This window comes from Spea bombifrons, chromosome 4 (genome assembly GCF_027358695.1).
Source record: "Spea bombifrons isolate aSpeBom1 chromosome 4, aSpeBom1.2.pri, whole genome shotgun sequence".
In the NCBI taxonomy this organism is placed as follows: Eukaryota; Metazoa; Chordata; class Amphibia; order Anura; family Pelobatidae; genus Spea; species Spea bombifrons.
Window position 1 is genome coordinate 39,578,815 of NC_071090.1, and position 72,089 is coordinate 39,650,903.

A 72,089-nucleotide genomic window follows, 5' to 3' on the forward strand; every position below is an offset into this window, starting at 1 on the left:
TCAGTGTATCCCAGATTTCCCAACTAAATCCAATTATCGATTGTAATCGATTATAAGACAGACCCCCCCCCAAAATATTAATTTAGGAAAAAAGAAAAAACCTGAATATAAAACGACCCTATCGGAAAAAAGTTAATTCATGTAAACTATTTTTTCATATTTAATAAAAGCTATGATTGAGAAAAATATATTTTTTGGTTTTTATTTCCTTTTATTTGCCAACCTGCCCCCACCCCAGTTATGCGCATCTGCTCCCAGGCTTGCCACTCCCCAGAAATGCCTTATACCCCCTATATGCTACTCTGCCTCCCTGATATGCCTTATACCCTCCTATATGCCACTCTGCTACATGATATGCCTTAAACCCCCTATATGCTACTCTGCCTAGAAATACCTTATATATGCCACATTCTGAAAAAAACTTATCTTATAATTGAGCAAATTCAGTATTTTTTACATTAGAAACAAGGAATACAACCAACCATGATCACCTTTGTTTCCAAAGTAATATGGGTGGAGCACAGTTTTGATTTAAAAAAAATAACCAAAATGTAATATTATAACTAGGGGAGGGCTGGCACTTTCTGGCCTGAAGACAAGTAAAGCCCATCGGTGCCTTGCCCCCACCCACATATGCCCTGACACGTATATATATATATATATATATATATATATATATATATATATATATATATATATATATATATATATATATATATAATATACACAAACGTATACACTAATGCTAACAAAAAAATTACAGTAACATATGCTTACATATTCGTGCTCACATTAACTCTCACAAACTCCCACACATACTGTGCATGCTCACACACATACATGACAAACACATAACTTTGCGCTACGTCACCCTGCTGAGTTCCTGTCTTCCAGCGCTTTGTAAACATTTTTGGACCGGCCAGGGGCCCCCCGGCTCCTGGTTATTACAACCATTCTATTGTTTTATCCTGACAGAGAAGGACTGCAAGTTTCAGTAATGCTGTTATTAAGCCTGTAGCCAAGGCCCGTTAGCCAAGGCTGGATTAAGGAGCAATTATACAGGAAAGGCCCCTTCTCTGGATTTCCTGTTTTAAGGAATCTCTTTTTTTTCCTCTGCTTTCTATCTCTTGTGGCATTTTTTTTCTTCTGTTCTATTCTTTCCTCCCTCTTTAGCAATTTCTTTTGCAGTATCACTTGCTGACATCTTTTCATCCACTTTCTAACTTCTATTCTGCCCCATCCCACACATACATATCCATACATACATATGCACACAAATACAAAGGAAGATAAACGTATATATGTATGCGCACACACACACACACACTGCATCCTCCACTTCTTTCTTGTCTGTGGCTTTCTCACTGAGTGGTGTATCCTTCTTCACTGAAATTGTGCGGGAGGATGATTGTCAGATCGTGGGACAGGTATGGACCCCTTGGAATGCAGGGGCTTTGGAGTAATTGGTGCAAGGGTCCCTCAGAATTCCAGACCCTGGAGCAATTGCTCTTTGCCCTGCCAATAGCCATAAAACATCAACCACAGAGTACATCCGGCAGCATAACATGAGTAAGATACCAATGCTAGGTTCCACCTTACTAAAATTAAATTTTTAAATAAAACGGAAGAAACGCGTCCAACATTCTCTCGAAAATGCGTTTGCATTATATGAAACAATTTGAAAATTCTGAATAATACATTAGTGTGGTTGTGTTAAAAACAAACCTTAAATATATTAAATATTTTGTTTTCAATAGTTAACATGTTTTTTGTTTTTCCAGGGGGACATTACCTGAACATGAGATCAATGTTAGACATACTTAGAACTGAAGAGCGTGGAAAAAATCTCATTGTGCACCAACAAATTTCCTTCATCTGCAGACCTTGATGTTTCCATTGTTGTCAGTCATGTGATATTCAGGATGACTCTTTTAAGAACATTTTGTACCCTATGTGACCGAGGCTTTTGAAAAATATTGTTTTTTTTTTTTAAACATTTCATGTTTAACTGTAATTTTCTTCTCTCTCATTTAGTGTACACACAGAAATTATATATTGGGTTTTTTTTCAGGACAAGAAGAGTTTTCTTTAGATACCATTATTTTGATCATATTATTTAATTTACTATAATAAAATATGGTAAAAATGTGAACAAAGCACCTTTACTGACTTTTATTTGAAAAATCTTTTACTTATCTAATAAAAAAACCTACTAAATAGATTATAATGTTTGTCCTGTGGCAATAATTACAAAACCATTTTTTCAAACCTTGCTATCCTGTCCCCATGTCCTATTTTGTACATCTTGAAAGCTGACCAATTCAATTTTCCCCCATCAAACCATATAATTTTGAAAACTAGACGACTAGATATTTCAAATGGTGGCATCTTTCAATGCACTAATTCTACCATCGGCCTTTGTCAAATTTTGTGATAGATTGTTTGTTTTTTCTTTGCACACATAAAAATATGTATATACAGCTCCTGGTATATGTAGCTTTCAAACACCCCAATATGTGTTCAGCAACATCTCCCTAGTGCAGTGATACCACACATGCATAGGTTTGTCGGGTTGTTTGGCCACATTTTGACATCTGGTCAGTCTGAGCCCATGTCCTATTCGAGACATCTTTGAACCTGGCCAATTCAATTTACTCCATTTTTTTTAACTAGACCCCCCATGTGTATTTTAAATACTAATATTTTAACTTTTTATTTATTTTTTAGTACTACTGTATTTGCTCGATTATAAGACGACCCCCCAAAATTTTAATATTTATTAATTTAGGGAAAAAAAGAAAAAGCCTGAATATAAAAGACTACCCTATAAGAAAAACGTTTTACTAGTAAATATTAATTCACATGTAAACTATTTTTTCATATTTAATAAAACCTATGATTGAGGAAAATGCCTTTTTGTCTTTATTTCCTTTAATTTGCAAACCTTCCCCCAGTTATGCACATCTACCCCCCAGATATGCCTTATACCCCCTTATATGCCACTCTGCCCCTCAGAAATGCCTTATACTCCCTAAATGCCACTCTGCCTCTCTGATATTCCTTTTAACCCCCTATATGCCAGTCTGCCTCCCTAATATTCCTTTTAACCCCCTACATCCCACTCTGCCTCCCTGATATTATTTTTTGAAAAAATATTTTGTAGTTTCCTGTAACCAAACATTGAGGAAGTAGTAGTGAAGAGATTGACAGAGAAAGGCATGGTACCTGTTCCTTTTAATTAATCATTTTATTAAAATAGGTGTGTTAATGTTGCAAAGGTGTCCTAACACATGTTGAAGAGGTTGTTGCTTGTGCTTGTGCTAAAGGGGGCAATTATAATAATTAGGGTCATCAAGTGACTCTTGGGCAAGGTGAGAAAGTTCAATGTTAAATATGAACCATAAAACAATAAGTTAATGCATTCATTCCAACATATGTATGTAATTTAAGATGGTACTGCAACAGAGGAGCATAGATCTTAATGTGGAAGCTTTTTTGGCGTTTATTTTTACATAAATACAAATGATGAGTGAGCTTGGATTCTTGTGAAGGTTGTGGTTACAGGATAAAAGAATGGACAAATTACATTTTACTAGTGAAGGATATTTAGAAAATATTTCAGTACCACAGACAGCGCATGCTGCTATTTTCACTACAAATAAAGATAGAATCTCCAGCTTAAAGATAAACTAAAAAAACTGGCATACTTATATGCTTTGAATACTTTCAGAGTTGCAAATACTTATTATAGAACCTCATAAAAACAAATTACAGGACTTAAAGGATCTGCTGCTAACATCTTGGTGCCAGATATCACAACACACCTTCAGGGGTCTAGTGGAGTCCATGCCAAGACGGGTCAGGGTTGTTTTGCCGGCTAAAGGGACCTTCACAATATTAGGCAGGTGATCGTAATGTCATGGTTGATTAGTGTGTGTGTATATAGTTAATATATATATAAGCAAAGGTATGTGGACTCTTGACCATCAAACCTTAATCAGCTTATTTGACTTCCCATTCCAAAACCAATGTACATTGATATGGAGTTGGGCCCCACTTTGCGGGTATAACTGTATCCACTCCCCTGGGAAGGCTTTCCACAAGATATTGGAGTTTGTCTGTGGGAATTTATAACCATCCAGCCAATGGAGCATTTGTGAAGTTAGGCACTGATGTTGGACGAGAAGGCTTGGCTTGCAATCGATTTTCCAATTTATTCCAAAGGTATTCATTGGTGGTTAAGGTCAGAGCTCTGCGCCAGCCACTCACGTTCCTCCACATGAAACTCATCAAACCATGTCATTATGGATCTTGCTTTGTACACAGGGTCACAGTCATGCTGAAACAGAAAATGGCCTAATAATGACTAATAATGAAAAAAGAACATTGCTGAGTTGGCCTCTGATCTTTTCATATGTATTTTCTACCTTTGGGAACTTCTTGGGGCTCTATCTGAGGATTTTGGTGAGTCCAGACATGGAATTTGCTCTCTGTGCCAAGAAGCATACAGTGGGGCAAAAAAGTATTTAGTCAGCTACCAATTGTGAGGCCTGTAATTTTCACCATAGGTACACTTCAACTATGAGAGACAGAATGGGGGGAAAGAATACAGGAAATCACATTGTAGGATTTCTAATGAATTCATTGGTAAATTCCCAGGTAAAATAAGTATTTGGTCACCTACAAACAAGCAAGATATCTGTCTCTCACAGACCTGTAACATCTTCTTTAAGAGTCTCCTCTGTCCTCCACTCGTTACCTGTATTAATGGCACCTGTTTGAACTTGAAACAGTCACACTCCAAACCCCACTATGGCCAAGACCAAAGAGCTGTCGAAGGACACCAGAAACAAAATTGTAGACCTGCACCAGGCTGGGAAGACTGAATCTGCAATAGGCAAGCATCTTGGTGTGAAGAAATAAACTGTGGGAGCAATTATTCAAAATGGAAGACATGCAGGACCACTGATAATCTCCCTTGATCTGGGGCTCCACGCAAGATCTCACCCCGTGGTGTCAAAATGATCTCAAGAACGGTGAGCAAAAATCCCAGAACCACACGGGGGGAGCTAGTGAATGACCTGCAGAGAGCTGGGGCCAAAGTAACAAAGGCTACTATCAGTAACACACAACCCAGCCAGGGACTCAAATCATGCAGTACCAGACGTGTCCCCCTGCTTAAGCCAGTACATGTCCAGGCCCGTCTTAAGTTTGCTAGAGAGCATTTGGATGATCCTGAAGAGGATTGGGCGAATGTCATATGGTCAGATGAAACCAAGGTAGAACTTTTTGGTAGAAACTCAACTTGTCGTGTTTGGAGGAGAAAGAATGCTGAGTTGCATCCAAAGAGCACCATACCTACGGTGAAGCATGGGGGTGGAAACATCATGCTTTGGGGCTGTTTTTCTGCAAAGGGACCAGGACGACTGATCCGTGTAAAGGAAAGAATGAATGGGGCCATTTATCGTGAGATTTTGAGTGAAAACCTCCTTCCATCAGCAAGGGCATTGAAGATGAAACGTGGCTCGGTCTTTCAGCATGACAATGATCCCAAACACACCACCCGGGCAACGAAGGAGTGGCTCCGTAAGAAGCATTTCAAGGTCCTGGAGTGGCCTAGCCAGTCTCCAGATCTCAACTCCATAGAAAACCTTTGGAGGGAGTTGAAAGTCCGTCTTGCCCAGCGACAGCCCCAAAACATCACTGCTCTAGAGGAGATCTGCATGGAGGAATGGTCCAAAATACCAGCAACAGTGTGTGAAAACCTTGTGAAGACTTACAGAAAATGTTTGACCTCTGTCATTGCCAACAAAGGGTATATAACAAAGTATTGATATGAACTTTTGTTATTGACCAAATACTTATTTTCCACCATAATTTGTAAATAAATTCTTTAAAAATCAGACAATGTGATTTATGGACTTTGTTGTCTCATTCTGTCTCTCATAGTTGAAGTGTACCTATGGTGAAAATTACAGGCCTCTCTCATCTTTGTAAGTGGGAGAACTTGCACAATTGGTGGCTGACTAAATACTTTTTTGCCCCACTGTACCTTCCACACCTCAATCATTAATCACGTGAGTTGTTGGTTTCCTTGTGCAGAGGAAATTTGCCACACATTTTAGTTCTAGGCAGTCCTTATAGGCAACGTTAGTTGATTATGCTAGTGGTGATGTTTACATTATAATGACACGTGAGTTTAAATTTGAAAGTCTTCCAAGTCAGGATTTATTGTAGGGTAAGCCACTGAAGTTTGCCATTCTCAACCTCATTTGTATGCCAGGAAGCAATATTGGTACCTTCTCAGGCACAGATCTCCTCTATGTAGGTTGCAAAGATGCTATGACACTTGAGTGGCAATAGCACCACCGACAAACTCTTTTATTCAACTCTTATTTTGTCATTTCTACATACTAGATGTCTAACTGGGAAAGTTAGCTTAAAGAGAAAAAATGTGTTGAGCCTGTTATGTCAAATTATTTTTTGTAAATCAAATCCCTACCTACAATCTACTCATAATTAAAAGAAAAGCTGTTTGGATCTCAATATTGTATTGTGAAAAGAATTCCTAATCATAATTAGTTTAGAAACTGCCCAGTAATATGAAAAAATAAGGGCCTTTGTTCATTAATGAATCTGCATTTCCATGTGACTCTTCAATGGACATTCTGAATGGATCATGATATCTGATTAAGACAGCCATCCCTTTTGGGTAACAGAAAAAAAACAATTATCTTTTCATAAGAACGGGACATTTATGTTTCACCCAAGCTTCTTTGCCACTGTTTAGTAGAGTTCATTCGGCCTGTGGAGAGGCTGTTTATTAAAGTCACAAACCTGTTTAGCTCTGAGATTGTAACATGACACGGTTTTTCATATGCAGATATATTGATATTGCTCTGAGTTTTGAGTATGTTATTCACAAAAGCCATATACAACCATAGGCATATGCTTATTTTGAATCAAGATAAAACCATGGACCAAGTAAGGTTTGTGTCTTTAGTTTACAATAGAAAAAAAACCCAGAAAGACTAGATGGGCCAAATGTTTTTTTTATATATTTATATGTATTTATATATAAAATCAGGTAGCATTTTCAGGTGTTCTGGAATCTACTCTGCTCTCAGAACAAATAATAAAATAGAGGTCTCTGTGGACTATCCCCTTATACCTCTTTAAAAGGCACAATCTCTTTTTATTCTTCCGAATGTGTGTTGGGTATACTTGTTTTACAACCCTAAGGACTGTTGCTTGTACCTAAGGTAAAATTGACCCTGAAATCACATTACTCAGCTTTCAAATGACCCAAGAAAGTAAAAGACGTATTTAGCATTACTAATTAGTTTTTCAGTTTTCTTTATAGTCTCTTGACTTTGATATTAAGGCAGGTGCAATGTAGTATTGGTAAAATGGCCAGTCTAAAACTCCAATACCTAGTGTTGAATAGTCAGCTGAGAGATAACACAGTCTCCAGGTAAACTTGTTTTAATTACTTGGCATTCTTTTAAATGGCTACAATAATCATTGCCATATTGCAACTTTTTTATGAATTTGACAGTTATTTCTTTTTTAACTCTGGTCTCATCTAGTAATTTTTCTAGCATGAGTAACCACTATAAGGTTATAGAGACACGTTAAACGTATGTCTTTATGAATATTTTGTAAATAATTTAAATATGTAATGAGTGGGATCTGTTTTATATGTAAATGGTATTTGCTGCTGTACAATGGTCCATGTAAGCAAGAATGTAAGATATGGGCTTGTCTGCTAGATCTAGCCTAGAAATAAGCATTAGTAAAAGACAAGCATGGCAGGGGTAGACCTGTTAATTCACTATTCATGGTGCAGGGTTTATTTAGCTTGGTTTGTAATCTATAAAGTTCGATATCGATAAGTGTATGAAAACATAATATTGCCTCTATATACACTACCGTTCACTGTGTTAGAATGGCACGTTGTGTTTGCTAATCCAGTTTACGTTTTTTTTAAAAAAAATGATTATAAAATAATTTTGCAGTTATGTCACATAGTTAGAAATGTCCTTGTTTTCCATGAAAACTGGTAAGTGACCCATACGTTTAAATGGACCACACACAGTACAATTTTGAGCACAAGTTAATAAAAAAAAGACAGAAAATCAAATAATGCAATATCTGTGCTATGAATGTTTTCTTCTTCAATTCAGGCCCTTTAATGTATTGTGTATTATAGAAGAGTCCTCCCTTAAATATTTTTCGTGCTAATTTTTACAAATGCATTCTGCAGGATCCCCTCATATGCCCCCTCCCAACACCTAGACCTGCTGGAAATGTGTAAGGCTGAACACATCTCGTGCTGCCTGCACCCATGTGGAATACCCCCCACCAGTCAAGTCTAGCATTTCCACTTATTTCAATTAGACCCTTTCCCTGCTAATGATTAGCGTCTTTAAATGAGACAACTGAGGAGGGTTTGTGCTGTAGCTCTAGAGCTGCAGCTTCTCCTTAAAGTATATTTTTTATAGGTTAAAGAATACATAAGTACTTTCTGTAATAGCATTACTTGTTGGCAATGCTGCATAGGGCACTAAACTGTCCATCTGTGATACAAAAGCAGGCACTGATAGATTATTGTAGAAACTGTACACGTGTCTTAAAACTATGTGTTTTAGAAGAAAGAAAAAAAATGACATAGCTACTAAGGTTTAAATTTTAACATGCTGGTGTGCGCAATTAACATTTTCCTGAGTGGAACTGCACCTTTATTTATGATCTCAGCTTCATTTAATAGCCGCACTATTGCCAGTAACCAAATAACCAAATACAATGTTTCACAGATTTATTTTTCAGAGACTGCTGTCTCATCAATTTCAAAATAGAAAGTAAGCCATATATTTTAGCACTAAACGTTGTTTACAAAAGCAGAAGATACGTTTTATTTCCATGTGATTTGATAGAGATGTTAATTATTCATTCCCTTAACATTCCATTTTTTTTTAAAATATATCATTAATTTTTCACACTTGGTAAAAGTAATAAAAAATTAAATGTAAGACAGTAGCAACAGTAAAGTATTTTTAAATATATCAAATATTTCAGATTGTTCTGGAGTCATCCAAGGGGTTGGATATTACAGAGTTATGTATAAGGACAAATAGTGGTAAATATGTAAGGAAATCCAGAATGTCAAGTTTCTTGATGTGTCTTAGTTGCAACTGAGCAGCTTCTTCGTGTTCTTGGCTAATTCCACCAGCCTTCAACTCAACCAGCAGCTGACCCACATTGATAATTTTGCTTTCCTCATCAATATTGCAAAGAAAGAGTTGCTAAAAAATATAAGACAACAATATTTTTAGTTTTTAAAAAAAATCAACTGTTTAACTGCCACAAGCATAGATAAAATGTTTTCTGTATCCAAAGGCTCTCATTTCTTTATTCCAATACATAAAGATACATATGGTACCTCCAAACGATACTCCTCCCATACCACTGAGCATCCCCTCATTGGAATTTACCACTTGCCCTCTTGACCTCATTACCACCCATCTACTTCCTCTTTTGTTGTCTAAATAATCCTTTTTCTGCTAGCGTGTTCCCAAATCCATTCACGCATTCAAAAAATATTTTCCTCACTCTACCTGTCTTGTTAATTATTGTCCATAGTCTATCGCCTTATTCTTCCATCTTGGAAGAGCTTGCATTGCACTCTACTTACTACAGTGCATCTTAATTATCTTTTCAACCTTTTTTTCTTGATGCATGGAAACAGCACTAACAAAGCTGGTAAGTAGTAAGCACTGGGATATCTACTTAGTACTTGTACTGCTTTGTCTACTAAACTGAAGCCTATCACAAGCAAAGCTCGCCTCTGCAATAAAAACACAACCTTTAGTTACTCATGGAGAGGAGTAATTTAAAAAATCCCCTTTGCCATACACTATATAAAGGGTCTGATAATGAATTATGAAAACATCTTAGCAGTTGTAGCTGAAACTTTTTACCTTAGAAAGTTTTTTTGTGTTTTTTAGTTAAATATTTTGTGATAGATTTAAGGACACAAGGCACTTGGAAACACATCTACTTTCATTCTTTACAATATACAATATTTGATCTATTCATATATTATTGGTAGCAGTAATTGATTTACATAGCACCATCATATTCTGCAGCGCTGTGCAATGGGTAAACAAAACATAGCGATCAGTACATCATATAGCAATTTGTAGTTTGGACAGCTTACTACTTGGGGTCTATTACACAAGAAGAGAAAAGGCAAATGTTTGGGTTGGACCAGCCACACAACGGTATCATAGTGTAATTATTGTTTAAATAAATAATATTACTTGGCATATGTACAGACTGACAGAAGAGTAGATGGCCCGATGTAAGATACCCAAAAATAAAAGTGATAGAAAATGTGAGGAAGTGGTAAGGGGAAGGAAGGGATTTAACCCATCAAAGGTCTTAAGGAATTTGTTGAATGACTGGAAACAATAGGATTCTAATCAGCCGGAGTTGGGCATTCCAACTGATTAGGGCAGCCCTGGACAAGTCTTGAATAGATTGTAAGGGGTGAAGATGGGTATTAGGGAGACCAGCTAAGACTATGTTGCAATAGTATAGACTGGAGATGAGTACAAAAGCTTCGGTTGCTTCTTTTGTTAGCAAAGGTTAGATACAAGCAATATTTTGAAGATGTAGGTAAGTTTTTGGAAACAGAATCAATGTGAGGGGTGAATGTTAGGTCAGAGTTAATTGTGACATTGAGATATGAGTGCGTTTGGATGATATATGTATCGATATATGAGATTGACTGTGATAAAAAGTTCATCCATTGTGAAACAGAGGTGAGACAATTAATGGTAGGAAGGGAGATTCACGAAAAATGGTATATCTGAGAGTCTTGAGCATTTTGGTGGTAATAATAAGCCAAAGGGTGAAAGATTGGAAGGCATGCTAGAACTGAGATTTGGGGTATACCAACTGTAAAAACGAAGCAAAGAGAATGAGTAAACAGTACCAGATCAAGGGGCAAATGGCTAGGAATTAAGAAAGAAGAATAGCAAAAAAAAATACTAGCGAACTGAAGGTAGCAAAGAGGTATTTTGGATGCTAAGACAATAAGGAGATAATAGAGGAGAAGTAGGTTTGGGTGGCAAATAATAAGTCTGAATAGTAAGAGCATAGCATGAAGTACAACACCAATCAAGGCTTCCTCCAGTTGCGTTCAGCAGTTTGGGAGTAACACTGAAGAGTTAGTGTTTTGTACTAGGATTGGAAATGCGAATGTCAGGAACAGTAGGTTGTGGCTAGTGTTTTGGGAGCTGATGGAAGGGTGGAGTTGTAGTCAGAGATATCTTTATTCAGGGATGAGCTGTTTAAGATGGGAGACAGGAACCGTAGTCCATAGGGGTGTTGAAGTTACAAATGATAACATCAGGAGACATCAGAAGAGAGGATATGCAAAAAATTATATACATACATATCTACATACCTTATCATTTACATACATAGAAAGGAACAAGAGGGGCAGAGAATAGAGAGAGTGAAAAGCTGGAAAGAGTGGGAAGAACAAGCGTGGTGAGAAATTAAAGATGGAGGGAGAGACAAGAAAAATAGAAAAAAGTCCAAATTAGTTTAATAATGGGTGCATATGCTATATATAAATGTGTGTTTTATAACAATCATTTTGGTACATCATTTACATTTTTTAAGATAACCTAAATTAAATATCAGAATCCATCTTTGTCTTTTTAGTATGCTCAGTGAGAATTTGTTTAACAAAAGCACATTAAAGAATCAATCCTGGAAAGTATAATCCTTTATAAAGAGAGCTGATTTGATGTGTATGCATTTATATCCTAATACCCGTGTCTATTCTAATAAAGCTTGGGCCTAATTGTGTGCGTTCAGTTGGTAATATAAGAATACTACTCATTTAAAGAGGCCTTTCATTTGGCTGTGTGGTTAAAACTAATAGCCGTTCAGCTTCCATTCTTCTACTTTTCCCCCCTCATTTTCTTTTTTTGTGTTTGCACCTGTTTGGGGCACTTTCATACACAAGCTAAAAATGACGGGTAATCTTCTGGCATTAACCTTGGTGTGTGATAATATGCCGGTTGGTGTGAAGAATAATTACCAAGAGACTATGATCAGATCAACTGAGAGCTGAACATTCTCATTCTGCTTAATGCTCAAGTCTCACATTGTTCAGCCTAAAGAAAGAACTTACAAGACATTTCTTTGTATTTTTAGACATTTGTTGCTCAGGTCTTTTTTTTTCCCCAGATCGTATAATCTTAGGTAGTCATAACAATCATAATATTTCCTGGTGAAAAGTTTGTTACGTGAGATTGAACATTATAAAAAAGGAAATATTACATAAAATTATAAAAAAAAAACAAAAAAAAAAACACACAAAATGTTAAATCTGTACATTCTAAGAAAAAGTGATAATTTGTCCTGATTCACAAATTATAATAATAAAATAAATATAATAAAAAATAATTCTGGAGCATATGCAGTACTAAATTTTACATATGTATATACAGAGTGTCCTCCTTTTTGGTAACCAGATGTTAAAAGCAATCATGCCTGAATGCAGCGCTTGAAATCTCTTTCAGATCAATAATACAGGATTCAGAATTCGGTAGCTAAACTGTCTTTTTTTGTCCACCCTGTCTCCTACACTTAGAAACGACCCATAGGGCAGCATCCACAGTTGGTTACTTAATTAGTATGGAATCAAAAGCAAACACAGGCAATCTAAAAATCAAAGCCTCTTTTCCCACTACACTTCTCTATTCCTTACCATCATCTTTAATATGGGGCAATAAGTATTAAATAGTGGCTGCATTATTTAGGATTGTGTGATGAAAATCATGAAATACGGTTACTTAAAAAATTAGTTTACAAAAAAATACATCTATACTTGATGTCTGTGGTATTGATTAATGAAAAACCTCCCTGCAATTCTTTTCTCTGCCAGTAAATATAGATTCAGATTAATGCATTATATCGAATGTGCGTCTATCTTAAAGGTGCACCACATATTCTGGTGAGTGAACATCTGAAGCTCAACACAACAATATATATATATATATCTAGTACTGTTAAATGTCAAAACAAATCTTCACTTGCATTAGTTTTAAAGCCCCAAAGAGTCAAAATACCCACAAAATTGTTTCAAATGTAATAAAATTGCAGGAAAAAATGTTTTCATGTATGCTGTTGGAGTATAGAACACATTTAGTAAAAAATTATAAATATTTTTAATATATTTGCATGACTGCATGCTAATATGGTTCCAATACAAATTGTTAAATACTTTAAAAGAAATTTAAGGGAAAAGTAATTATTATAATTTGATTTTTCTAGCTCTAAAATTCTTACTACACTTTGAATAGTGTATGAATAAATTCAAAATGTCAGGAGTTATGATAACTAAAGTAAAATATTGGTGAAATAAATATTATGAATATTAAATTATTATCTGTAAAATTGTCCATGAAATGTTCATAATCCACTGGTTCCAGGATATTGAATCAATCAACAGTAAATATCAGCATTCAGTAACATAAAAAAAGAAAATTATAGCTGAAAATTATAGCACATTCAGTTCATTCTGCAAACTACATTTCTTTCCATTGAGTTATCATTCCACCTTCTTAAATGGTAATGATCAAATCCTTGACAATAAGACACACCTGTCAGCATTTCTAAGATCTTTTACAGATAAGGAACCATGCCGACATATTGTAGCAGAAATGGATAAGAAGACCCCTGTTTAGCTGATCCATCAAAAATGTATAATCTGGAAAAGCAAGACTGAAAAGAAGAGGAAATTCACATTTATTTATAGAGCAGCAAAACACACAGTGCTGTTTACTGACACTTTTATCTATTTCTTTTATAGCACCTTGGATAAAGGGACTTTACAAAGTCAAATCTAGACAAATATGGTAAATACTAGAGGCTTGCTCATAAGCTTACAATCTAGAGAGAGAGAGAATATAGTAGAGAGAAAACACAAGGAATGGAGGAGAGGGAGTGGAAGCTGTGGCACAGGTGTGCACGTGTCACAGCTAGATAAATGGTAATGATGGATGATAATAGTATAATTGTTAGCTAAACAGCTTCCATGATTATTTGAAGAGATCATTCTGTGATATAATGGTCAGTGAGATGCTTTTGGAGAGACGGCAGATTTTGTTCACTTGATGATAGTGACCTTCATTTGTCAAACTATCTATATATATCCATCTATAGCTATATAGATGCATTAAGACCAAGGGATTATTCCAGCAACATGCCCCCGTCATAAAGCAGCTCAAAGCATATTTGTAAGACAACATGCCCAATATGTGCTATCCTGGCTCATCTAATACACGTAAACAGAAAGGAAATAAAAACACATGGAGGGGACACGGAAAGGATTTAGTTAATGGGTAGAATCTCCCTAAAACCTTAGGCACTGTAGATTTCATGATGGCTATATGTGGAACTGCTAGTAAAATTTAGTAATAGACAGTGGTCTGAAATGTTTACATAGGAGCAGTCACCTGCCCCCTTTACCAACCCAACGGTTTAGGTTTTTAAACGTGGAGTATAATGTGATAACTACTGGATTATTACACTGTTAGTGTGCCTTGATGACTGGTCGGGAACATCTATGACGTATATCAGAGGAGAAAACTGAGATTGAATTATGTTTAAGGAAGACTTGATATTCTATGGAGCATTACTTTCTGTATGTATATTAGCACAAAAGAGCATCACTGAAACTTGGGTAATGGAATTATTAAGGGCTGTAGAGACATGGAACCAGGGAATCTTTCTCTGATTCCATTAAATAAGCCAGAAGCAGCTCCATTAAATGAATGCTATATAATTAAGCCATTGTTTTATCTATATGCCAATTAGATATCAAATTTAATTATTTGGATTTGGCTACAAATTCAATTAAACAATTGAAAAAAGATACCAGGCTTAGTTACTGCAAAGACATCCTATTACTGAAAAGTATTCTTTACTTATGATGGTAAAAGACAAATTCGCATGAGTCATTTGGAGAATGGTGTTCTTACTGCTCAATAGTCAAAAGACTGAAAGGGAAGTATGTATTATGTGCAGATAATTAATGTATTCATAAAAATATTTCTAGTGTCAGTGGGCTTTAGGCAGATGAGCCCCAAATGCAAATATTTATCACCACTCATATTAAATAAGCCCCCTCTCTCTGCATTCCCACACCTCATCATTCCCCCAATATCCCATCTTTGTCATGCTTTGTTCCATGTTTTCCATTCAAGTTTCCAACATTCCCAATTATTCATTGTCCCATACTTCTTTAGGTAATTTATCCCCACGTCCTTCAACCCTATATTTAATCACTATCCCTATCCCCCCTTATTCCCACCTCCACCATTATAATTAACTCCCTATGTAGCCCCCAACACTATTCAACTTGTAAATCATTGATCTAGAATTTCCTGTCCCATGGCATAGCTGCTACCCTTAGCTCAGTACAAAGCTTTTATATAAGCTGTCAGCCTGATGAATTTGTTACTTAATGAATTGTGCTAAACACAAGCGTATATACTCACAATATAGTTATCTGCTTCTACAAAATTATTTCCCCTTCCATAGTTAATGAAAAAATGTGGGGAGCTCTAGGTGTTTTCTTTCTTTCATAAAATACAGAGCAGTAACTTTGTCCCATAACTGCCTTGATAAAAATTGTACAAAGTGCATTAGTGATAGTGTGCTTTTGTAGTTTTACAACTCTGATTTGTGGTTCTGCATTTCTTTTTTTTATTTGATTTGAGAAAAAAAGGTATAACCTTTTAAAAACTATAATTGAGCTTTTTCATGAACATTGAAGTTATTTATATATATATATATATATATATATATATATAATATATATATAAATATATATATATATATATATATATATATATATATCAATATAAAATCAATATTTGATTAAAGTATAACATACACCTGATTACAATAAAAACTTTTGAACACAAAAGTGTGTGTGTGATGGGGGGGGTCTAACTCCGAGTAGTTGCAGTGTTAGGAATATAAGGTGCAGATAAATTTAAGAATTTGTTTTCTGTCAAAAAATGAGGCTTTTTTTTAATCATCCAGGAAATACAGTAATTCTAGTTAAGATGTGTTGCAGTAACGTAAAAAGTTAACAGATATAGGAAAGTAAAGATTTTGAGACAGGGCCTCAAATTTAATTTGAACAATTAAATTTGCCTTTCCAAAACTCCCCAAGGAAATCAGTTTAAATGCCGGCTTTGTCTCCTCTTGTCATCCCCACTCCCTTCCCCCTACAAAGTACACAGGCACACACACACACAAAAAGCTTTTGAGGATGGCCAAGCATATTCCTCTGGATGACATGCAGCATGAATCCTAGACAAAAACCATACCCCGGTAAACAACATGCATTGTATGAGGCAGGAATGCTGGCTGTTCACTCAACTTCATGGCATGGGTTTGTCACAGCAAGTAGTACTGTACTTTTCTTTACCACTTGACCTGAATGAACAAAAATAGCTTTCATCTATATTGTTACATGTTGTATACATCATGTGTTGTGAAATTTAAAATTTGAGAGTTTGTATCCTTTGGTAACCATGAATCGCTTAAAATGACATATATATTGAGACCAGAGACAGAATCACAAAAAATCCAATAAAAGAGACTTGTGGTTTTACTTTTGCAGGCTTAGTATAGTCCATTGCCTATAAAGGAGATCTGATTTGTTTGCTCATATCAAGGTGCAGTGAATTCAGTGCCTAGTATGAAATCACTAAAAAAAAGTGCTTAACAATTGCATTTACAATTAAGAGATCATAGTAAAAACCATCTTAGCCCAAAAATAGTAAAGAACAGCTGGGTCTGATTAACTGATGTGGTGTTGAAAACACTGGGTTTGGAGAAAAATGGCTGCTAGTTTCATCTATCAGTTTAAAATCAGCTGTGCAGCTGCTCACATGCTTATTCAAGTAATTCAAAACTCATGTTATTAAATGTATCACTGAAAACATATACAAAGCTGCACAACTGGGACAATATGTCTGTGTTTGAACCTTCCACAAGGCTCATAATATGATTTAGAAGGAGAAGCTAGCAAGAGAGACAGAAGACGACTCTGAAGGTAGTGAGATTATGGAAGGAGACTTGTGTGTGTGCTCTGATTTAACAAACGTTTTACACACATCACTTACACCAAATCTAACATTGATTACTTTTACACAACACTTTCATTTCTTACATTGTGACTGACAGATTGTGAGGGTAGACTTTTGGGACTGAGATTGATTGAGTAAGAGTCTGACTGACAGTGGAGGGATTTTCGGAATGTGTTAGCCATGAGTTTAGGTCATGGAAGACAAAGGAGAGGGGTAGCCAGGGAGGCCCTGGGGAAAGGAGTCAAGGACTCTAGCTATACCAAGCACACAAGAGGCAAACAGTAGAAATTCCAGTGGGACCGAGGGAGCTCCCACACAGTCCCAGTTAAAGCAGGTAAGACTCTTTGGCATGTGGCATCCCCACAGTCTCAACCTGTGTCATTACAGCACATTGGGGAGCAGGAGCAAGATTCAGCTAAGGACAGGCTAAAAGGCTCACCATCACTGAACACATACTCAACTGTAAACGTGTCCTCTTCAGGGTAGAAAAAGTTTAAAGTGCAACAGCCTGCATTACAGCTTGTAAAGTTTGCAGTTGAAAATGTTAAAAAATTATTAACAAGAGGTGGGCAGAGCGATATAGAGTAGAGAAGAACATGATGGTGGAGCATGCCATCAGCCACAGGTTCAGGACCCCCAACCAACATTAAGTTCAATGACTTCATGGGATGGAATGCTTCAGGAGAAGTTGGGTTTCTATCTATGGGCAGTAGTGGTTGAGGGTTTGGACACTGTTGATGTATGTAACCTACCTACTTAGAAGTAGTGAAGAGCGGCTGCCCTTCATTGGCTTGATGCCAGACGAGCCCCCTGCTGTCGACCAATAGATTTGCTCTTACAGACCTTTAAATCTTGGAGCGATACTACCGATTCCCATATTAAGTTCATTAACCCTTGCTATACTAAGGAAAACTTAGGCTAGAAAGACAGCAGAAAACAAAGAGAAAGACGAATACGAAGAACGCGTACGAATATTCACATGAACAGGCGAATATTCATAGAATCTGAAGATTTTTTTTTCTGAAGACGAACAACAAAGCCTGCGCCAGCACCCAAGTCTACTGAATATGGGGAAATATTAAGAACTAGGTACATGTAAAAACTTGACACCTACACACAGATCTGCCCGTGTCCACTGTAAGTGCTACTATTGTGAAGTGGACAGGGGAGTACCTAGAGTATTAGGCACCTGGGGCGAATCCTGTATGTGGCACCCCCACACGTACATTTTAAAGTAGCATAATTTCTATCATTATATACTGGTGCAGACATTGATGGTGGTACAGCATATAATTATTATATACTGCCATACATCGTGATATGGTATATAGTGATAGGCGTTAAGCTGTACAACTGTCAACTGCTGTAAATTGTAAGCTTGCAAGTGCAGGGCCCTCTTCTCCAATTGTGTTGGTTTGTTTTTGATTTTTTATTTGACCGACTGAATTTAACAGCTATGGAATCTGCTGGCACTATAAACATTCATATAATGTAATGTCTGGCTAAGTATAAAGTGATGGTACTGACTTCATACTGAGTCAGACACTGATGGTAGTACAGCATATCTCCCATCACTATACACTGAACAAGACATTGACAATAGTACAGTATAACTCCCATTACTCTCACACACTAATGCTTTCTCACTCTTCCTCCCTTTCTCCCTCCTTTTCTCTCTCACTCTCTCTCTGAATTTCTTCATACCTTTCCTCTGTCACTGTCACTTCTCCACCTCTTCGTTCTTCCTCTTGGCTCTTCTTATTTGGTGTCATTCCAGTGCGGTGGGCGCAGCTTCAGTGTTGTGTGCCGGGATCTGACATCAAATCCCGACGCACAACATCAGTTGTCTCACGCATCGTAAAGGAGCGGGATCGGAGGTCTGTAGTAACAGACCTCCCGCTCCCTTGACTGATTTTAAGGCTGTTAAAGGGAGATCTTTAACCTCCCCAGCCACGACTGCTCCTCTAGAGGCGGACATTATAGTCTGTCTCCGAAGACGTGCATAACCGATGCTGGCCTGGCAGCACGCCCCGTCATGAGTGGCACCAGGGGCATACCGCCCCCTAGGTTCGCTACTGGTAGAAAGAGTTCCAGCTTCTTCGTGTGGAAAAAAATCTTCGTATTCCACAAATATTCACCCGTTGCTGTGTTCGGTTTGGGCGAATATTCCTGTACATTCTTAGTGTTCCTTTTTTTTCTTCGTTTTTTTAAGGGGTTAATATGGGGTTAACGCAGTACACACTACGCACCAGGTTTGGCGCCAGGAGTTTAAAGGTCCGTACGAGCAACTCTATTGGTCGCCAGCAGGGGCTTCCTCTGCTATCAACCAGTGAAGTGCACCTGTATATATATGTGTCTGTTTGCCTGGTGCATGGTTGCTCCGATTTGGAAGATCACTATATCTCCCTTGTAGCTGACCAGTTAAGCTATATAGGTCTGTGCCTAGCTAATACAACTTTTATAGCATTAACCATACTATTTATCATTTACCAGCAGCGACGTAAGTCGTTAGGGGCAGTCGACAAGGGCAGCCCCGAAATCAAATACACATCTGCTTATGTATGTATATATATATATGTTTAGCTACAGTACAAAAAAGTTGAAGAAAATTCCTACCTTAGCTTTGTACATTTTCAGTTCCAAGGCCTTAAAGTCCATATGGTCAATTAATGATCTCATGAAGGAGCTGGAAAAAAAATGGTGTCTTTTTTTTAACCATATATTTTTTTCCAATGTGCTGAAGAAAAGTAAATACACGTTGACAGAAGTTGTTCCATAATATGCAGACTGTTAAATTATGTTGGTATATTATCAGTATGACTTTTTTAAACATATTGTATGATTATAAACATGCATCAACAGAAAGAATAATGTAACATGGATATAACCAAAATAATAAGTTGGCCCCATTCTCTCTTAAAGAATCAGGGGATATATGGGTGCCTTTTGCATCCAAATTTTGTGGCAATGTCTCCAATGCCGCCAGATTTTAAATATTTTTCACCTTACTTAAGACCATTTAGAGTCCATTTAAACAAATCTGATAGGACATTAAACACTTAATAACAATCTGATGTGAGGACTGTCCCACCAAAAATCACTTTGCCCACAATACCTAATGCAAATATCAGTAGAGGGATGCAATCATTTGCCAGCTTCTTGCTAGCTTCTCAGAGGTATCATTCCACCTCAGGGGGACTTACAGGACATACTCTGTCAGAGTTCTACTAAAAGGAATCTTGTGTGCAGCAATAATAATTTTACCCTGTGCTGATTTCACATGCATTACCTCACACTTTCTACTGTTGGGCCCTGCTCTACACACCAGGCCTATGACAAGAAAGAAAGGTAGGCACAAAGGGGTGATGAGGACAGGGAGATGAACATGATATATTTGGCCCAAGAAGGTCAACAGTTAGAGGGTAGTATGGACACTGAGGTGGGGACGAAGGCAGATGGGTATGGAAATTGAGGTGGGGTAGGAGATGGACACTTAAGTTTGATCAACTTAATCATTGGCTCACTTGAGTTTATTCAGACACTGAAAGTAGATTTCATATACACGGAAAGGTAGAATGCAGCACAGAACACAAATATTGACACCTTCACCAAGTATATACATACTTACGTCACGTGTACAGTTAGCAATATTAAAAACATAAATTGAACATCGACCTTGACCATGAAGGGCTTGGAGATGTTGGGATACATTAAGACAGGTGGGAGGCAAAAGACCTCTTGAGCGTAATAGAGGCTTGGACTGCTTCTTCAGACTAATGCTTACAGTCATGGCAGTGGGGCTACAGATCTGGAGAGGTTCTTTATGAATTTTCTATAATAATTAGCAAAACCCAAGAAACTACTCGACTGGACTGCGTAGCAGGTTGTTTTTGGATAAGTGCATGCTGCATAGGGACCTTGCTCCGGCTAGCAGCAGCCTGCCTGCAGTTATCGTGCCAGTGGCGTGACAACTCGTCTTGACTGACAGATTGTATTACCTTTAGTGTAAAAACCCCAAGATGTCTAACTGAACTTTAAAATCATGGTGCCTTTTGCTGTCTGAATACTTTTTTAAAACGTGTAAGATTTTAGTACCAATTTGCTTTCTCTAAATAGTCTTCTTTCTTACGGAAATCATCGAGGGTAAAGATTGAGATAATCATGCTGAGCTTGCATTTGTGTCAGCAATACGGCTATCGAATTTAAAGTGTAACTTTTACTTTTTAAAAACAGTTCTAGTTTCCGCATAATATAATGTTTTCAGCCAGCTGCATACTAGCCATTTACATGTATTGAAGCTCTGTTATCTTAGCCCAATCTACTAGGCAAACACCCTGACTCCTTATCATATTGCTTGCGGTAAATAATACAATAAGTCTTTATCACCCAGCCGGACACTTTGACTAATAAAAGTCTATGGAGGAATAGACTTCATTAGCATTGTCATAAAGTATCAGCTCAGTGTGGCGTCTGAGTAGGAAAAGTCACCCAAAATAACATACGACTGACAGCAATGGCAGCCTCCAGGTCTGCAAATAAAGGAAGCTTATTGGAACAAATTGGAACAAAATGAGATGAAACCAAGTTTTGTGACATGCTAATCTGCATTACTGAACACAGCACTGTGTTTTATAACCACATATTTTGTCCATGGGATTTTTCCACCAAAGGTAGAAAGTCCTTGTTAATGTAGAATGTGGCAAATTTTCCAATACAAAAACTCACTACGATCCCACTCCACTATTGTTAATTTTCAGCCACACATTTTTGACAAGCCTTGCTAAATTAATGCAGTTAATTTTTTCATAGGATGTGCCTTTGATGTAAATATACTTCTAAGATCAACAAATGTAACTTTTACATCATGCTAGCTATACAAGATTACTTTCTGTTTATGTCTGTATGCTGCCTATGACTATAATAACAATTACTGTTACACACGGGCTATACACACCTACAACGGTACATACATTTACACATAGTGAAGTATTTCATTTTTTGGACAGTCTTAGTTTTAAAATACTCATTGCAGTCTCCGTTTACTTGTGATTACTTTATCAGTCCAGATGCATAATAGTACAAGTAAAAAACACAGACCACTGTCTGTGACAAGAATGAAACCTACTGATTAACTGCTTCCTTTATTTTCTATTTAGCGCTGATGGCAGCCTTGATAAGGATGTTCTTTGCTGTCTGCTCTGTACAATAGAAAGGGTATTTTTTCCAAACATACAAAACAGGGTTTTTTTATTAGGAGCCTAAAATAATTTGACAATATTTATCATATTGGGTACATCTGCTTTTTATGGTTGCCACAGAAGAGACAGCATATAGGATATAGATATTTAATGTCTTTGTTTTGGAAAAAGTATATTACTATTACTAATTAGAATTTTTTTTACACCTTATACAGAAGAGGTGAGTTTATTTGTTTCAATTCTAGATAATGTCACTCAAATGGCCACTACTGAAATTCAGAGATTATATATATATATATATATATATATATATATATATATATTTGTGTTGTTGTTATTCACACTACTGAATAAATCAAAGAATGTGATCCTCTAAGCGAGCATGAAGCACTGACCTTAATGGGTGTTAGTTAAAGTGCAAGCATCAATAATGTACCTATTTCCCGCAATGTGCTCTCAGGTCAAGGTTTAACAATATCAGACACTGAAAACACAGCAGAGACTTCTTGTTGCATCAAGACACATTAGAATACAATACACATAGTCTGCAATGTAGGTAATTCTAATGTTCTTCTTACCTCATTTGTTTTCTATCGAAGCCTGAGGTGCTAGCGCTTATTTATTCATGTTAAGAAGTGGGAAGGACAACCAAAAAGTGTTTCCTTAAGACGCAAATGCACCTCAAGAGTGCTATGAGTGAGACCACTAAACTCTTCATGACAGGGACTAAAAGGCACCACCGCCTCTCCTACCAGTGGATCTGTCTCCACTGTAGCATTTTCATAATTTAAGAAATAACTAAATGTCTGTTTTGGTTGAAAATAACATCACGCAAAAATACAAAAAATATAAATCTTATAGCATAAGAAATATATTTAAGATGCATATTATTGTAAACATTTCCCATTATAGGGAAAGAAGGAAAAACAGGATGAGGGAGGCGATTATACGACTTTACAGCCCTTTGGTCAGGCCTCACCTAGAGTATTGTGTACAGTTCCGGAGACCCCATCTCCAGAAGGATATCAACACATTGGAGAGAGTTCAGAGAAGAGTTATAAAAATGGTAAGTGGTTTGCAGGACAGAAATTATCAGGAAAGGTTAAAGCATCTTAATATGTACAACTTGGAGGAAAGAAGAGAGAGGGATGCAAAAGAAACATTTAAATACTTAAAAGCTTATTTGAAAGAGGTAAGAGGTTTCGATGTAAAGTTCTGCTTTACTCAGAGGGTCGTAGAGCAGAAGTGGTAAAGGATAAAACAGTAAGGGAATTTAAGCAGGCAAGGGATAGCCATAAAGCTTTCTTCGCTATAGGACCTGACTAGATTGGCCAAATGGCTCTTATCTGCCTTAAAATTCTATGTTTCTATTTGATAAAAATAATGGTTCAATTTAATGTGGACCTGTGACTTCACTGTGCTGCTGGTGTCTATAGTCGCTTGGCATGATTATTCAACCCAATGCATTTGTGGTATTCCCTGACAGCTTCAGGAGTTTAAATAATTATGCAGGACTTCCCGCGCATAGTAGTAGACATAACAATATAAAAGGAAAACATAATAAAACAAAAGTACGTTTTGTTTTATAATTAAACTGACCTACTAGGTCAGGCACAGCGTATGTAACACCTTAGGGTTTAGTGGTCATATGACACTCAATTGCTCTCATTTACATCTTGCCACTTGTGTCATACACTTGCTCTACTTTGTAATGGTCAATGGATGTTTGTTTCATAGGACAATGGCGTAACATAAATGTAGGTAGGGCGTTTTTAGAATCTGTGTCTAAATGCAGACTAGTTTTTGGCGGGTAATGTTGCTGAGTAAAATTGTGAGCTGATGATGAATCGCTGTGAAGCCTTTGTGATTGTTCAGGTTGCATTGTTGGTCAAACAAAGAACAAGGACACAAGTTTGGCTCAAGACTGCAACGGATAAAACTGTTCGGTCGAATGGCGGGCTCCTGCCGACATGACCACTTGTTGACATTGAAAGGATTTCACAACAAATGAGCAGAAACAGAAACGATTCTGTTCTCTGAGGCTATTAGCTGTAACGTGTGGCACTGCAGCGGTCAGCGCTGATGTATTTCCTTGTTAATGAGCTCTGAATGCCCTATTAAACTGGGACACCATAGGACCAGAGCCACTAGGACAATACTATGCCTGAATAGCTTCCTCAGCTCCTATTGGATGGCCAAATGAATGAAGCAACTGGTAACACTCAGATTTAAGCAAGGTTGACAGTCAAGTTAAACGATCCTTAATTAACCATTGGAGTGCCAAAGGGGTGTGTGTAAGGCTTTCTTTTTTTTGCAGTGGTCCTCTCATAAGCAGAACAAGGTGCCAGATGACCTCTCTCGGGGCTGTCACTGAGTGTTGTGATGGCCTCTGTTCTCCACTTGTTGTATTCTGTGAAAAATTGAGTGAGGTTCCACTGAATTTTGAATGCACTCTGGGGTCAGCCCCCGTGCCCCCTGGAAACACAGTGATATCCTTCAACTGTTGTGTGGAAAACATCTGAAGGGAGCTGGGTCTTTAACCTGATATGACCCTACTCAAAATCAGTGCTGGTACTTTTCTGTATTGCAGCTAACAATATTTCACATTGATCTTCAAAGACATAATCCATTATTGATAACAAGAATCAATTCCTGTGAATGTATTTGTAGTCTGCCTCCTAAGGCTTTGTTGAATTGTCCCTCAGATGTTTCATTATGACTATATTGTATAAATGACTCACATACATCAATATTTAAATGAATGTGTCGGGGAGGCCCCAAGCACTGAATACACAAACAGCCTCTCGGAAGAGATGGATATTTTTGTGTTATCTCCAGTATCCAACTTAAGCCAACTTGGGACGTGTTGCTTTGCAAATGATACTCTAACTTTATTCTGAGCTACTGAGATCTCTCTTTACGGTGTTGTAAATTTTACTACAGGCATGTTCAGAATGTTCTTAAAGTTACAAGCCATGAATCTAAAAGCTAAAGGGTTAATATACATTTAAATGTCTTAAACCTTTATTAATCGGTACAAAGCTTATTTATTTGGAGCAGAACATGTAATACACTTTTTGGTGACAAATGTAAAGGTGGCCATATGTCTAGGTTTGTCTGTGGATATTGCTATTTGCATTTATTTTATTTTACTTAGGATGTTTATTTAACACTTACTTTATCCAGATTTCCTGCTTCCAAATATTTACCAAATTGATCATTAAAAGAAGCAATAAATACAAAGTGTAATGAAAAGTCCAAAAGTATACTTGGAAACACAACTTTGCATTGAATAAACAGTAACAAACCAAACAGATTCTGCTAACCTTTCCTTGTTACATGTTTTTTCTTCCAAAAGTGTTTTTTTGGCACTTTGCCTAAAGTAGCTAGATGTAATATACAAGGCTTCATTTTCACATTTTGCCTTTAATGGATATTCATTTGCTCTTAATATAGCTAGTACACGGCACAGAAAATAATACAAACACCATATACACCACTCATTGCACAGCTACATAGTTTTATAGATAGTATAAGTGGTGAGTGTTATCTAACAACACACAGGGCAAAATAAATTGGGAATCAAAATTTGAAGGTCCACAAAACACCTATTGCTTGGATGCTGACCAGATGAAAATGATATTTAAATTCATTATTTTAAATCTGATTTTATTTAATATCTTAAAATCTTAAATCAATAAGTAAAGGTTCACATCTGATCGAGCCATATAAAATGTATATATATTCCTGATAAAATGATGTAAAATTAAAAAAGAATACCCAATGACATTATAAGGAACTACATCCAAAAATAACAAATGATACGCCGATAAGAAATGTAATGACACGATTTAATGTCCACCATTAAATACACTATATATACTGTATGGTAATAAGATAAATAGTGCACCTTTAGCACACTGTAATTTTAGGAAACTATCTACATAATACAGAAAGTATGAAAGTAACTGTTAAATAAGAATAGTAAGTAAAATAAAATAAGTTTTGTAAAACAAAACAAAACAGCTTAAAATGACTACTGCATAGTTGAGCAAGACCGGACTGGCAATGACTTAAAGGCCAGCAGTTGCCCAACAACGTAGCATCTGGCCAAGGGTATACAGCCACTTTCATGTTGCATCCCCCAATCTGCTGTTGGAGCAGCAGATCGGGTGAGTGTGTGGCGCTGTCCAGGCCTGTGGACCAGTCCTGCATCCAATGTCCAAAAAGCATGCTCACTCAAGTGGAGCAACAGGATGGGACGATAAAATAAAAACTTACCGAATGTTATCATGATTTATTTCCCCATCTGAGCTTTTGTGAGAATTGCCCCTTTGTGAAGTGTAAATAACCTTTACATATACTACTGGTCTTTGAACGTTGAGGCTTATGTACAAATACTGGTGTAGTTCAGGTGTAAAAAAAAAGTAGTTTTATCGCCATAGCAAGCCAATGGAATATTCCTTTTGTTACTTTGCGTTTGGTGCCTATATCCTTACTAAATCTGTGACAAGAAACAGATAAACCAAGCAGACCTCTGCACGTACGTTTGCAAGCCTTATAGTGCAATATCAATCCTTAATTATCTTAAAGTAATTGGGAATATCAATCATTAGCTTTTATGACACTCATATACCAGCGGTACAACACAAGACATGTAAGGATTACAACCCCTTAATCATATTTTACGGTTTCTTTCAAGTGTGTTTCTCTGTCCACCATCTGATCAGTTTTTGCACCCTATTATTACAGTAGAGGTAATGCTGAGTTGAAATCTCTTTTAATCTTTCTAAAAAGACAAACAATACTTGGCTCACATATTTCATATTCCTGCCAGATAGACATACTACTTGATTCTGCATCTAGTAATAATTAACATTTAGTGGTAGACCGGCAACAAGCCATACATAAAATCACAGGGTTAATTATGATCAATTAGTGTTTGTACCTATGTTTTACTTGGAAAGCCAAAGCACATAGCAGATGTTGGGAATGACTGTTGAAAGGAACTTTGCATAAATTGGTAAAGTATGAAAAATGATTATTACATTGTATGCAGAAGAAATCACGACAGTCTTTGTTAGAAGACTTCAGTGGCATTTCAAGTTCAGGAAGCTTTTATCTTTATTAGGGTTTATTTGCAGCACACTTACATACTATACTGACGCCACTAGCACGTGCCAGGCACACACTGCTTGTGGTATTTTATCAACCCTAAAACCAAAGGTGAAGATCTTTACTGCCGTATATCGCAGAACTTTTCTTTGAATCACCGCTTTTCCTACTGATTGAAAATGTAATTGTTTCCATTTGTATTTGGAGGTTTTAACTGGCCCTTAGTGTTAAGCACCCCACCTATCACATAGACCTCGCACCAATGGTGCCCAGAGATGGCTTTAAATTGCATGAGAATATCAGTTGGTTGAAATGCAGTGCAGTCTCACTGATTGGGCTCATTGGTAGGAAATAAACCCAAGTTACGATTAGATAGGACAAAATTTGGGTGCTTTGATGTAGTGTCGGGTTAGGCAACATATGGCCATATAGTGTGAATTCCCAATATCCATGCTTCGCATAGGTGGTTTTTACATAGTATTTTCTGGGTGTGCGCTGATTCCTTGTGTGCAAATCTCCTTAGCCCCTTCAAGTCCGGGACGTACTAGGTACATCATGCCCAAGTGGGCTCATCTGTTCTGTGACGTACCTGGTACATCATGCAAAAAAATGCCCGTACATCGCCACAATCGTGGTGATCGCGGGGCACTGCTCGAGGTGTCTGGGCGATCGCGCTCCTAGCTGCCATAGGCAGCTTCAGGGAGGGGGGCTGTTTGATGCCACAACATACCCTTGCTGCCTGATCACTCCATAAGAGAGGCTGTGCACCGTTAACCCCTTCAATGTCGCTATCACAGCATTTTAGGGGTTAATGCCCGTTTTGTACGGGGCTCTGCTGCTGCTGGTCTGCCTAGAAGCCCAGGCAGAACAGCAAAAAAGATCCCCCAATATCACTCAAATAGGCTCCTCCCTCCAATCGCCAAATGTTGATTCCTATCTGCTTTAATAATAATAAAAAACATGTTCTTGCAGAAGGTACGAAGTAGCAGCTTTAACATGTTTTGGCTTATAGATGGAAAATGTTCCCATCCCTACCCCTACAATTTTGATTCTATAACAATAGCTATCATTATGAATGGACTAGAGGATGCTTACCAATGCAGTGTCCATCATCTCCTAAAAAGAAAAAAGGCCAATCAGACGTTGTGTAGGATCAGAGAATGGCTGATCAAAGGGACTAGACTTTATATTTTTTCCTGTTAATCCTGAGTAGAAAGACAGATAAGACACTATAGTTCTAGGAAATTAAATGGGACAGATTACCTACACATGGAAATGCACTGCAATGCATTCTGCCTACACCACCTACATGGATAATGGAAGTATATGCAACGTGAGAATATTTCAAAGGAATGAGACAGACTTTTCAATGATGGTGCTAACATTCACATACATGAAATTAATGAGTTAATTGTATATCAGTCATATTACTAAAAAATAACAGATGGGCAGAGTCACACAGCTCAGAGAAAGGAGCAGTTCTGCATTATACGTGATGCCCCACAGGGCTAAAATTAACAGAGGTTCCTGACATCACATAATAACCCTTTGTCTTCCATGGGATGAGCAATGTGCTGCTATGTTTGGCTTTGGCTCTCCTCAGGCATTCAGTATTTTAAGTATGCATTCTGTGCTGTAATGGGATTTGTGATGTGGAAATCCAGCAATATGAGTTACATTCCTTGTTGTGTATAATTAAAAGAAAAGTGTGAATCTCTGTCTCTACATATTTCTTAAAAAAAAGAAACAGATTTGCTTCTTTTGTCCAATCTAATTTGCCTGCTTCCTACTGCTTTTTAAAAGGTGGCACATCACAATGTTTCTGTCAAACAAACAATACAGAAAAGTAGTGAATATGGGGATTGTTTAGCTCAGGTGTTCTTAGAATGAACTAATGAATACTTGATGTTCTGTCAGGTACATATGTTGCACTATACATGTCGCTTCTAGTAAATCATGTCAGAAGTTATAGAGAGAAATGGTACACTGGATTTTTGTGGTTCATTAAAGTACTGGAAGACATTTAACATGCACTGTAAAATTTAAAATCAAATCCATACCAAACTGGCTAGCTCTGTTGCTAGCTTTATATGGATTGATTGCCCAGAAGCAATCTATATGAAACTGACAATCAGTTTGATGTGGATTGATTTTGATTTCTATAGAAGCATTGGTAGTACAATGTCCACTGCTGCACTGATTTTAGGCAAATAAGGAGGAGTTTTTTTAAACTTAACAGCTAATTTATCGCCTCTGTATAGTATAGGCAAAGGGGTCTCAAAAATGTAATATTATATTTTTTTTTATATAGTGCCCTCCTTAAGTTTAAAGGAGGTGACAAAATTTCAACTGACAGACTAAGGCAAACTGATACGTTAAGTAAAGAAGGCACTGCTAGTTAGCTTGCAATCTAGAGAGGATGGGGTGTAGAGAAAGTGGGAGAGAAGAAATAGATGAAAATAGGAGTTGTATTAAGGCAAATAATCAGGTCTAGCTTAAAAGATTGTATGCTTCTCTAAAGTAGTGGGTTTTGAGGTTTTTTTTGTGAATGTTCAGAGGGATGGTGAAAGCTAAAGGCTAGGTGGAAGTGAGTTCCAGAGGTTTGGGGCAGCACGAGTAGGAAAGTATTTGTTATGGGAGCAGTACCTTGGAAGGCTTTATATGTTAGTGTATAAGGATTTTAAATTTGGCTACTAGAGGGCTTCATAAAGTGATATGGAATGCCCATAATGCATAGTTTTGTGTTTATTTCTTGTCACAGATGTCTTCTGTGTCCAGAGTCTGAAAAAACTTCAAATCACAGCACGATACAGAGCAATTACTCTATAAATGTAACAGACTATAGGCAGAGCCACCATCCAGTGGGTACAGTTGATACATCCCTATCAGAGAACCCAAAAGATGGGCATTTTTATAGCTTATATAAGAAAGAAAAATATAATCTCTTAATATCTTACAAATATAAGCCATCAATATAATAAATAACATCAATAAACATAAAATAAAATAAATTAACAAAAACCATAAAGCCTACCAGGCAAACTAGGAACCACCACACAGGGACAGACATACCCAGATGCCCAAACCTGAGGCTCCCAGCACCACCTACCGGGAACTTCCCATCAAATGCTCTCCCCCAGAGCATTCACACCCCCTAGATGTCTGGTAAGCTACCCACCCGGCTGTGACAGCAGAAATACCCCGACATAACACAGGGAGGGAGGGTAAGGTGACTACAAAATTTCCCTTAAAATTGTGTCACAACACCTTAAATAACCACCCCCAACCTACCAAAACTGGCGCCAAAGCCTTGGCCTACTTGGGAGCCCAGTCACGGCCCACTGTGGCCATGCTGGCCCCCCGCGGGCATCATGAGAACTATCATCTATATACAAATCGCATTTTACACACTTTGTTTTATTTAATGTACAATATATGAAAAAAGTATGTGGACCTCTGATTATCACACCTATGTGAGCATGTAGGATATCACATTCTAAAACCATGGACATTAATATGGAATTGACCCCCGCCCCTGCGGCTAAAACAGGGTCAACTCTCCTGGAAAGGATTTCCTCAAGATTTATTTTTTTTGGCGGGAGGGATTATTGCCCATTCAAAAGCGTATTTGTGAGGTCATTCATTGTGTTGGATGAGAAACCCTGGCTTGCAATCGGCATTCTATTTCATTACAAAGGTGTTAAATGGAGTTAAGGGCAGGAATTTGTGCAGCTCACTCGACTTCCTATATACTAAACTCTTTAAACCACATCCTTATAGACCTTGATGTTTTACACCGCAGCACAGTCATGCAATAACGGGAAAGAGCCTTCCCCATATTGGTCCCACAAAGTTGGAAGCATACAATTGTCTAAAATGTCTTTGTATGCTGTACCATTAACATTACTATTCACTTTAACTAAGGGGCCTAGTCTAAACCCTAAAAATGGGCCCAGACAATTCTCTTTCCTCTTCCAAACGTTACAATAGGCACTATGCATTCCAGTACATAACGTTCTTCTGACATCAGCCAAACTGAGATTCGGCCATCAGACTTCCAGATGTGAAGTGTGATTTATCACTCCAGAGAACATGTTCCCGCTACTCCAGAGCACAGTGGTGTTATGCATTGCACCGGTCCAGCCGACACTTGGTATTGCACATAGTGATCTTCAACATGTGTGCAACTGCTCAGTCATGGAAACCAATATGATGAAACTCCTGATGTTGCTTTCAGAGACAATTTAGAACTCTGTAGTGAATGATGCTACAGAGGACAGGTGATTTATTTTTATACTCAGCAGCCCCACTTTGTGCATAGTCTACTATTTCCTGGCTGAGCTGTTGTTGTTACTCCTAGATGCTTCCACTTCACAATAATAGCACTTACAGTGAACCTGGGTTGATCTAGCAGGGCTAAAATCTCATAAAGTGACTTGTGACAAGAACTTTCACAGTGCCACATTTAAAACCACTCTTCATTACGACCTATTCTGCTGCCAATATTTGTTGATAGCATGCCTATCTTGGTGTTGGCTAAAACACCAAAACTCAATAATTAGGAGGGGTGTCCATATACCTTTAGTCATATAGTGAGTAATATTTGGTATATGACATGTTCAAACCGACAGACTGATATATAAGGTAATGATTACCTGTGTTCAGAAGTGTACAATCTAAAGGGATTGACGTGCAGGAGAAACACAATGTATAATGACAGCTTCTTTAAACAGGAATCCTAGTATTTATCAGGTAATTATCCCTAACAAATAACATGATACCAAATAAATACATTTTGAAGGATTTCCTTACTGCTGCTTCAGAAACTCTGCTTTCCTGGATAAAATTCCATAAGGTTTTATTTTATAAGCTCATTTGGTAAATTTTGTAACTGGACAGACATTGCAGTGAATGTCTACTCTGGCTGTTATTTACTGTTACTGATAACTAAAGATTGGCTACACGTTTTTTGTCTGTACAATATCCTGCTCACTCTTGTGGAGCAGTAATAACTGAAATAATGTCTTTTCGTTCTAACCCTCTTTTCTTTCTATGTTTTTTTTTTTAATATAAAAAACCTACATCTTCTGGAATGTACCCTTATCCACCGAAGAAATTGGCATGTACTAAAATCAATGAAAGATGGGCTTGATTAATCCAGTATTAAGAGACAACTTCTCTTGTTAGGGAAGAGACACTTAGAACTGAAGTGTCATTGAAGCTTTTTAATTATGCTTCCTAGTGATAAAGCTGTTTGGTCCCTGTTTAGTTCCTTTGTCAGCAATGAGTTAAAATTCATGAGCGTCCATGCCTCTGAATACTCACTCTAGTGCTGCTATTTTCTGCGCCAAGCTAGCCATCACAGCAAAGAGGCGTAGGTCTGTTAGGCCATCTGTTACATAATAGTCCACAATCTCTAAAATCTGGAAGAGAAAAATGGGCAGAGCTAAGACGATGAAGGTTTCAAAAAAGAGCAGATTGCAACTGCGCTTGGTGGGAAGGATAATGAGCTCTGATTGTTGCAAACACAAGCTACATTAGCATACCAAACAAAACAAGCTTTAAAACAAAATCATGCGAAAAGTATCAATAATGATAACAAATTGTGCATATGCTGATTGAATGAACACACCACCTAATATTTATAGATGCTCATGACCTGGATGTGATCTTAATTCAGTCATGGGGTTCAGGCTGTTTGTATACTAAAAAGTAGTCAAGTGTAGTTGTTTGCTATAGGGTTATGATGTATGGATCATTCATTTCTGCTTTTGTGATTACACAGAATTGGACAATACCTTACTAGATTACCAGCATAGCATTCCATATGGTTATATAATGGGTTAATAAAGCCTAATCTTTAAACCTACCCATTTTAACTAAAATCTACTAAAATCTAATGAGTGCAACATTAAGAAAACTGAGAAAACCTATATAGTCTATATACCATGTACCATAGTTTTATAGAGTCTATTTGTTCTGCACCTCAACTATTGAATGGGTATTACCAGATAGAGAAAAAGCAACATGTAAATGCATCTAGGGGCCAACACATTTATTATAAAATGTTTTTAAAATACAGATAAAAAATTATCTGTATAAAAACGCAGATTTTTTTTTTCAACCTGTTTACTGTTGGACTATTGCTTTACCGTTTATATTATTTTTGACGCTGAGCGACTAAAAAGTGAAATTAATCCTTAGGAGCTATATAATTTCCACTACTTAAACTTAAACTGTCTGCGTTGACTACTGTCAAAATTTAGTTGTAAAAGGTAAAAAAAAAGCCTTTATCTCCCACCTCCTCACTTTTCCTTTAGCCTGGCTTTTATCACAATCAATTGTTTTCCTGCATTAAAATCTATCAGGAACTTTCTCAAAAAACCTTGGTTGAAGAACTTTAAAATACTATTAGGACTAGTATTATGTTAAGTTTAATTATAGGGCCTTTCATATTCCTTGCTCTGAATACATCCATTCTATGGACAGGCAAAAAAAACGATGATTGTGACCTACAAAGCTTTGTTTCGCAAACAAAAATCTTTTTTTTTCCAGCCAATTGCTTTTGTGTTTAAAGTATTGAATACAAACCCACAAACTTTGGCTCTAGCTCTTCAGTTTTTTTTTTTTTTACAACAACAAAGTATTCCTTTAAAAGTCCATTATTGACTGGTGATGTCTATATAGACAGAATATATGTGTATACCATATTGGATCCCCAAGTCCCTTTTTCTATCTTCTCTTTGAAAACTTTGTTTAATTTGTTTTTTATGTACATAACAAAACACAGAAGTTGTGAATAAAAGGAATGTTTATTGGAGGCACACGTTCAAGGCAGAAAAAAATATCTTCTGCGCTACCTTTGTGGTTTTACATTTCATTAGAAAAGAAACCACAGACAGAGCAAACACACAATAATGCATGACAATAAAGGATTTCACTGATTCATCATTATCATTATTTTACAGGAAGGACATTTGTTTCAAGCAATAAGGTCAAAGCCTATATGCCAATACACTCCCTTTCAGTCTGATTGAGAAATGGAATACAATATTGTTGACAGATGGACAAAATAGGTCTGATAGAGTCAATGAAATAAAACAACAATGGAAAGCATTGCTGAATTGATGTGTCATAAAGGGAATATGAATACTGGGCCATGAAACAAAACGTTGGTCCAAAGCTATAGAGCTATTGCCTCCCAACTGGTTTATGTCTTAGTATACTAGAATTAAAGCAACTCATAGTAATCTGATATCTGTTTGATGTCTGAATAGAATTCAATCTTGCCATTGCAGGGTAATTATGAATTAAGATACCGCAAGGATTGCTTTACATATCTATTATAGCAAGCATTGGGCGCACTTGGCCCTTTGCCATCGTGTATCTAAAGAGGAGTGTAAATGGAGAGGAATGTTGGCTGTGTGTGTGGTTTATATTTTGGCGTGGGTTTTTTTTTTAACTAATTATGACATAAAGTGAATGTAAAGGTGATTGCACTTATACACATAAGATATGACATGCTGATTTTAGTCTAACATATAGTATATGAATTGCCTACTATTACTTATGATAGGAAATATGTTGGGTCAGACATGAAAATGGAGAAAAAAATGCATGTACTCCCTTGTACTCTGGCATCGGTACTCACTAAATGACTTTTAACTTTGATGTGTCCCAATTGGTTTTCAGTATTTATTAGAGGGTTTAATAATAAAAGTTATGTTTTAAATAATTACTTTTCTTTTTTAAAAAAAATGTGAGCAAGTGGCCAACATCTACCATTTAAGCTACAAAATGGCACTCCTAAAGGGCTACTTGGTTGACCAAGTGTTAACTTTCTTTTGTATAATGCCATTTTTTTAATAATGTGGCTAGGTAGGAATGTGGTTTTCATTGTATACAATGGCAGACAAAACATGTTCCCTGTAAAGTATGTGGATAGGTTGATCACATTTCTTCCATCTAGATATTCAATATTTCCCTTACAGTTTTTCTTACCCGATATACATAGAGTTCTTCAGCATCACTTAACACATGAGGTGGAACGATTTCTTTTAAAGCCATAAGAACTTGGAGACAGTCTAAATAACCATCTTGATCACTATCCACCTAAAATATAATGTTTACACAGTTCAAACTATAGTAACAAACATAAAAGAATTACAAACATAAAAAATATATTTTTGCTTAGAAGCAGCGGACAACCAGTATACCATCAATGTTTAAGGTGATGTGGCTAGGTGTGAGGCCAACAGGCTTTTTCACATGACATGTATAATAACCTGAACCGGTTGAAACATGACGATGTATTGATACCTATCTGTGTAAGTCAGAAGAAATCTAGAAGAATGATTTTAACAAACCCTAACTCCTAAACATGTCTGTACTGTTTTCATACATATCATTGTGGCTTTTCATGTTGTGGTATACTCATAACCAACAAAAATTCTAGGCTCCTAGAAAACTGGGACGTCCCAAGGTAAAAGGTATTTGGGTCTCTAATGAAGGACAATTAAGAGGCCTGCCGCTACCCATGAGTGCAAGCTTGAGAGGGAAAGAACTGCACAGTGTAACTTCAGATGCATGATCATTACTGGGACCCATACTGTCTATCCCTATCACTAGACTATATAATGTTAAGTGTCCTTTTAAATAAAGATTCCTTTTTTTGAAAATGGAATACTTATGTGGGGAACATTTCCATGTACGTACATAGATATATATTGAAAGAACAGACTGTTAAAGAGGTCATGTTCTCTCTAACGCTAAAACATACTCACCCAATCACATCTTTCACATATTTACATTGCCAACAGCATTTCTATATAGTTGCTCATGTTATATGAACTCCTTCCTGTCCTTTTTGAGGAATTAAAGCTAGACAGGGGGCAATCGCCAGCCCGCCCCTGCGTATCCTTTTTATGACAGGCGTTTAAATCTTTTGGGGCTATTTCCTTTTAAATCGCATACTTGAATTTTCAGTCCTGCATTATCAGTTTTGTATAACTCAATGGTACAGAGCAATGTTTTTCACTTTACATTCAATATTAACTTAATTTAGACAAATCCTTGACATTTCAAAATTTTATGCCCATTATTTTAAATAAGAGAATTATTTTCCTACCCTAGATTTGGAAATTCGTCACTCTAATTTAATTGTGGAAGGTTATTAAAGAGCGGTTTTACTCCCTTCCTGCTTTGGTGCGACTATTGTGTATTAAATACAGACTAATCAAATTGTGGATTCCAAGACTACTGTATTAGTCATCCCCATTCCTTTTAATTTGTTTAATGGCCTCTCCTTTTTGTGTGTGTGTTCTAAATGGCTGTGCATCGCTCAGGCTCACGACATGTAAATAAAGAATGGATTGGGGAACACTTCTACAAAAAGAATAAAGCGTGCCTCCATTCTAAAGTTACATTTGATGTTCGAGTAATTCATTGGACGTGTACCACAAGCAGAGGTGCTTATTAGTTCTGCTTAACTGTCTACAGACATAGGAGGAGTGAAGGGGGAGGGGAAAGAGTAGAAAATGAAAAGAAGTCTGAATTTACACTTACCGCTTCAAAAGCCCTTTTATACTCAGCCAAATTCTCCTGGCTGAAGATGCAGTATTTTGCCAAAAAGTCGACTGAAAAAGAAGACAAAAACTTTGCAATAAGCAATGAAGGAAAGCTTTTTTCTTTTTTCATGCTTGCATTTTGTTTTACATAAAGACATCCTTTTGCACTGCAGAGTTCATTATGAGGACATCAATTCAGATTGTAGTAGGGAATTACTGCCCTCCTTTCGGGAATAATTTTCATTTAAGTTTGCAAAGAAGCCTTTTCACCTGGTGGAGGTCACTGAGTCAGATTTACACTTTCAAAGAAGATATTTAGTATGTAGAACACATTACAAAAAAGTTTCAGCCTGCAATAATGCTTTCTCAGAAGCAAGAACAAAAGTTCCTTGATTTCCCTATTGGTAAACACAAAATGTTGATACACTACAAAAAAAAATCCTAATAAGCAACGCGTGCTTTATATAAGCACTATTTGTGAAAAATGACATAAAAGAAATACGATTTTGTGTTTCAGATTTTTGTTGAGCTTGTCTAATGAAGCATGTATTAGGCATGTCTTAAAGCGTGTTTACAAGTCTGGATTTTCTCTTAATTTGATGGAGACCTATATTGAAAAAAGAAAAGGACAAATACATGAAAATATTAAAAAATGACCCAACAAGTTGCTTTTAAGTGTATATACTAGGCATCATTTGATTGTAGACATCTATCTATAACTTTGACCTCATCTGTTAAATGAAGAAGTATTTATTATAACTGAGCATCAAGTGTCTCCTTAGATGCGCACAAGTGAATCAACAAGGCTCTGTTTTTCACCACTGATGCTCATACAAAATGCCACCAAAAACCAAACACTATGGGTATTTGAGGACTGGAAATGAGAAATTACGAGTTACCGTAAAGCAGATGTGTTTATATTACTATTGTGACACAAGGCTGGGTACCATAATTTACTATGACTCGGAAATAACTTGGTAGAGAGACAGTATAGAACATGGGGAAGTATGAAGGCAAAAATCGAAATAAAAGGATTTTAGGGAGAGAACACTGGTATAAGCAGATGAATAAAATAAACTGTCAGGTTATTAGCGATGAAAAATGAGAATTGAAAATATGAAATGACAATGTTGTAAAATGATAACAATGAAAAATACGATATCGAGTATATTAACTGCAGTCTTGAGCAGGATTAACTGAAATCTGCAGTTTTCTGTTTACCTTTTTTATTACAGTAAAACGAAGACATGGTGTTTTGCCAGCCTTAGATGATTTTCACGATCTTTAATATAATGACCATCTATATTTTTACTATCACAAATAGCTTTCAGATAAATTACGTCAAGATTTATCATGTAAAAGATGTATACATGTATTTGCATGTCAGCATTACAAAAATTGGGATGTTCTATGATTCCTCGCAGTCTGCCTAACTCTTTGAAATAAGTCTTAAAGGCAAACAAACTATAAAAGAGGGAAAAGGGCATGGCAAACAAACCTCTTGCAACATAATTTTTGTGATACATTTCTTGGTGTACCAGCTGATGTATCAATTACATCAGTAAGAGTTCAATGGACCCAAAACTTCTTTAAATGTGGTAACCTCTTTACTTTAAATGTGACTGCTCATAGTGAAATTAGATATGTATATCAGGAGCTCAAAAGAAAACTAATAGTGTCATAAACAACTACAACTTATACACAGAGCCGGCCTTAAGTGTTCTGGTGCCCTGTGCGGACTACTCCTCTGGTGCCCCCTTCTCACTACCTACCCCCCTCCCCTCTGCCCCTTCTCACTATCCCACCACCCCTCTGCCCTTTCCCACAATCCCCCCACCTCCCCTCTGCCTCTTCTCACTATCCCTCCCCTCTGCCCCTTCTCACTATCCCCCCTCCCCTCTGCCCCTTCTCACTATCCCCCACCTCTCCTCTGCCCCGTCTCACTATCCCCCCTCCCCTCTGCCCCTTCTCACTATCCCCCCTCCCCTCTGCCCCTTCTCACTATCCCCCACCTCTCCTCTGCCCCGTCTCACTATCCCCCCTCCCCTCTGCCCCTTCTCACTATCCCCCCTCCCCTCTGCCCCTCCCACAATCCCCCCACCTCCCCTCTGCCCCTTCTCGCTATCCCCCTCCCCTCTGCCCCTTCTCACTATCCCCCCACCTCGCCTCTGCCCCTTCTAATTATCTACTCCCTCTCCCTACTTCTCATTATCCTCACTTACCTTGTTGCCGGAGTCCTGCGCTGCGGGAGCGGGAGGCATCCGTCTTCCCGCTCTGCCGCGGTGCCGGCATTTCATGTTGAGCACCGGAATATGATGTCATATCCGGGCGCTTAACATGAAATGACGGCACCGCGATGGAGTCACGTAGAGTGAGGGGCGCAGAGCGGTTGCTGAAAACTTCACGAGCGACCGCTCGGCGTCCTTGCCCGGGACTTAAATTAAGCTTTTTTTTTTTTTTTTTTTAACTTTATTTAACATGAAGGATGTTAAATAAAGTTTTTTTTAAAAACCCGATGTTTTAATTTAAGTCCCGGGCAGGCGCCCATGCTGACATGGCACTCTGTGCGGCCGCACAGGTCGCACACCCCTAAGGCCGGCCCTTCTTATACATGTATTACAACAAGAGGTCACAACCTCATACTAGAGGGTCAGAGGTTTAGATGTAATGTAAGGACATTTTACTTTACTGAGAAGGTGGTAGTAGGAAAAAGCAGCAAAAGTGGTGGGGACTGAAACAGTGAGAGAATTTACACATACACTCACTGGCCACTTTATTAGGTATACCTGTTCAATTTCTTGTTAACACAAATAGCTAATCAGCCAAAAAGTCAATGCAGTTAGGCATGTAAACATGGTCAAGACAACTTGCTGAAGTTCAAACCGAGCATCAGAATGGGGAAGAAAGGGCATTTAAGTGACTTGGAAAGTGGCATGGTTGTTGGTGCCAGACAGGCTGGTCTGAGTACTTCAGAAACTGCTGATCTACTGGGATTTTAGCTCACATACATCTCTAGAGTTTATAGAGCATGGTCCAAAAAAGAGAAAATACCCAGTGAGCGACAGTTGTGTGGACGAAAATGCCTTGTTGATGTCAGAGGTAAGAGGAGAATGGGCAGACTGGTTTGAGATGACAGAAAGGCAACAGTAACTCAAATAACCATTTGTTACAACCAAGGTATGCAGAATGCCATCTCTGAATGCACAACACGTCAAACTTTGAAGCAGATGGGCTGCAGCGGTAGAAGACCACACCGTGTGTCACTCCTGTCAGCTAAGAACAGAAAACTGAGGCTTCACTTCGCACAGGCTCACCAAAATTGAATTAATCCACCCTGCCTTGCATTAATGGTTCAGGCTGATGGTGGTATAATGGCGCAGGGGACATTTTCTTGTCACACTTTGGGCCCCTTAGTACCAATTGAACATTATTTAAACGCAACAACCTACCTGAGTGTTGTTGCTGACCATATCCATCCCTTTATGACCACAGTGTACCCATCTTTTGATGGCTAGTTCCAGCAGGATAATGTACCATGTCACATCATCTCAAACTGGTTTCTTGAACATGTCAATGAGTTCACTATACTCCAATGGCCTCCATAGTCACCAGATCTCAATCCAATAGAGCACCTTTGGCATGTGGTGAAATGGGAGATTCATATCATGGATGTGCAGCCGACAAATCTGCGGCAACTGCGTGATGCCATCATGTCCATATGGACCAAAGTATCTGAGGAATGTTTCTAGCACCTTGTAAAAAGTATGCCATGAAGAATGAAGGCAGTTCTGAAGGCAAAAGGGGGTCCAACACTAGGTATAAATAAATAGGATAGCCATAAAACTATCCAGGATCTAAAATGAGACCAAAGACTGATAAAAGTCTGAGTCTTTACATTAGAAAAAAGCTCAGACCTTATGGCAGATTATATGGTCCAATTGGTTCATACCTGCCTCAAATTCTATATTTATAACATAATGTTTTTTATAGATGTATATATTTTTATAGAATCTCTAAGCTATATGTGGTCCATTTCTTGATGTTTTAATCTTGCAGCGGGGATGTCTGTGCTGAAGAGAGGTATAGCTCTACCTACTCCTGGCCCTGCATTAGTATGATTATGTTATGATCTCTAATAGTTAGCACATGGACTACTAAACAAGCAGATAAGTTGCATTTCCACTAGCCCATGAAGAATAATGTTCTTTAGTGTAGCACATGATTTTTAGCAGATGGGGCCCTGTGCATCATTTTACTACACAATCAATATGGGAAGATTGTATATCCAGCTATAATTATTTATAATTAAATGTGTTAATAACTACATGAGCTCTACCCAAAGAGGTTTGCAACCAGACTTTATTACAGTTCTACAATATCTTGCCAGTCATAACCGATATTCAGAAATGCCAAGAATGTAGTACAAGAAAAGAGAGAAATCAGTTCTATATGTAAGAGGTATATTAACACCTCCAAATTCTAATCCTTAATAAACTTTACCATGCAAATGCACGCACCTAATCCTTTCAAATGATTAGATCCATGGCGCCCAAGCGAACGTTGCATGGAATGCTGTCTTAAGGTATATGATATAAAACTGATACTCCATATTTTTTAAACCTGATCATTGCTACGGCTTTCTCATTATTTATCAGTGCCAAAACACAAGCACCTTAGAAGAAAATACCTCAGTAAGCCAAGAAAATTAGCTGTTCAGAAGCAGGTGCATTAGAAACTCGGCGGGATTATTTAAGGTGTCAGAAAAAGCATGGAATGTAACATGAGCATTCGGCTTGCAGGTGTTAAATCTATAAGACACTTTAATAATAGGAAAATTAAGCACCAAAGGTAAGTGGCAGCAAAGCTGTTCCATAACAATCTCAACAACAATAATCCATACCTACAAAAGTCTATGGGCTAAAAGGGCAGTTGCCAAACATAATCATATGATCCTAATGCACCTTTTAACCCTTTGATTGATAAGCGTTTAAATAAATCATACATATTTCCTTCCTTTTATGACTAGCAGTAGATATTGTGTTTTACGTAATAGGTTTGCGTGAGTTTTTTGAAATTATTTTAAAGAGTTAATATACAGAAATCTAAGAAAATGTAAGATGTGCTTTCCAGGCAGTTAGTAAAGCTTAAATAAATAGCCCAAATGGTCTAAATTATATGGTAAAATGTTGTATCTTGATAAATAGATTAGTAATAATAAAATATTTTTTGGAGTACTGTGCTGTGGAACAGGCACAAACTAAAATGATATTGCTCATCCAAAAGTAGGGAAGAAAGAAGATCATAGTAGGCCACATAAATTTCCTTAACGTTTACAACTATACAGTGTAAATGGACTATGATCAAGGATGTCCACATTTTTTTTCAGGGCACATATACCTTTCCCTTGTTGTTGGTCAGCATATATAAAGAATTACCCTGCAGCATGTTGGATGTATAAACTCACATAAGGGAACCAGTCACCCAGGTATACATACCACATATTGCCATACCTTGTACCTACCATACCTAGCGGGGGGGGCGGTCCACCCTGGGTGCCGCTCGTCAGGGGGGTGCCACGGGCTAGGGTGACCACATGTCCCGGATCCCCGGCAGCCTCGTCAGTTTTTTTTTTTTTTTACACGGAGGAGAGAGAGGGGCGCCTAGCAACCGCTCGGCGCCCCTCAGTCTCCTTTGCGAGGCCTCTAACTCCGTCGCGGTGCCGGCATGTCATGCTGGGCGCCAGAATATGATGTCATATTTCGGCGCTCAGCATGACATGCCGGCACCGCGATGGAGTTAGAGGTGCCGGCATAGCAGGAAGCAGCGGCAGAGCAGAAAGCAGTGGCAGAGCAGGAAGCAGCGGCAGAGCAGGAAGACGGAGGCGTTGTGCTCCCACCCCAGGACTTCTGGATGGTAAGTCCAAAACCTTTAACTACAAAGGGGGAGAGGGTAGATAGTGAGAAGGGAGGGAGGGGGTAGATAGTGAGAAGTGAGGGAGGGGGTAGATAGTGAGAAGGGAGGGAGGGGGATAGAGGTGGGTATATAGTGTGAAAGGAGGGAGGAGGTAGATAGAGGAGAGGGGGTAGATAGTGAGAAGGGAGGGATTAGATAGTGAGAAGGGAGAGGGGGTAGATAGTGAGAAGGGAGGGAGAGGGGGTAGATAGTGAGAAGGGAGGGAGAGGGGGTAGATAGTGAGAAGGGGTAGAAAAGGGGAAAAGGTAGTGAGAATGAGTGAGAGAATGAATGAATGTGTGGATGAATTGTCTGAATGAGGGAGATAATTAATGAGTTTGTGAGAATGCATTAATGAATGTGTAAATTTATGTGAATGAGTGAGAGAATAAATGATTGTGTGAATTAATTATGTGAATGAAAGTGTGAATTAGTGAGTGACTGTTAAAGTGTTTGTATGAAAGATGTATAATTGATTTGTGGAAAGGCAAAGATGGCACAAGTAGGATGTTTGAGCCTTGGGGACCAAGATGAGACAGGCAGGGTGTTTATGGGACAAAGATGGCACAGGCCGGGCTGTTTGGGGACAAAGTTGACTCATGCTGGGCTGTTTGGGGACAAAGATGGTAAATCCTGTTGGATGGTAAATGTGTGTAATCTGGGTGCTGGTCAGGTTCTATGTGGGCAGTGTGGACGCCAGAGCTGGTTTTGGGTTGTGCAACCTATCATCTATGCCTGTAGTTTTATCTCTTGCTATGTTTCCATACATTATTATTGTGTACCTGCAAATACGGGATTTGTATGTCTGATTCTATGCCTCCAGTGCGGAGTTCACATGTGAACAATAACAATATTTATATATATATATATATATATATATATATGATTGCTAACAGCAATCACACGCCTATCATGCCAAGTCAGCTAGTACTGAGTATGCCTGGGCATTATAGGAGTGTGATTGCTGTTAACAATCATATATATATATATATATATATATATATATATATTAATATTGTTATTGATTTTTTTGTCCTATTTTGCTGTGTTATTTACTTTAAATAAAACTGTGAGATCTTTTTATGGTGGGGGGTTATATTTAGTTTCGGACAGGTAAATGCTTGATTTTCGGTTTCAGTCCAGAATTTTCGTTTCGGTGCATCCCTAGGCCTACACCACATCAATGTTTGGCTTAGTATATAATGATAGGCGTTATGCTGCACTATTATCAGTGTCTGGCTCAATGTAGAGTGATAGGGATTACGCTGAACCACCGTCAATGTCTGCCTCAGTATATAGTTTTAGGTGTTATGCTGTACCCCCGTCAATGTTGGCCTCAGTATATAGTGATAGGTGTTATGCTGTACCCCCATCAATGTCTGCCTCAGTATATAGTGATAACAGTAATGCTGTACCACCTTCAATGTCTGCGCCAGAATATAACGATAGAAGCTATGCAGCTTTAAAGTGTTTGAGTGTGGGGGGGTGCCACATACAGGAGCTGCCCCAGGTACCAAATACTCTATGTACGCCCCCGCCGGAGCCTTCCCTTGCGGGATGCGGCCAAGACTGCCCACTGACGTCAGCGTCGGTGGGAGGTCCCCCTGATGTCAGTGGGAGTTCCTGTCAACAGCAGCGGGAAACATCCCCATATAAAGGGAAATGGGCGGGGCATGGGGCGTGTCAAGACCCCGCGACCCGGAGGATTCGGGTCTTGAACTGGAGAAGTGGTGCTTCACCCGGCAATCTCCGAAGAGTTCCCAGGTATGCATATTGCAGAGTAGCATGTTACATGTGAAATGAAATGTGTCCTGGCTGATGTGGTCACACTACAGTGAACAGGATAACAACATATAATTGAATAAAGCAATAGTCTAAAGAAGGGGACAAATAAGGCAAAGCAATTTTGCAGTTCATTTATGATGACCGATTTTCACAAAGCCCATGGCAAGGGAGAAGTAAAATCATAATTGTATGATACAAATGTCAAAGTAAGCATATACAGTCCAGGAATGCTCAATATATTTTGTGGATTCCTACCATGTCATGGACCCTAGCCAGTAGCCCAGACTGACAAAAAAATTAGGGACTCGGTCATTATTGGCAGATATGTTACCATAAAACACAATAAGTACAATCACAAATCAAAAAAATAATGCATCAGAAATACAACCCTTGCTGTTGATAGGAATATACTAAGTAAAATAACTAAAATGTAATTTCTTTTTAATGATCACTTTTGTGTAAATTTCAGAAATGATTCTAACCAATACATACTTGATGTATTTCAACATATTTAATGACAAAACTAAAAAAATTCAACTAAAAAACACATTTTATAAAGTTTCACTTCACAAGTGGATATATTTTGCTTCATGCCCATTCTTAAGCAAAGCGTGTCTACTCTGATGGCAGTTAATAAAAAAAGTCTCAAAGGACATTAAATTAATCTTTTAGCTGTTTGAACTCCATAGAGGCAGCTGGCAAAAACGTAATCAAATCATTGAAAGAGCGGTGACTCCCAAGAATAGAATGGAAGGAGCCTTTTGTTTCTTGGGGCTCAGACTTTATCAGCTCAGTCTGACGGTCGAATATTTCCAGCTCGCGTACAAATCCTTACGGATTTATTGCAGATGTATCAAGCCTCCTGGAAATAATGGTACAAGCCAAGAGGCTAGTCGCCTATCAACTCCAAGCTACGAGTAATACCAATGGGAAATTATTGACACAAAGGGTGCACTGGGGTGACAAATTAAGATAGAGATTTGCCCTACTGAAGATGCTAGGTTTGGGACAAAGCTAGAACGTTAATACCAAACAACTAGCTCTATCTGATTACATTCTAGCACTTACTAGCTCAACCCACCCACAATCGGTAAGACATATATCACTTGCCTTGGCAACACAGGTTGTGATTTGATTGCCTGCTGTAGATTGGCTTCTGTGATAATGATCTAGTGAGCACGCTTTATTGAAGAGTAATAATAGGAATGTTCTAGTTGCATCATGATAAGCACATTATCATAAATAAACCCCAAAAAAGATAGGTATCTCACATCGTCTGTAGAAATGAATAATTTATGATGACACAATAAGTTAATATATGGAAAGGTAAGCACATTTTTTATGATCATGTTTTTGTTTCCTACCACCATTTAAGTTATAGAAACAATAGGATGTACTATACGACTAGCATTTAATGTTGTGAACTGCAGTCAATAAGTGTACAATTTACACAGTCAACGTTCTTGCTTTCTCTTACAGCAGTGGTGCAGCAGATAACATGCATTACAGCTGTTGGTAAGTAAGTACTTCTGTTCAGTTTTTACAGAGTAAGGGAAGGGACCTGCCATGTAAAGCATGTGTGTTTATAGAGGATGAAGTTCTACTTAAATACCCCTAAAAACAGATAAATTGATGGGACCTGATGGGCATACCTGGTTTGACCCGGAGATTGCCAGGTGAGCGCTGCTCCTCTGGTTCTCCGGGTTGCGGGGTCTTGACATGCCCCGCTCCCCGCCCATTTTTTCCTTCAAATGGGCGTGTTTCCCGATGCCCTATTCTTACCCCTCTTTTAGCTTCCCAGAAACACCACAAGCACTCTACTAGCTACCACCTTAACATAGGCCCCCTTCAAGATATTAAAGGTATTCAATCTCATTTGGACTACTTTGGCAGATCTTCAAGCAAGTTTATTATTAAATATTATTATGCATGTTTTTCTGTATATGTACCAAATATTTTGGGGACATTGTTTCCTGTTGGCCAAATGTTGTTGTTTACTTTCCTCCTGATTCCCTTTCCTGGTGGCCTCCTACAGTCATAACCCCTCCCTTTATACCTTAAAAATGTCCTTTCTCTTCTTGTAGCTTTCCTGAAACACCACAAGCCCTCTGCTAGCCACCATTGTAAGCCAGACTGGATAACTAAAATTGTAAACCAGGGAGGTACAGTACATAGAGCCTTAAAGTTAGGTAAGTTATTTGACACTGTCCCTCATAGAAGACTCTAAATAAGTTACAGTGTTTGGGTTTGGCCGTTAAGTCAAATGGATAAGGCAATGATTGAGTGACAAGAGGTTGTAGTTAATAGTGTATATTCAAAGGACGGCCTTGTTACTAGAAGAATGACAAGATTGGTGAAGAGTGTAGCAGCTGCAGTTTAATATTGATAAGTATCTGCCATCAAATTCAATGTTCTAACATTCACATACATGTTAACACTAAGGGTTTTACAGGAACAGTCATGGCACAAAAACATGACATGACTGTTACTGATTATATACATTGGAAAATAAAATCAATTATGTATTACGTAACCCACCACAGTAAGTGGAGCGAATAAGCAAATAAGGAGATATAGCTTACCCCTTTGGGGTTAAAAACGATCAGAATCCGTGATGTACATAAAAGATAAAAGAAACAAATAATAGTGCAACCTGTGTGCAACAAAAATTAATGCAATAAAAGTAATGGGCTAGAACACTCACATGAGTGGAGCCAATATGACTGGCTCCAATCGAAATCGCTATGTGTGGTTTGGGATCACACACCCATCTGTTGATGAAGATCTAATCCAGAGCCCCCACCCGGGCTGTGGAGTGGATTACGCTGTGCTTACTGAGGGCAGCACTTCCCCTTTAACACCAGCGTCAATATAGATAGCAGCAGGAAAAATAATGGATCCAGTAGGGGATGAGTCTTTAAATGGTACTGTGCAAAACTAAGCAATATGTGCAAAGGATGCTGTATGTGCCAGTAATGAAAAATGTGCAAAATATGCAAACTGCAGTATTTCTTTTAAACACAATATAACAAATAAAAACACATAATCCAAATGCAATACTCAAGTGAAACATTGTCCCCCCTGTGATCCTCCAATAACGCGTTTCGCCTTGGGGCTTTCTCAAATTGACAGGGGGGACTATTATAAAACATCTACTATGTGTTGATTACTGGTGCGCATGCACAGTATAGAACACATGAGTACTGGAATGATATGCACTACGATGTGACATCATGGTGGTGCATTCTGTTTTTGCATGAACATATAGGCTGCTATAGGGTCCAGACACCCCGTTAGCAGGAGTGAGTATGTTTTCATTGTTATGTGACTATATATACTGTCCCACTGCATACACAGATAAATCACCCTTGAGAAAGACTTTATGTTGGAACGTATGCTTGGGTTCGGTACTAAATGTAAGTTCCTTTTCGTAATTTTTTCATTTGAAATTTCTATATAATATTGTGGGAATAAACCTGGAATACTTTTTGCATACATTTCTTGCTTTCCCTCTTTATTGAGTGTAACTCCATTCAATTATTTGTCTTGATTGTTATACCTGGTAGGCACAAGTTGGAGTGTTTGCACCTATACTTGAACATTTATTTCTATTTTTATTAAAATAACTTGGTGTGCCACTCTTCCCCATAGTACTCATGTCACTGACAGGGACGAGTTTCAGCTTAGTTAGATCTTTAGCTTTGCTGCTATGAAAAAAATGCATCCACTGGTTTCCCAGAAGTGGAAAAGTCTGGCTCACAAGCAGATACTGGCCTACAATCTATTTATGTTAAAGATGGCCCTGGGTGTCCAAATGTGAGTGTGCACCTGGGTTCGCAAGTTTGCATCTGGATACAAAGGATGGGGAAGGTAAAAGTCAGGTGTTCCGCGGATAAATATGGACAAAGTTGTGGAAGAGATAGCCGAAAATAATGATTGGGAGAAAAATGTTTGGAAATTCTGAGGTTAGGGAGAAAGGATGTGAAAAAGGTTGAGGCTATGGGAGGGGAAGATTTAGGCCGGGGCAGTAATGGAGGAGAGAGAGCAGAAGTTTGACCTTTTTGATAGACTGAAATCAGAAGCCCCTTTCCAAATTTCGGAGCACCTGATTTCATTTATATTAAAGATGGCCCAGGGTGTCCAAATGTTGGAATGCAAGCAAGTGTGAAAGTTTGCATCTGGATACAAATGATGGGAAAGTTAAAAAGTCAAGTGTTTAGGAGAGAAATATGGACGAAGTTGTGGAAGAGACAGACGCCATGATCATGCCAAGCACATCATGGAATTACATGTCAAGAATTAACATCTCAGCAGCTAAGTGTAAATCATCCGTCAAAAAAATACAAATTCTTTATCCAAACCTAAAAAAGTAAAGTAATAAACAAGCAGACAACATGTCCGTGGATGGCCTATGTCATTTCTGAACTCAATTTCCAAATGAGAACTCAAAATGTAGTAGTGGCAAAATGTGTCAATATATGCTTATTTTTGTGTTCAATATCTAGTTTTGTTTTAGAAATATTAAAAGAAATGTTTAAAGTAGAAGCAAACTTACAGTCTTCAAACTTTGAAATGCTCATTGGCTGAGTTGCTCGAATGGCTGTAGCACGAGTGCTTCGGAGCTTTGAATATATGTGAACTGCTTGAGATCTCCTTTGCTCGGCTATCCTTTGCCGTTCCATCTCCTGTCTAATGCTTAGATCCAGCTTCTCAAGTTGCCTCCTCATTAATGGTGGGAGATGTTCTACATCTTCTTTTCTATCACTTTTGAAGTGGCAGCTATCTTCCTGCTTACACAAATCTCTTACAGGGATGGGCACTGCAACAAAATGCATCATTTTATAGATTTTAAAGTGGATGTTACTGCAAAATTATTCCATACATTATTATAATATATTGTGACACATCTCAAGTTTTGCATAGGCTACAGATAGGATAAAGATATTTAAATACATATTTTTTATTTGAAATATAAATTGCTGGTAAAATATAAAAAATACATATTGCCTTATCCGCCCAAGAGAAAGTCAATGTTAATATCTTTTATTGAGGCAACATAGAAAAACATGTGAAATTTTACATAAGGTTTTGGGTCCTCAGTGGTCTCTTTCTCGGATAGAATGTGAAAGAGGTGTCAGAAACAAGGAAAAATGAAATCATCATATATGATATGTCTCCATTACCCATATAATTACTTTTATAACTTTATGATTCTTGCCATAAACTGCGCAAGAAGGTTCCAAAAGACTAGATTGCAAGCTCAAGGGCAGGGTCCTCTACTCCTGTTGTATCTGTATGTGTACATAACATGTTATCACCCCCATATTTAATTGACTATTACTGCAGAATATGTTAGCACTTAATAAAAGAAAACCAAAATAAAACTGTAATAAGTTTATAAAGCTAAAGCAGATAATAATGCTTAATGTTCTAACATAAATACATTGTTATTTTTTTAATTTATACTACTATCCTTAAAAGGGTTTACGAATAGTTAGCTGTAAAGACCTAACTAAAGAATTAAAGTATGTGACCACGAAAAAAAGTACAGTATCCGTAGCACTCAGGTTTGAATGTAGATGAGAGGCGCCATCCGGCACCGCCACACCTAGATGGACCAGTTAAGCTTTGCTAAAAAATCCTATGTTTAGATGCAATTCTGTTTTGTATTAGGTTTTATGTTTATTATTTTAAGGGCATTAATTCTTAAAGACCACATTGGCTTCTACATAGTGGTGACAACATATGTAATGGGTGTTATCCAATCTTTATACTCAATCATAATCATTTAAGAATTAAATCCAAATAGATCATAGGCAAAGCAAAAACTGAATCTGTATGGGTAGGGCTTGAGAGAGCAGGGCCCACTTCTCCTTCTGTACCAGAATATCTTAACTTGTGTTTACCTTATTATATCATTGTATATTGTAATTGTAACTTTTTTGTTAACTATACTATGATTACAATAGTGCTACAAAGTTTGCTGGATTTGTTTAAAGAAATGTAATCCAATAATGTAATACAATTATCAAATTGTTATAATACTTATTCTTTAACTCACTGTTTAGCCCTGCAGGGATAGTCTGTGTTTGTGTCCCAAGCAGATAAGCTGATCTTTTACCTAATGGCTGCTTCCAGTAAATAATGACTATTAAGAGATTCTTATCTATGATGCATGCCCCTTTATTGCCTATATGTAACCTGAATGTCCAACGACTATATAGTTACATTAAATAATATCAAATACCAGTAACTTACACCCAATTATAATGCCATTGTGAGGTTTAAAAAACGTTTTCAATAATGGTCTCAAAACCTTGGACAGTAGTTATTTTACCTAATGCAAAAGTAAATCACTGAAAGGAAACCTTTAAAGGTATTGTTCTACTCTACTGAATGGAACTTTTCATAACTAAATGCAGCTTAAGAAACATCAGTCCCAATAACAATGAATGCTCCATTTTTTCTCTAATGAAGTGAGATTAAATAAATGATTATTTTATCATGTAAAATGTCTCTTGACATTGAAAAATGGCAGTTCAGCTTGCATACTTCCACTTGCTAGTTGAACTGCCATCAATATCACATGTCTTATTTTCTACCTAATATGACGAGAGAATGCTTGCATCAGTTTGTATGCAGTAAAATGCTTAACAGTCCATGCAAAATGGACTCCGATACACATTACAAATTTAGGCACTGGACTGTACCGTTAAAAGCCATTGATACATTTTTTTTACCTATGACTATGGTGCTAATTCTCAAAATATCAAGCATTGTACATCCACAGACTGTCACTGTTGGCCAGCTTTGACTTTGTTAGTATTACTAATTCTAATAAGAGTTTCGTTATCAATGTAAACATGTTGACTTGGTAAATCTGAGAATTTGTGTACCCATTTTGGAGATCTCAAATAATTATTTTAAAGAAGTAGGTGCAGTTTGATAACATCACACAACCTGCTTCTAGGGGTTATCTTGGAATTTTGCAGACAGTTGGAAACTAAGTGAAAGTAGAGTGACTTCTCACTGGGCTTTGTTTTTAGAGATAAGTGTTGAAAAGCTTTCTGTCTAGAGAAAGAGAGATACAGACAAGATGAGAGAAATTAGCGTCAGTCGGAGGGACAGATTCAATAAACAGTGAGTTCAGAGTGAATGATGACTGAAACATACCCCAAAAGACCATGCATGTAACCCATGCATAGATACGTGCCGAGACACTCAAAGGAATGGCAGGTACTTTACAGCTTCATGCAATAGGATTTGGCTGTCATTGACACTTCTACCCCCAATAATTTTAATATTAAAAAGTGCAGTCTTAAATAGGGTTCACCGCCCACATCTTCATCTGATTTGGTTTGCCAAATTAATACAAAAGAATATAATATATTTAAGGTTATCTGCAATAAACATTTTTTTTGTTATTGTTTTTTATTCCCGTTTAATAAGTTGTAAAGACCCACTTTATACGGAGCTTCTGTAAAGTATAATTAGAATGTATAACTCCAAAAAAAATCATTATTTTGTAGTAAATGCCAATTGATCACAATAAAGCCCCTTTTACCTCAGGGAATGTTAATGTAGATAACAGTTAGCGGATTATTCTCTGTTTACAACACACTGTAGTGCAGGCAAAGCCAGTTAGATTGTGTCCTGGCTGGTTTGAACCTATATCATTTGCCAGCAGATCTCACCATGGCGTAAACAGCCTTAAGAAATGTTTATATTTGTGCTATGGATAAAAAAGAATAAGAAGCTGTATCTAGCAGGTCTCAGGCCGACAACCCAAATTTAAAAGTCTGATTAGCTCTAGTTTACAACTAGAACCCCAAATCTATACTCATGATGTCTCCTGCTCACACCTGGCAATTTAATTAGAGGTTAATGGCTCAAACCTCAAAAAAATGAAACAAGTGATTGGTGCCAATTAGGATAGAAAATAGAAACATTTAAGTACTGCGATTACACAAACAGCGTTTACACATAATAGACACCGTGGAAAGTAATTATTATGTGGAGTATCCAATTATCCTTAAAGGGCGAATATTGTACTCACCAAGCTCTCACACTGAGCAGGTACAATTCAGAAATCAGTCGCTTCAATTCATTTCGGCAAAGGTTAACGAGATGATTTATTATTGATGTTTGATCATAAGCCAAATATTCAGTTAATGCAATACTGCATAAAAATGTCTTCTGTGCCATAGTCAGGTAAACACATTTGATCGTGTATTCATCTAGACTACATATCCGCTATTGTGAGCTACACCAGACCTACTATATGATAAGCCCCACAGGTCGTTTGGGCCCAGTCAAGAATACTTGCCAGCCCCCCCCCGCACACACACATTACTTTTTATTTTAATTTTGTTAGGTATCTTTCAAATATTCACTATTACCTTTCCTAATAAGTAATCTCGAGTGTTTGCACACATAATAGTCATAATTATAGCTATTAAAAGCTTTTATAATTATAACGCACCAATATAAATGTAAAGGGTGTTATGGAGGCAAAGAAAGCTTGCAGACGGTCCTATTAACATGGCATATTACTAGACCTTTTGGTTGACATTGGGTTCTGGACTGATTGCTGTGACTTCATCCCACCACATAATTTCTAATATTGTGATTGCTGCATTATTATTATTGTGACTCAATTATTATTGCTCAATAAATGTAAAAATTGTCCAAATGTAGAACGTGCTTCTGCAGGCCCATGTAAGTTTAGTGGACATGCAGTCCATTGCATTTGTCTAATACTACTAATGTAATGTGGCTCTAATCAAGCAAGGACAATATGTTGTAAACGCATGTATATTTGAAATCTGTGATAGAGCAACAAAAAATATTTGGCCTCATTAGTTCCTTTACCTGTGGCTCCTCCTCTGATTACGTGAAAAATATTAGCATTAGAATCCTCTAGAATTGGCTGATCTTCTTCAGATCTGAAGGCATTGTAGAATAAATGAACAAATTTCATGAACAATACTCAGAGGAGGGACTATGTTTACTGTCTGTGTTTCAGAGTGAGAGTGTGTATTTGTGAGTGTGAGTGTGTATTTGTTAGTGTGAGTGAATGTGTTATAGTGAGTGTGGGTGCTAATGTGTTTGTTATGGGGAGGCCAAGAGACTAGGGAGCCACTCAGCTGTAGAAGGTAGAATAATATGCGAGTTACAAAAGGCCATTGATAACAAACATATGCTAGCCCTTTCACCTAATATTTTTTTACAATGAGACTAGGGGATAAGGTAAAGTAGAGGAGAGAAGAAAAAAAACAACAAAGGTGTGAAGCAGAAAGAAAAGAGAAGATAATTAGATAGAGATAGAGCCAGCTGTCAGAAATGGGGCCATTTTACCTGCAGGGCATGTTGACATTTTATCAAAACCTGTGGCTTTAGGAAATTAAATATCACATATTTTATCTTCTTGATAATGTATAATATAGTACTAGATGCAGTTGAGCTATTTTCAAACTAAGGGCATTTGGGTTCATATTATTACATGTTTTGCTGTCAACATAAGAGCCCATGAGTACTCAACTTCCACCATATTCTTGATGTCAATAAGGTTTTATGAATAACAGTTGGCTTTTATTGGATTCTAACTATAGTAATATATTTGCAGAACACTTTAAACATGGGAACACGTTGGACATATCAGCCAAGGGCTGTATCATCAACATCACACAGTATTTATCAATGTCTCCATGCAAAAGTATAAATTAGGTTAGAAGTAAACAGAATGGCAAAAGAGGGCTAAGTATATATTCTTGGTCTTATATGAGGCAAAACTAATAGGCTCCCGAGAATGACAATGTCATGATAATGATAGCAAATAATAATGTTAGGCTCCTGTAATGTTCCATACTAATTATTAATATTTTTGCAGTTATCCAGCTATTCTCCATTGTTCACAATATGAGTTGATTTTAAAATATCATACGGTATTATTGGACAATTTAGAATGCAATTTGATAAATGATATATAGTATATAGTATATGTATATATATATATATATATATATATAGTTTATTCAGTATAGATGTATTGCACTCACTTGTGCATCCTGACTTTGTAATATTGAGCCAACAACAATACAAAAGAAGAAAAGTAAAGTCTATGTTTTAATACTTTGACCTAACCATGAACATTCTAAAAATATCTACAATCACATACATAGAAACTTCTAAAAATTCTTAAAGTAGTTTTCTTAACACTACAATACCTCTATTCAGTATGTTTAAGAATGATGGTTTTCTAACATAAATAAATGCAACATCTGTGAGCATTTTCCGGCCTAAATCCACTATTCAGCATTTAAGAAATCCTATAAGCTGTGTGAAAGTGCCAACTACCTGCAGATACCATCCACATTTAAATAATCTGATGAGACAAAGAAGACAAAGTGTAAGAATCATCCTTCTACTTCTTCAGCCTTAGATGTGATTACCGTCTTGGTATCTTCTTGGCCTCAGTTTGTCTATCAAGCATGACAAGTGCCTATCAAATGTTTGGTTTCCAAGGGTGTTATATGGGAATAAAAAGGAAGCAGAAAACATTGTCCAACAATTACAGAAGGAAGATCTGTTATCAGTGTGTGGTCTAGGGTAAAGATGTCTTTTTCCTTTTTTCCATTTATAATCTCCACCCTACTGTTTACCTCTTTTTTATACTGTTTAATCTCTCTATTGCTTCCAGAAATCCTAAATAAATTGTCGGTCAGCACAGATTAGCTCACTTTGTACTTGATGATTAATACATCTAAGTGTAAGATTTGCAAACTATCACATCTTTCTAAAGAATTCAAATGTAACATTTAGGGCTTCTTTTTCATTTTCCAAATGAATAATTTTGCTTATTCAGATCTGTAACTAATCTCTTTTGTGTTGTAAATCCCATTTCCAACTTGAATAGTTACATTTGTAGAAAACAAAATATAATCCACGATTGATCCCTCCAGATTATCTACCTATTTATAGTAAAATTGAATTGCTTAATTTTTAACAAAATGTTAAAATAATAACCGGTTTCTATTATACTACATGACCAAGTCCTGAAAAGTTACAAATTAACCCTTTGAGTTTTATTAGTGGAATCTGATTTTCATGTAGCAAAACCGTCATCTTATGCATTTTTCCAATACAAAGCATACTTATACTATTTTTTATGTTATACCTTTTTTATGATAAATATGCCTCTGTGTATTAAGAATTATTTTGTTTTACACAATTGTTGAATTATAATTTTACTCACTTCCTATTGACAAGAAGTCAAAGTCTTTGAATTCCTATAATTTCTGTTACAGGAATAACTCATGCATTGGGGAAATATATTTCAATTTGTATTGCATTGTGTATTTGTAAAAATGTACATATTATATGTAATAATTGTATAACACTGATGACATTTAAAACACACAGCCATTGGTTTTAGATATATTATTTTATATTGATGAAATATTTGGCATATGTCATTCAATAAGCAAAAGGTATGACTTACTCTGTGTACTGTAGGATTCCACCAAATGGCAATGCAATATGAGAAATTAAGCATCAACTACAACCGATAAATTTCTTAAACTAAAAATATAAGGATAATGGAATAAGTATAAAAAAATCATAGATGCTACTTTTTCATTCGATATTGTGTCTACTTCATATTCTATCATAAGTAGGGAGGTATATTAAAATGTGTAGACTTTTCATTTATTAAAAACCAGCAACAAAATATCCTGCAAATGTGTTCATTGGATAAACAAAGTAATTGAAGACATAAACACTAGACCAGTGCATTTGGATTTGTATGAATTGCAAATTTAATGAATATTGGTAAATTCGGCGATTCGTATGTAGCTCCGAAAACAAGGCCAGAAATCCGACGAATAGGATAAAAACAAAGCAAAAAGCTCAGAATTTGCATCTGACATACGTGGTTCCACATTCACTCACACTCTCTCCCATTCTCACACTTTCATTCTCGTTCTCTCCCTCTCAGTCATGCTCTCTAAATGTTTGCCTACCTTCTCTCCTGACCACTTCTGCTTTTGCTGACCAATTCCGCTTCTTCTTATATATTCTTCCTTCTATTTTCAATTTTTATTCCTTAATCTTCTTTCTCAGTGGATATAACCCGGCAACTTCCGCCAAAAGGCGGTGCTGTGGTGACTTCCCCCGATCATCCAATCAGGGAAGAGGGCATCTCTCAAAGTGCCAACCCTTAGTGCACGAACGAACCAAATGGGCAGGGAACAAAAATTGTTGCCCGAAAATGAATAGGCCAAAAACGAGCCGAAAATTTTGTCTGAATCATTGTTTTGGCCCATTTTCACATGTCTAATAAACACATGGTAAATTATGATGCAAAAGTGCCGGTATTTGAGGGTTTACATTCTACAGAGAGGATTGAAATTTAATGCAGACACGTTTGTTACCGGCAGCCATGAAGTAACTTTTCACAGTAATTATTATTTGGTCTGTAAATACTTTTTCCATTTTATGTGTATACAAAGTACAGGAGGTTGGTTCATTGTTAAGTATGTGCATAGGGTTGCATGAAATTTAAATCCAACCTTGCATAACTTACCTTGGACATCACAAGATTCAAGTCCATTAGTTGTGCAAACATTACTTCCATTCTGTCCTGTTGTTTCATCAGGGCATAATTCTAGAACAAAAGAGCATATAGTAAGTGCTATCTTCTAAAGGCACATGTGCTTTTAATAGCAGTATAACCAGAACATTTTGATAAGAGGCTTTAACTACTTCAGGGCCACAATGCTTGGGACAAAGTGTATAATGTGTACAATAAAAATCAGCAGAAGAGGTTGACACACCCTTAAGGGAAATTGTTGACATCACAACATTGAGCATAACTCATTTGTTTATTAAACCAACTAGCAGCATAAACTTTTTTCTTGAATATATTAAGTTTAAAAGTCTATCCTGAGGAAGGTGAACTCTGTGTCTCTATTCTGCAGAAGTAGAATATCTAATTAATTTCATGTTGTAAAGTTTTCTGGCCTCATCCATCCTTACCAAGGCTGCCTGAACCAATAACAAATAATCAGTAACCAAATAACAGTTGAGAGAAAACTTAATGGGGATGAATAATAATATAAATCCGGATAACACAGTGTGGGTTTTAAATGCATATATCAGTTATTTGAATCTGTAAACACTGTTAATTGGGTTTATTCTGTAAATAGAACTGGTTTTGAAATACTTCATAATTAATTCATAAGGTTTTACAGTACTTTAATATGCATTCTTTGTTGGTGAGGCTGCATTGGATACAAAACTCTCCTTTTAAATAACCACATCGCAAACATTTTATTGTACACTTTGCTACAAATTTATCTATCTAAATTACAAGGGGGATTTTGGCAATGAAGATTGACAAACATACTGCTTTAACTCTATGAAGGTGTGAAAATATAATCTGACAGTAAAAAAAAGGCTTTAGAGATAACCCCTTGCAGTGCTTTAACTTAAATCCAGACAGGCATTACTGTATTAATCTCTTCAACATGCTAACACCATAAACTCACACACAAAAGATAGAATTATATACCACAGGTATGTGTAGCAATTAGCAGATCACATGCATTTCTGTAACAGTTGATTGGTCAACTCTCTAGTAACAAAAAATCATATTCCATTTTTATGAATTGTAATAAATATATGGAATTAAAGACAGCATATGGTTTGCTTTAGATATTTTTTTCTAATTACAAGCTGCAATGATGTATCAAAGAAAGATTAAAACATATTGTCACTACAGAAAAGATTTTGGTACATAAGGGTGCAAAGGTTATAATACGTTTAGGATTTCAAGCAGAAGAATGGTTTTAGCGTATTGTAAGGTTCTTGGTGATTTTATTTGTGTAGCTTTTCTGTCTAATTGCCAATACCTCAGCTATGTAGAACATATAGAGCCAAACAGATGCAAGTCATCAGCTGAAATGAGAGCAGTTTGACAGTGACTATAAATGGGAACATCACAGAACTATTGATGTTCTTTCTGATCAAGGTGTTCTGATTAATGTTAATTACAAATTAAACAAATATTACATATTATGATAGGTGCGAGATCTTTGAGTGAATATAAGAACATTCAGGTGATTAGCTAATTGATTAGCATCCATTTCAGCGCAGTGTTAACTCACGATTGCACTTGATAACGTTATGGTGCACATTACCGTTACAAGTGCTAAAATTAATCCAAGCAAATTGATTATCTTAATTATTAGGCTTTGATTGATGACTCACTTTTCTTCTCAGATTCCTGATCATAAAGTGCTCACAAAATGTGTATGCAACTTTGAGCTTAACCCTCTAAGTAGCGGGGATGGAACACATATTTCACCCTGGAATGCCAGGCCAGTTAGTTTTTCTATCATTTATATTTAAACAAATACCTTCTAAACATCTAACAACAACATTTAACAAAATTAAACATTTTTCTGAAATAACCCAACTACCTTAGCAAATGTATCCAATATATATGGTTGTATCTACATGCAGACAAAGCACATATAGGCAACAGTACAGCATATTGCAGGGTAGGCATCCATTATACCTCTGATTTATTGGGTTATGTCTCTAATGGTCTATCATAATTCTGAATAAGGGTTATAGGAGGCAAGGGCTCATCTATCTTTTATTATTCTAAAAAAGAAATATATTTATAGAACTTTGTCGGTGTAACTTTTTACATAATCTGTTGTGAGACTTTGACAGTTGGGGAGCCTGTAACTCTTCATGTTAGCAGGGATCAGAAACGTGTGCCAGAATGTAGATAAATTGACCCAACAACATACCTTCTGTTTTGCTAATAAGGATATATGAGTACCACCAATTGGGTAATAATAACATGTATTTTTCAGCTGCCGATTCAATTAATTTCGAGAGCGCGCCCTAAAAACACGCTATGAGTCCCACTGGGAAAAAGACACTCTATAAACACTAGTTGTGTGTGTATCTTTTTATTCATGGGGGCTTTGACAGTTGGGGGCACCATGTGCGAGCGCTGATAACAACTGTCATGTTAACAGGCCGACCTACCACTAAGATGCATTTACATGCTCTAATGAATGTATGTAATATTCTGCATTTTATTTCTGCATTTTGTGAATATTTAAACATTTGCATTTTCTTATTGTACTGATAAAGAATGTAATTAGATGTTCTAATAAAAATCATTAGTGGTTGTCAATGATATTGTACACGGTGCTGGAATGTCAATGATATTGTACACTCTGTGCTGAAGATGATATCAAGCTTACAAACTCCCACAATACTAAGCCAGCTCAAAGTGAAACCTAGCAGCATTTTATATTAAATGAAAACCACTTCTGTATCGTGTAGCAGTTATTAGCAATGAGACAAACCTTACAAAACAAAAACCAGTGATCTGTATAATGACATTGTCTCTCGCTACAATAACTGTGAGGGTACAAAACTAAAGATTGTATTTAAGGGAAGTTTTAGAATGTAGGATACAAAAGTGAATTGCAAACAATGCCGCTAATTATAATCAACCCTATTTTCCAATGAATTGCTTATCTGTGTGCTGAGCAATAAAACATTAAAGAGGAACTCTTATGCCATATAAACAAAGGCATCTCTTTTATCTGTTCCCGCAATGATGTTGAAACACATAAATGTTTAATCTTATCAATACTAGGTTACTTAGTGTTGTATAATAAACAAGCTTCAGGAATATTTATTGAATTCTCTTATCTAATAGAAAAAAATGGTATAGATTTAGCTCAGATTGTTCAGTAAAACTCATTTTTTAAACATTATGCTTAAAAATAAAAACTTAGAAAACGGATAGACTGTTAGGAATTACATCTCAACTGATTTAGGAAACAATCCCTACATCTCTCTAGAGATACACATGAAATAGCTCTGCCAATATTCTGTAAATATTTAACAAATCCAAATGGCACCAATTCTTCTGACTGTTGCAGAAAATGTCCTCTGTACCAAGAAGCATAATAGGGTGCAGATATATAATATACATTTAAGAATAGCAAAGCAAACTTTTACTTGGAGCCAAATCTGGGTTTTCTAGAATGCACATCGTGTTTATTCAAGCAAGTGTGTGAAATCAGAGGCTTGGGTACTGCAGACACTGATAGCACCCCTCGCTGACCTGATAAACACCGCAAAACAAAGTCGAAGCTCCTGACTTTTTGGATCTTGTTGAAGAATACAAAGTTATCAGCAAAGCATCCATTGTGCGATTTGCTTAATCCCGTCTCTCTTATCTGCGAATGCAGGCAGAAAATTTAGCATGTGATTTGTCTAATCTGGCTATGGGAAATTTTAAGGTTACTCCACAATAGGCAGTGTGTTTCTATAATTATCGATAGTTAATTGACCAAAGAAAGTAAAATATAGTACCAAAGAACCACAATGCCTTGTTCTTAACATGGTTTTTTTTTTCAAGGGAGAAAAAGAATTGGTAAATACAGTACAGAAAATCTAGATTATTTATATAGGCAATCAAAAACATTCAAAATACAAAATGTTAAGCTCATTTTATATATTAAAAAAACATTTAAGATTTAGAGTCAGTTAATAAAACAATAATGTTCTCAACTATGAGCAGCTGCAGATATTTTTTTAATTACTGTTATGTTCTGTATTGAGGAACATTAATAAATAACGGTTGCAAGAGATGAACTAAAATTGCTGTGATTGCAGAATGATTGTCTGCTAAAAAGACTGTTAGCATCTAGCACAGGCAGCCCTGCATGTTCCATAAACTGTCATGGGCCAATGACACTCCCAATGCACTCTCTTATGGAGATGTTAGATTTAATCCTGCAGTGCTGGAGATGCTTATAAAATGAAATGGTTTAACCTATGTGTGCAACAAGATGTATGCAGTGATTTAACCCCTTAAGGACCGGGCTCATTTTTCGTTTTCTACCCTGTGGGACCGAGGCTGTTTTGACACTTTTGTGGTGCTTGTGTTCAGGTGTAATTTTCTCCTCACCCATTTAGTGTACCCACATAAGTTATATATTGTTTTTTTCAGGACAAGATGGGCTTTCTTCAGATACCATTATTTTGATCGTATCATCTTATTTACTATAAAAAAAATAAAAAAAACATGGTGAAAAATTGAAAAAAAAGACATTTTATGACTTTTATTTGAAAAATCTTTTACTCACCTAAAAAAGCAAGTAAAAAAACTAGCTAAATAGATTCTACTACTTGTCCTGAGTTTAGAGATATCCAATGTTTTTATGTTTTTTTGCTGTTTTTTGTACGTTATAGGGCAATAAGTACAAGCAGCGTTTTATGATTTCCAAATCTTTTTTAACAAATCTGGTCAGTCTGCCTACATCTCCTCTTTGGAACATCTTTGAAGCCGGTTAACTCAATTTAACACCGTCAAACCATATATTTTTGAAAACTAGACACCCCAGGGTATTCCAAATGCTGTTATTTTAACCCTTTCCATGCACCAATTATACAACTACACTTTGTCAAACTTTGTAATAGTAATTTTTTTTTATTTTTTTTCCACACAAATTGTACTTTAGTTATAGATATACAGGTCCTGGTATATGTCACTGTCAAACAACACCCCAATATGTGTTCAGCAACATCTCCTGAGTACAGCGATACCCCACATGCATGGGTTTGTCAGATTGTTTGGCTGGTAAAAGGCTACTTTTGGGGCATGCGTAATTCAGGTGGTCATTTGGTCATTCTGCCTCCATCTCCTCTTTGGAATATCTTTGAAGCCGGTTAACTCTATTTAACCCATTCAAACCAAATATTTTGGAAAACTAGACACCCCAGGGTATTCCGAATGCTGTTATTTTAACCCTTTCCATGCACCAATTATAGAACTACACTTTGTCAAACTTTGTAATAGTAATTTTTTTCACACAAATTGTACTTTAGTTATAGATATACAGGTTCTGGTATATGTCACTGTCAAACAACCCCCCAATATGTGTTCAGGAACATCTCCTGAGTGCAGTGATACCCCACATGCATGGGTTTGTCGGGTTGTTTCAGATTTAAAATGCCACATTTGGGAAGTGCACTTTTTTTCTCCATTTTGGTCAGTCTGTACCTATGCCCTATCTTTGAGCTTGGCCACTCCAATTTACCCCATCAGCCATTTTTTTTATATATTAGACACCCCTTGGGTATTTGAAGTGCTTTTATTTTAAGTCTTTGAGATTTTTGAGAAATTTTAGCACTTGCTCAAAATAATAAACTTTATTTTTTTATTTTTTTTATTTTTTAATACTTTTTTTATATTTTTTTTACACATTTTGCTGGTACTGGATGGTTCATCTAGTGACATCACTGCATAATTATTTTTAAATGTTAGCACATTTTTTTTTTTTCCATTTTTTTTTTTTTTTATTTTTTTTTTGAATATTTTACTAATCACATAGTGATTAGAAAGCTGGGCTCCATTGACTTGCATGGTTGAATGCAGTACCTGTATTCAACCAGCAAGTGGAGCCAGTTTTCTAGAGGGTCTGGAGACCATCTAGCAAACTTTTTCTTGTTTGTTTTTTTTTACAGAGCGGCGGCCATCTTACTTGATGGCGAAGATCACCGGCAGCGGCGGCTGTGACCGCTCTCCGGAGCGGTCACAGCCCACCTAAAGGTAAGTGTTTGGTGTCGCTGGATGCCTCCTGATCGAGGCATTCCAGCGACACCATTTAAGTTTAGGAGGCAATCGTTGATCGCCTCCTAAACGCTTTTAAAACGGGCGTCCGCCGCCATACAATGTATGGCGGCTGTTGACGCCCCGGGGAGGGGCCAGACATGGCCCCCGATGCCGATCTCGGCCTTGCTGAATGCCTCGACATCGAGGCATTGCAGCAAGGCCGTTTAAGCGAAGAAAGTGATCCTTGATCACTTTCTAAGCTTATTTAACTTTTTGACGGTTCAGGACCGTCAAAGGTCATTTAGTGACCTTCTTGTCATGACGGTCCTGAACCGGCAAAGGTCGCGAAGGGGTTAAAAGAATGCACTGAACCCTTTTGCGCAGCACAACAGTCCATTGTTCAGATGACATAGAACGTTGTTTTGAAAACTCACTTCCACACCTTCATATATAGCAGTCTACATCAGGGTTTTGTATAAAGTACTAACTCACAACTTGGGGATCAAATTGAATGAACCTCCAGTAATGTGATCAGTGTGATAAACAATCAGGCATAATGCATAAAGATAGCAAACTGTACGATGAATAGTCAAACCCACTTTAATAAAGATTTTAATCAATATGTTTTTTTTCTTACAATGATCAGTCTGGTTAAACACTTACCGTATTTGCTCGATTATAAGACGACCCTGATTATAAGACGACCCCCCAAAATCTGAATATTAACTTAGGAAAAAAAGAAAAAGCCTGAATATAAGACGACCCTAAAGGAAAAAAGTTTTACCAGTAAATGTTAATTCATGTAAACTATTTTTTTTAATAAAAGCTATGATTGAGAAAAATATTTTTTTTGTTTTTATTTCCTTGTATTTTCCAACCTGCCCCCAGTTACGCACATCTGCCCCCAGGCTTGCCACACCAATATGGCACTGTGGCCCATGATATGCCTTTTAACCCTCTATATGCCACTGTGCCCCATGGTATGCCTTTTGACCCCCTATGTGCCACTCTGCCTCCAGAAATGCCTTATACCCCTATATCCCATTCTGGCATTTAGGGGGTTAAAATGCATATTATGGGGCAGAGTGGCATATAGGGAGGTATAAGGCATTCCAGGAGGCAGAGTGGCATTAAGGGAGTTAAAAGGCATTATATAGAGCACTCTGCCTCCAGAAATGCCTTATACCCCTATATGCCACTCTGGCATTTAGGGGGTTAAAAGGCATATTATGGGGCAGAGTGGCATATAGGGAGGTATAAGGCATTTCAGGAGGCAGAGTGCACTATTAAATGCCCCCTTAACGCCACTCTGCCTCCTGAAATGCCTTATACCTCCCTATATGCCACTCTGCCCCATAATATGCCTTTTAACCCCCTAAGTGCCAGAGTGGCATATAGGGGTGTAAGGCATTCCAGAAATGCCCTACACACACACACACACACACACACACACACACACACACACACACTTACTTACCGGTGCTTCCAATTTCCTGCTGTATTGCCGGGGCAGCGGGTTGACGTCTCATTCCGCGGCAGCCGGGAGGAGGTGGAGTTGGCAGCGGGGGTTTGTATGCGTCCGTCGCAAATACCTTCCCCGGCTGTCAGCGATCAGGAACTCTGGAACTCTGATCTCTGACAGTCGGGGAAGGTATTTGCGACGGACGCATACAAACCCCCGCTGCCAACTTCACCTCCGGAAGCACCGGTAAGTGCGTGCGTGCGTGCGTGCGGGGGGGGGCGACGATAGGAGGATCCAGGTCCCCTGCAGCGGTGCGGGGGATCTGGATCTTAGTCTCCTAATCAGACCTCTATTTGAGGTCTGATTAGAAGACGACCCCGATTATAAGACGAGGGGTATTTTTCAGAGCATTTGCTCTGAAAAAAACCTCGTCTTATAATCGAGCAAATACGGTATTTTATTAATTTGGCAAACCTTAAGCATTATAATCTGGGATGATTTTCAGGTGTTTAGTGTACATTTTGTAAGGGAAATAGGGGTGATTACAGGATTTGATATTAAGTTGGGAGAAAAAATATTAAGTTACAAAAAAACTGACATCTTTTTTTTAAAATATTTTATTAAAGTAATAACTTTAATCTAAAGCTTTACAGTTAAAAGTAAAGAGTTAAGAGTAAAAAAAGCTTTACTCTTACAAATATGTTTATTTTTATTTTTTCAAATTTGGTTCAATTTTGGATTGCCTTAGATTGGAAGTTTTAATACTTCTCTTTTTTAGGCATATTAGGATATATGGTGTGTCATAATTTGCCTGAAAGAAAGTCAAATTAGATGTATTTCAGTAAGCAATAAAAGTATAACCTTTACCATGTTTGCTTATTTTCTTTCAATGTATAAGAAGGTACAATGCTGTACCTTTATTTTTTCCCTAATACATTAGCAGTTATTGCTTTCTTGTGTAGAATTCGTCTGACAATTTCCTTCTGATTGACACAAGTCAGAGATAATTTGAATACGGTAATTTTCTTCCAAAAACATTCAAAGACCCTCTTAATGTAATGCTCTAGTACAGAAAGTTGCACTGACAAACCAGTGTTTCCACGCATTTGTTTTCCTAAGATGACATTTATAAAAATCCAACTTGCTCATTTTCATCTCATTTGCATGAAAGGAACAACTTGTAAACCTGAGTCTGTTGGGTATTTAGTGAATCAACCCACCAGCGAGTCTAAATAAGAGCTTATTTTTGGAAATTTTGAAGCCGGGGGTTCAGTGGTCATTAATATTTTAATAAATGCAATCTCCCCAGTCTTCTACAACACATATTAACTCTTTACCTTCACAGGCATTCATAAAATACTTAATTCAGAATGTGTACTATTGGGTTCTAAGAATGCTTCAGAAAATGTTTTGAACCCCAAGGACCACCTTCCTGTTGTGGGCCAAAAACAGACCTAGTAAGTGTAATACATAGCTTAAATTGTTAATAAGAACCTGTTTACTCCTATTACCACATTCAATGTTTACAAACATTCTCCACTTTATATATACTTTGCAAAACCTCCAAGCATTCCCTTCAAATAGTGTGAGGACTCCTTGTGGTTTGTCTACCACATTTTTAGATTTGCTGTAATAGATCTACATTTAATTCTTCTGGCATTAAGCTTAACTACATGTTTATGCTACATGTTTCGTTATTGGAGCAGGGGATGCTTTATTTCATTTTATTTCCTTTGGCCTCCTAGTGGGCTTCTGAGTTATTGCACAAGCAAGGTTCAGACAGAGAGGATGCAGGTTAATCATTGTTGTTAGTATTTCTTTTCTCTAGCAGAGCAGGACAAAAGCAAAAATGTCATACTTTCACACACACTCACACACACACACACACACACATATATATATATATATATATATATAAACTGAAAGCATCTCTCATTGAATCATTCATAAATTATATATATATGTGTGTGTGTGTGTGTGTACACATTTAAATACACATGTGAAACTTTAACAAAGTAAGATACTAATGCTAAGTCTATTTTACATAAAAAATGTTATGTAAATTGGTGATTTTCCTGAATTGTAAATAGGTCAGTTAAAGTAATTAAAAAATATTAATAATAAATGCTGAAATTTGGAGTATTCTACATTTTTTCTGTGATATGTTGTATACTCAAGAAATCTAGAAAAAATAAGATTTCAAAAACTAAGAAAACTATAGGGATTTAATTGAGTATTATATCTTCTGGTGATAAATAAGGTTGTCTGGACTAAACCAAAACTAGAATAACATATTAGGTTGCGAGGTGCAGACGAAATGGGCTTAATTCAATGAGCCGTCCAAAACTTATACTAATGAGAAAAGGAATACATGCTAAACCCATGCTTACTGGTGAGCAATTAAAATGGAAGGGAAAACAGGCAAGTAACAAGTTTTAAAATATAACCATATGTATTTGTTAAGTGCATAACCAACATTATTTTCAATTAAAAGCTGCTGGTGTGCAAGCGCCTGAGAGAAATCCACGGATGAGGTAAGGAGGTGCGAGAGGGAGAGAGTAAGCGAGTGAGTGGGAGGGTAAGGGGTATGTATGTAAGAATATATGTGTGCCCATTAAGTGTGTTAACATGAATGTGTAAGTGTATGTGAGCATGTATGTGTATGTGTACTTGTGCAGACATTTGTGTGTGAGTATGGATGTGTAAGTGTTTGGGTGGCAGAGATTTCACAGGCAGGCTGTTTGGGGTAATGATTGCACAGGCAGGCTGTTTGGGGTAATGATTGCACAGGCAGGCTGTTTGGGGGTACTGACAAGCTGTTTAGCAAAGATGGAACAGGCAAGCTGTTTGGGGGCACCAACAAGCTGTTTGGTGGCAAAGATGACACAGACCATTTGGGGGCACTGACAAGATTTTAAACAAATATTAAACAGACACACTGTTTGGGGCACTGATAAGTTGTTTGGGGCAAAGATGGCACAGTCAGACAGTTTGGGGGCCCTGATAAGCTGTTTGGGGCAAAGATAGCACAGACATGTTTGAGGCTATGATAGCACAGGCAGGTTATTTGGTTGCAAAGATGGCACTGGCAAGCTGTTTGGGGGCAACTATGAGACAAGCAAGCTATTTGGGGGCAGAGATGTACTGTGGGACATGTTGCTTGTGATGCCATGGGGAGGGTTATTATTTACACGGGGGGCCTGTGGTTTCTAGTTATGCCCCTGAGTTAAATTTTATGAATTAATGAAAAGTATTGTTGAGTATTGAGTGAATATGAACGGGGCATTCTAAGGATAGGGAGATAAAGGATGGGTATAGAGACGAAAATAGATGTTCTGTTAGGGAGCATGAAAATGGAGGGGGATGATTGTGGTGCAATAGGGGGTGATAATGTTAGAGGATAGAAATGATGGTGGGGAGGAATATTATGATGAGGGGTATGAATATGGTTGCTGGGGGAGAATGATTGTTGTTGGATATTGGAATGATTTAGGATCTTTGGGGTTTAATGATGGACAGGGGTAGCTCTACACTAGCACATACATACAGCCACTCTAACACCATACATCTACACATACCCACTAAAATTCACACGTACATGCATATACATCCTCTTACAACATACACATACAATTATATACATACACACTTATAGCCACTCTAACACCATACACTTACATAAACACACACTGTCCCTCCAACACCATACACTTACATTTACATACACAAAGCCACTTTAACACCAAGCACTTTGTCAAGGCTGAGTGGGGTTCGGAGCGCAGCGCAGAGAGACACCGGGTGCAAGGGAGTGAAGTAAGGGCAATCCAACACACAAAGTCCAGTATCTAGCCAAGGGTCAAAAGTCCGTGTAATCAAATAGAAGGTGCGCAGTACAACAAGGGTAATCCAAAGACAAAGTCCAGAAATCCAGCCGAGGGTCAAAGTCCGTAAATCAATCAGAAGGTTCGCAGTACAAGGGGTAATCCAAAAACAAAGTCCAGGAATCAAGCCGAGGGTCAAAAGTTCATATAATCCAAATAGAGAAATAACAGCTACAGGGTATAGGAATCCGGTAGGGAACTTGAACAACCAAGTAATGAAGTTACAGGGTTGCAGGTTTAAATAGCCCGCCTAATTGATACTCCTCCTCTCTCTGTGGCTGTCAATTAGTCCCTAACCCCTCCCCTGGCTGTCAGTGAGGTTTGGGACCGCAGGACACGCCCCCTCTGGCTGCCAGTAGCGGTTTGGGACCGCAGGACACGCCCCCCCTGGCTGCTAGCAGCGGTCTGGGACCGCAGGACACGCCCCCCCGCCATACTGCTATTCCCTGCGTCTGCCGCGTGCGGCTGCCGCCGCAACGGAGACCGGGGACGCGGCCCGCGGCACGGAGATGCCGTGCCGTGAGGCCGAGGACGTGGTTGCTCGGCGGGGACGCCGCCGGGTAAGGACCTCCGCCGCCGACGGGTCAGGACCCGACCGGAACGTGGCCGAGGACGCGGGCGCCCGGCGGTGTCGCCGCCGGGTGAGGACCCCCGCCGACTACCGGTAGGGTCCTGACAGGATCCCCCCCCGGAGACGCCACCTCAGGGGGCGAGCAGGTGCAGGCTTGGAAGGATGTGCCAGATGGAAAGCACGAATCTTCACTGGAGCATGGAAGTTGGAGGCAGGTTCCCATGTACGTTCTTCTTGGCCATAGCCCTTCCAATGAACTAGGTATTCTATGCGTCCATACCGATGACGGGAATCCAAGATGCTGTCCACTTCGTACTCGTCTGTACCCGACACCGAGACCGGGGGAGGTGGAGGAGCTTGTGGTTTTCTTTGGTGCGTATCGGGGAACCATTTCTTGATGAGGGATACATGAAACGTGGGGTGTACGCGCCATGTGGTAGGGAGATCAAGGCGAACGGCCGAAGGACCATAAATGGCGGTAACGGTGAAAGGTCCTAGGTATTTTGGACTTAGTTTCTTTGATGGTCCTGGTAATTTGATGTGGGCAGAGGATAGCCACACTTTGTCTCCGACTTGATAAAGGGGTGCTGCTTGTCTTCGTTTATCAGCATGCCTTTTCTGATCCAGTTGTGCCTTGTGTAAGTGGGTCTGTAGGGTCTGAAACCCTTGTTGTAGGAGTTGTAGTCGATCAACAGCTGGGGGAACGGTGGCAGTAGGAGGTATGTCCACATGGAACTGCGGGTCGTACCCGTAATTAGCCCGAAAGGGCGTCATCCGAATTGAACTCTGTACCTGGTTGTTGTATACAAATTCAGCCACTGGTAACAGAGGGCACCAGTCGTCTTGGAGGTGTGACACATAGCAACGAAGGTACTGTTCCAGAATCTGGTTTATTCTTTCAGTTTGCCCGTTGGTCTGGGGGTGATATGCAGATGAAAGAAGTCTCTTGAGACGTAACCCTTTACAGAATGCAGCCCAAAACCGAGATGTGAATTGCACCCCTCTGTCGGATAGTACTGTCTTAGGGATGCTGTGGAGACGAAAAACGTGACGGATAAACAGGTCAGCGGTTTGTGCGGCGGTTGGCAATCGGTGAACAGGAATGAAGTGTGCCTGTGCGGCCATAGCGTCGGCAATAGGAGGAGGGACAGGAGGTGCAGGTGGAGCCGCTGCTATGGGAGCTGCTTGTAGGGCTTGCACCTGGGCTTGCAAGGTCTGTTGATTATCCTGCAGCCCTTGCATGGTGTGAGCCAAAGTTGCAATCTGCTGCGTGAGCGCCATGAAGGCATCGGTGACTCCTGCAGGCTCCAAATGACTTGGTTGTTATGTCAAGGCTGAGTGGGGTTCGGAGCGCAGCGCAGAGAGACACCGGGTGCAAGGGAGTGAAGTAAGGGCAATCCAACACACAAAGTCCAGTATCTAGCCAAGGGTCAAAAGTCTGTGTAATCAAATAGAAGGTGCGCAGTACAACAAGGGTAATCCAAAGACAAAGTCCAGAAATCCAGCCGAGGGTCAAAGTCCGTAAATCAATCAGAAGGTTCGCAGTACAAGGGGTAATCCAAAAACAAAGTCCAGGAATCAAACCGAGGGTCAAAAGTTCATATAATCCAAATAGAGAAATAACAGCTACAGGGTATAGGAATCCGGTAGGGAACTTGAACAACCAAGTAATGAAGTTACAGGGTTGCAGGTTTAAATAGCCCGCCTAATTGATACTCCTCCTCTCTCTGTGGCTGTCAATTAGTCCCTAACCCCTCCCCTGGCTGTCAGTGAGGTTTGGGACCGCAGGACACGCCCCCTCTGGCTGCCAGTAGCGGTTTGGGACCGCAGGACACGCCCCCCCTGGCTGCTAGCAGCGGTCTAGGACCGCAGGACACGCCCCCCGCCATACTGCTATTCCCTGCGTCTGCCGCGTGCGGCTGCCGCCGCAACGGAGACCGGGGACGCGGCCCGCGGCACGGAGATGCCGTGCCGTGAGGCCGAGGACGTGGTTGCTCGGCGGGGACGCCGCCGGGTAAGGACCTCCGCCGCCGACGGGTCAGGACCCGACCGGAACGTGGCCGAGGACGCGGGCGCCCGGCGGTGTCGCCGCCGGGTGAGGACCCCCGCCGACTACCGGTAGGGTCCTGACACACTTACACATATAAATACACATGCATAGACACACGCATGCACGCCCTAACATCATACACTCTAAAGGTACATGCACACACAATTTAAAACCATACACTTACATATACACACAGCCACTTTCTCTAATAATTTATGCAGTGCACACACGTCCCCCCTCCCTCAGCCTCCCACTTACATTTTTAGCTTTTAATTTATTAGGGCTACAATTTCTGTTGCAATGTTTATTACCTACTGTGAAAGTAATGTCTCTATTTTAAATAATAAACAGGTTAATTTTGTTTAACACACATGATGTCATGAGCCACATTGATATTAGGAACTGTTTTCACATGTATCTTACTTCATACTAATGTGGTTTTCAAATCTACTTCAAAATGTAGGATTTGTCCTTATTCTAAAAAAAATATAGGTGCCAGAACCCTACATGTACAGTGTGCCCAACAATGGCACCATGAAGCATGAGGCAGGCATTCAATTTATTTCCAGGGTTAGTTTTAATTCCTTGGCTGACCATGTGTGTTACTGGCAATAATGGTAGGTGGGAGACACCATCGAGCATCAACCCATTAATACAAAATTAAT

General features: G+C 38.0%; 1 protein-coding gene across 1 annotated transcript; it reads right to left on the minus strand.

The window, feature by feature from the left end:
• Positions 1-9,064: 9,064 nt before the first annotated feature.
• LOC128492675 (uncharacterized) lies at positions 9,065-49,503 on the minus strand. The gene is made up of 6 exons (XM_053465314.1): positions 49,361-49,503; positions 37,067-37,137; positions 35,504-35,614; positions 32,828-32,925; positions 19,806-19,875; positions 9,065-9,305 (listed from the first exon to the last, which is right to left on the minus strand). The coding sequence occupies exons 1-6, from the start codon at positions 49,485-49,487 to the stop codon at positions 9,075-9,077; spliced, it is 708 nt and encodes a 235-aa protein (XP_053321289.1). The 5' UTR covers positions 49,488-49,503; the 3' UTR covers positions 9,065-9,074.
• Between the last annotated feature and the right edge of the window lie 22,586 nt (positions 49,504-72,089).

Bases quoted from the DNA above. Each gene is read 5' to 3' on its own strand.
- LOC128492675 (XM_053465314.1), bottom strand. From the start codon at position 49,487: ATGGAACGGCAAAGGATAGCCGAGCAAAGGAGATCTCAAGCAGTTCAC. The intron at 35,615-37,066 runs GTAAGTGTAAAT...ATTATATTTTAG, and splicing joins ATAAAAGGGCTTTTGAAGCG to GTGGATAGTGATCAAGATGG. The intron at 19,876-32,827 runs GTGAGTATTCAG...TTTTTTTTCCAG, and splicing joins CAGAAAATAGCAGCACTAGA to CTCCTTCATGAGATCATTAA.